Raw genomic sequence first — 72089 nt, 5'->3', positions numbered from 1 at the left:
CACAGGGCCAAAGGACTTCACCCTCTACTGAATTGCTGGAAAGTGTTAGTTCCAGTGCACAAGGGAAATCTGCAGTCTCGACGTCGCCGCCGAATCCAGTTTGACATCGTGAGTAACGGCTCCGGTGTTCCGAGTCTTCGACGCCGGCCGCCGGGCCCGATCGACGCCAGTAGCGATGCCAGGAGTAGTGAGTATCGGCTCCAGATCCAAGCGACCCCGTCTTGACGCCGGTATCGACGACGCTGAGTAGTGAGCATCGACTCGACGCCCTTCTCGACGCCATGAGCGCTGCTCCGGCCCGACACCTCTCGACGCCGCTGCAGATCGACCCGAATCCGAGGCACGACCGACGCCGACCTCGACGCCGACATCTCGACGCCGTGGATCATCGTTTTCTTAATTTCCAAAGGTACTGTGTTTGGGGGTTCTGTTGCGACTCCAGGCTCGCAACAGAATATCGTAAACTCGACGTCGTGTGACTCCTGTGGGGGTCACATTGTTGCCAAGAACTGTGTTTCAGAAGAATACTTACTTTTGTTGCTAAAGAACTATTTCCTAAGAAGAAACTTCACCTGAACTATTATTTTTCCTTCCAAAGAGTAGTTATTTAGATTGTGGTATATTTTTGTCGTTATTTGGTCTTGTGCTAAGCCTTATATAAAAATACTATTTTTATAATAACTCCTGTGTTGTGTCCATTTGCAGTGTATTCACTTTATTACTGTATGAGGTCATAAATGCTTAACACACTGCCTCTGAGATAAGCCTGTCTGCTCTGCCAAGCTACCAAGGGGGTGAGCAGGGGTTATTTTAGGAGTGTAGCCCCTTACCCTGACTAGACGCAAGGATCCCTATTTGTCACAGGTACCTACCTATGCCAACTAGAGACCCCCAAATCTAACATCCTTGATTAAGATAAATGCACACTATAGCGCCTTTCTTTGCTACCGAATCACCCTGAGCTGCCATTTGTTAATCAGTGTAACACGTATGGACGAGTTCCCTCATTTTTTATCACAGCCAGAGTTCGCTTGATAATTATCACGACGTGCACAGACACAACTTTGAGTCATGCAGTACAGACAGTACAGCATTCAATAACCGCACAAATCACTTGGGTGCCGATTCCGATCCTGTAAAACCCGGGTACGAATGGTCGTACGGAGCGTATTCTCAGTCCGACTCGTACCCGGGAAAACCACCTTACAAACCTGCAAGTACGATTCGTACAGAAATACCATTATCTGAGTGTGTAATCCCCTTGCCCTGACTAGAGTTGGTGGGTCCCTATTTGTCAGAAGTGTATACCTCTGCCAACTAGAGACTGCCGGTTCTAACATTGGTGACAGCGGTGGGATTGAACTTTGCATTTATGACTCATGTGCAGTGACTAGTGTACGCTACGTAGTGAAAGCAGACCATAACGCAGCCACAATCTGTTTTGGTAGGATCTTCTATTTTTGTTCTCCGCTTTCCTGGAGCTTATTTTTTAAACACTGCCAGTTTTGACCATGGAGGATGCCGGAGCTGCTACCCCTTCTCTTATTGTTGTGGAGGAATTTGATAAGAAATTGATAAATACCTACAAGTTAAAGGATCTAAAACAATTTTGCAAGCAGTTTAAAGTTCCTACCACAGATCTCAAATTGAGAGGCAACTTCCTCAAAGCGATGAAGGCCTGGTTAGAGGCCAGAGATCCCTCTGATCTGGCAGCGGAACTGGAAGAGGAGGAGGAGGAGGAAGAGGAAGTGGAAGAGCACACAGAGGGGCCAGTGTCATCTCCCGGCAGTAGTGTTTCCTCTAAGGGCCTTTCTCCTGAAGAGTTGGAAGACAGGGAGAAGGAGAGGGAATACAAGTTAGAGATGGCAAAACATAAATTAGGAGGGCAGTTGGAATTAGAGAATGCAAGAAGCAAAAGGGAAGCTGAAATGGAGAGCAAAAGATTAGATTTTGAAAGAGAGAAATTAGCGTTTGAACGTGAGAAGATGGTGAGGGAGATGGAGCTTAAAACTAAGAGTTTAGAGTTGAATCCCTCTGGTGGCAGCACTCCATCTGGGCCTGCAGAAAGTAGGTTTTATTTTCCCAAAGATGTGATAAAAGATTACAGTAGAAATGAGGATATTGGTCAATGGTTTAAAGCATATGAGTTAGCATTGTTGGCCCACCGGGTCGCTGAGAAAGATTGGGGAGCGGGGTTGTGGGGTCGCTTTGTCAATGAAGGGAGAGATAACTTGTTGGACATGCCTGCTGAGGATAGGATGTCTTATACTCATATGAAAGATGCTTTAATGTTGAGGTATGGCTTAACTCCAGAAAAGTACCGACAAACCTTTAGAGAATGTAAGAAGTTGCCTGGTACTACGTGGGTTGAATATGTGTCCTTCTTTTGCAGAGCCATGGATGGTTGGGTAAAGGGTAGCAAGGTGGATAGTTATGATGCTCTTTATGATTTGTTTGCATGGGAGCACTTGTCTAATAACTGTTTTCCAGAGCTACGCCAGCACCTTATTGATAGCAAGATATCTAACCCTAGAAAACTTGCTGAGGAGGCGGACCGCTGGGTCAGTACCAGGGTCCACAAGGGTCCAGTGGGAGACTCAGCCAAGGGTGGGCAGGGTCCCCAGCAGAGGAGTGGGGGGGACAGGGGTAAACAGAGGGAGTTTCAGAAAGGGCCCCAAAGTAATCCCCTAGGGAACCAAGGGAAGGGTTCCCAGCCTCCCCCTGTAAAGAAGCCAGAGGTCCCGACAGGTAAACCTGTTCCCAGGGGCCCAATGACCTGCTACGTTTGTAAGCAGGTGGGACACCGTTATTATGATCCCCAGTGTCCCATGAAGGATTCGAATGCACCGCCGCGTGCACCCCCCGGCAGGTAGTGAATGTAGCCCTGAGAGGGAGTGAGACGGGTGCCCCCGGTGGGTGGGGTCCTGCAGAAATGTCCCTGGTCTCTTTAGGAGACGTGGAAATGGTCCCTCCAACCCCTCTGCCTAGTAACACTAAGAAATATAGGCAGTGGGTGACCATTAATGGCCATAGGGTGGAAGCTCTCAGAGACACCGGAGCGAGTGTGACAGCTGTCAAGTGTCACTTGGTGTCCAGAGAGCAGGTGGTCCCTCATGCATTCTACCCCGTTGTAGCTGCTGCCAACTCACAGAGTAAGTGTGAGGTAGCTCAAGTTCCTTTTGAGTGGGGGGGGGTCTCAGGTACTCTTCAGGTTGCTGTGAGGCCCGCCATGCCTGTTGATTGTCTCCTGGGCAATGATTTGGAGGACTCCCCTTGGGCTAAGGTGGAGCGAAAAGCGCGTCTGGAAATGTTGGGTCTGCCGGAGTGGGTGTGTGCGACCACCCGGTCCATGTCAGCTAGTAAGGGTGTTGATGGGGGCCCGGAGCCTGAAAGTATGGCCCAGGACCCAACCGTGAAGAGAAGAGGCAGGGGGCGCGGGAAACCGTCCCCCATCGTTCCCACGGTCCAGGAGGGAGCAGACCCTGAGGGGGATGCCCTGGAACCTACAGGGGAACAAGTGGCTGAACTGGGAGACCTGCCCGAGCTGACCCATTGGCAGCAGGATGGTGGTCCCTCCAGGGAGGAATTTTGTGCTGAACAGAAAGTGTGCCCTTCTCTTGTGGGTATGAGGCAGCAGGCCTCAGCCCAAATGACAGGTGATCAGTCAGGATCACATTGGATTTACTGGGAGAACGACCTCCTGTATAGCGAGCCTAAGGCTGCTGAGCCTGGGTCAGCCCGTGTGCTGGTGGTACCCCAGCGCTTCAGAGCCTTCCTACTGGGGTTGGCTCATGACGTTCCGTTAGCTGGACATCTGGGGCAGGACAAGACCTATGACAGGCTTGTCACCCATTTTTATTGGCCCCAGATGAGAAGGGATTCAGACATCCATTGTAGGACCTGCCAAACTTGCCAGGCAAGTGGGAAAAGTGGGCGGAAGCAGAAGGCTCCCCTCCAACCTTTTCCCGTAGTCAGTACCCCCTTTGAGCGAGTGGGGATTGACATTGTGGGGCCACTGGACCACAAGACAGCCATGGGCAACAGGTTCATCCTGGTCTTGGAGGACCATGCCACCCGGTACCCGGAAGCCATCCCTCTCCGCACAGTGACGTCCCCCGTGGTGGGGCGGGCACTGATGGGTGTTTTCTCCCGCATGGGGTTCCCCAGAGAGGTGGTGTCAGACCGGGCCACCAACTTCATTTCTAATTATATGAAGTCTCTGTGGAAGGAGTGTGGGGTAACTTACAAGTTTACCACTCCTTACCACCCTCAAGGTAATGGGCTGGTTGAGAGATTCAACCGGACCCTAAAAGGCATGATTATGGGTCTTGAAGAACCAATGAGGCGTAAATGGTACGTCCTCTTACCATGCCTGCTGTTTGCTTACCGTGAGGTGCCACAAAAGTCTCTGGGGTTCAGTCCCTTTGAGCTTTTGTATGGACACCCGGTAAGAGGACCTTTGAGTCTGGTCAAAGAAGGCTGGGAGCAATCTCCCAGGAAACCTCCCCAGGATGTATACAGTTACATGCAGGCCTTTAGGAACCAGACTCGGCGCTTCAGAGATCTTGCTCAGGCAAATCTGGAGGCCAGCCAGGAAGAGATGAAGCGGTGGTACGACCAGAATGCCACTCTGGTTGAGCTTCAACCTGGTCAGAAAGTTTGGGTCATGGCCCCTGTAGAACCTTGTGCGCTCAAGGACAGGTGGACTGGACCATTTGAGGTTGTGGAGAAAAAGAGCGATGTCACCTACTTGGTGGACTTGAAGTCTCCCAGGAACCCCTTGCGGGTCCTGCATGTCAACCGGTTAAAGCCCCACTTAGAAAGGTCCGAAGTGGGCATGCTCCTAGCCACAGATGCTGGAATGGAGGAGGAGAGTGAGCCTCTTCCTGACCTCCTGTGTGCAAAAGAGCAAGATGGGTCAGTGGATGGTGTTGTCCTCTCTGACACACTGACCCTTGAGCAGCAGCAAGATTGTCGCCATCTGCTGGGACAATTCCCTGATCTGTTCTCCTTAATCCCTGGCGTCACTCAGTGGTGTGTCCACGATGTGGACACCGGGGACAGCACTCCTGTGAGTCACAAGGCCTACAGGGTGACTGACAAGGTCAGAGCATATATCAAGGAGGAGGTCTCCAAGATGTTTGCCTTAGGGGTGGTTGAGTCCTCTAGCAGTCCTTGGGCCAGCCCAGTGGTCTTGGTCCCAAAGGCTGCAGCGCCTGGTGCTTCACCAGAACTTCGGTTCTGTGTGGATTACCGAGGACTCAATTCCGTCACCAAGACTGACGCGCACCCCATCCCCAGAGCTGATGAGCTCATAGATCGGTTGGGGGCTGCCCGGTACCTTAGTACGTTTGATCTAACGTCTGGGTACAGGCAGATCGCCTTAACTGATGGGGCAAAAGAGAGGTCTGCATTCTCCAAACCAGATGGGCACTACCAGTTCCGGGTTATGCCCTTTGGGGTGAAGAATGCCCCAGCCACATTCCAGAGGTTGGTCAACCAGGTATTGGCTGGGCTGGAGGATTTCAGCGCCGCCTACCTGGACGATATAGCAGTGCTCAGCGCCAGCTTGGAGGAACACTTGCGCCACCTCCAGGAAGTGTTGTTGGCCCTGCGCAGAGCAGGCCTCACAATCAAGGCCAGTAAGTGCCAGATTGGGCAGGGTTCAGTGGTGTACTTGGGGCACCAAGTAGGGAGCGGCAAGGTGGCCCCCCTGCAACCCAAGATAGATACCATCCTCGCTTGGGAACCGCCCAAAACCCATACTCAGGTGAGAGCCTTCTTGGGTCTCACGGGTTACTACAGGAGGTTTGTCAAGGGGTATGGCAACATTGTGCACCCCTTGACCTCGCTGACTTCCAGGAAGCAGCCGAGACTTGTGATCTGGACTGACGCCTGTCAGAAAGCCTTTGACACCCTGAAAACTGCAATGTGTACAGCACCGGTCCTCCAGGCGCCCGACTTTTCAAAAGAGTTCATTGTCCAGACAGACGCTTCAGAGCATGGTGTGGGGGCTGTTCTAGCACAGATGAATGAAGAGGGCCGAGACTTACCTGTAGCCTTCATCAGCCGGAGGTTACTTCCCAGGGAACAGAGGTGGAGTGCGATAGAGCGTGAGGCATTTGCTGTGGTCTGGGCGCTGAAGAAGCTAAGACCCTACCTGTTTGGGACTCACTTCCAGGTTCAGACAGACCACAGGCCCCTCAGATGGTTAATGCAGATGAGGGGTGGAAACCCAAAACTGTTGAGGTGGTCCATTTCCCTACAGGGGATGGACTTTACGGTGGAACACCGCCCTGGTACAGATCACGCCAATGCTGATGGTCTGTCCAGAATTTTCCGCCTTAGTGATGAGGACTCCCTGGGTGAAGGGTAGTTCTCCCCACATTTCAGCTGGAGGGGACACGTGTTAGACCTGGCATCATTGGCATGAGTCTCTCCTCCATTTTTTCCGTTTGCCTCCTCTGTTTACGATGTTTTTGCTGGAATATTGCTTTGGGCACTGTGCCACTGCTGATCAGTGCCACAGTGCAAGTGCTCCCTATGTTAAATTGTTACATTGATTGATGTTACCATGATTGGCTTGGTTGACTTACTGTTCAGACCCTAGTCTAGTGCACTGCGTGTGCCAAGGGTGTGTAAGTTAACTGCTGCTGGTGGGCTTACAGCACTGGTTGTGCCACCCACAGAAGCAGCGTGTAAAATGTGTCTCAGGCATGCCATCGCAGAGCCTGTGTGCAGTCCCTGACTGCCATGTCGACTTGGCAAGGAAACCTACTTGCCAGTCTCTAAAACCTTCACTTTGCCACATTTCAGACACCTCTATGGTAGGCCCTAGGGCTGGGTGCATTGTGGGTAAAAGGTAGGTCATGCCCTGATGTGTGTGGCATGACCTAATAGTGAATTACAGCCATTTTCGTTTTTCACTATTGAAGGGCTACCTGCCTCCAATAGGCCAGACTGGGCAGACTGATTATTAACTCCATTATAATCTATCTGACTCAGGGAGCATGGTAGCAGGTCGAGTTTAGTATCCCTGAACTCAGAATTTAATAACACACCCTTTAGGATGGATGGTTTTTAAATTCTATGTTTGAAAATAGCCCTTTTAGAAAGTGGTTATTTTCTTGTCCAACTATCCACCGGTTTCTGCTGGTTTGGTGTGTGTGTCAGGGGCTCGGTGGCACCAGAGGTCTGAATGAGTCAGTGTGGGGTGAATGAGGCATCTACACTTAGAGTGGGGGAAGAGTAGTCCCTGATAGCCTGCCCTGCCTGACACAATGCTGGCTCCACCTCCTGCCGGGCGACTGATAGCCCTGCTCCTGCCAGTGACAATACTGGCTCCGCCTCCTGCTGGGCGGCTGAGGACCCTGCCCTGCTCAGTGAATAGGCCAGGTGCCTCTGCCTGGCAACACCCACAACAAACCCAGGATGGGGGGAATTTCCCTGCCTGGACAAAGGGAACAAAGCAGAAAAGGGGTATAAGAGAAGGACCCCTGAACCAAGAACTCAGATCACTTCTGACAAGGAAACCTCTACCAAGGACAAGAAGCCTGCTGATCTAAGGACTTGCCTCCCCCTTCTGCCAGAGTGCTGTTTGCTGGGGGGAACCTGAAGCTGCTTCTTTATTTTTGCCAAGGAACAAGGAGAGAGGAACTTGGTGTGTACTCTCAAAAGCTTGCTAGAAAATCTCCAAGGGCTGGAAGAGTGCCAGCCTCCTGTTGAAGTCACAGGGCCACAGGACTTCACCCTCTACTGAATTGCTGGTTGCTGGAAAGTGTTAGTTCCAGTGCACAGGGGAAATCTGCAGTCTCGACGTCGCCGACGCCGCCGAATCCAGCTCGACATCATGAGTAACGGCTCCAGTGTTCCGAGTCTTCGACGCCAGCAGCCGGGCCCGATCGACGCCAGTAGCGATGCCAGGAGTAGTGAGTATCGGCTCCAGCTCCAAGCGACCCCGTCTTGACGCCGGTATCGACGCCGCTGAGTAGTGAGTATCGGCTCCAGCTCTAAGCGACCCCGTCTAGACGCCGCTGCTGATCTCATCGACTCGACGCCCTTCTCGACGCCGTGAGCGCTGCTCCGGCCCGACACCTCTCGACTCCGCTGCAGATCGACCCGAATCCGAGGCACGACCGACACCGACCTCGACGCCGACATCTCGACGCAGTGGATCATCGTTTTCTTCATTTCCAAAGGTACTGTGTTTGGGGGTTCTGTTGCGACTCCAGGCTCGACGTAGCGCTCCTCGCGGTCGACGCCGAACCTTGGGAATATCGTAAACTTGACGTCGTGTGACTCCTGCGGGGGTCACATTGTTGCCAAGAACTGTGCTTCAGAAGAATACTTACTTTTGTTGCTAAAGAACTATTTCCTAAGAAGAAACTTCACCTGAACTATTATTTTTCCTTCCAAAGAGTATTTATTTAGATTGTGCCATATTTTTGTCGTTATTTGGTCTTGTGCTAAGCCTTATATAAAAATACTATTTTTATAATAACTCCTGTGTTGTGTCCATTTGTAGTGTATTCACTTTATTACTGTATGTGGTCATAAATGCTTAACACACTGCCTCTGAGATAAGCCTGTCTGCTCTGCCAAGCTACCAAGGGGGTAGCAGGGGTTATCTGAGTGTGTAATCCCCTTGCCCTGACTAGAGTTGGTGGGTCCCTATTTGTCAGAAGTGTATACCTCTGCCAACTAGAGACTGCTGGTTCTAACAGGAGGACTGTCAATGTCATATTAAATGATTCCTTGGACGGAAGGGGGGCGGCACGGAAACTACATCCCAGCGCAAGTGAAGCTCTTAACTCTCTCATTCAAACAAATTACCTGGTAGATATTTGGAGAAACCGTAATCCAGATAGTGCAGTGGGAACCTGTATCACCTCACACCATAATGCATGGTCCAGACTGGACTACTGGGTGGTTTCCCATGACTTTGCCATGTGGACGTCGGAGGAGTGTGTTTTGCCGCGCACCCTCTTGTGGAAATCAAAAATAATTGCTGTTAGCATGAGCTCAAGCCATCTTGGTTGTGGTGTTCATTTTGTTAGCCATGTGATCCTTCCGTCTTCACTGTTGCTTGCCTTTCTATTCTGCTTAAGTCATCAGCTTTAGTTAACTCCTTCTATTCTAAGCTCAAGCAATCTATGAGCTCAGAAAGGCCTGTAGCTGCTAGAATGCACCTGTTTGAAAATGTAACTGTCCATCCTGATGTAAGCAGTCTGCTCCCCCTCCCACTTTGCTGACTAAGTGATTTCCCATTTGACCATGTTTGTCAGTAGTTATTTTTGTGTAGGCCTGTACCTTTTATTTGTAACTGGCATGCTTACCAGTACAGAAAACTCAGTATATAAGGCCCATGGTCTGTGTATTCAAGCCACTACCTCCTGGAACATTTGAGGGTGTTGAATGGATGTGGTCTCACTCATGAGTGAAAAAACCTGTTATTTTGAATTCCAGCTTCAGTGTCCATCTCTTCTTTGTTCAAGTTCAAGTTCAAATAGCTTTATTTCGATAGACAAATATCATAAAAGCAGAATTATCATAAAAACAGTAAAAAGAAAAGACAATTATATACAATAAATCCGAGAGCAGTTTACAAAAATGTGGTTATCTTGTTAGTAAACTAACAATTTTATACTAATACCCGGAGAAATGCCATTATATACTTAATACTTTTTAACAGACTATAATAAATAAATTTGATTAAAAAGAGAATAAGAAAAAAACATACTTCATATACAGCTATTTGATGTCATTTAAAAGAATAAAAATGTTGGTTTAAGGGCCCGTGGACAGAGAAGGGTGAACCCTGCCCTGTTGGGCACCTAAAAAGGCTCATTTCCACAGTTTAGCGCGTGGGGCTCATCGGAGACGCGGCCACCCGAAGGAGTGGTCTTGACGGAGGAATGGAATATTGCTGAGGAGGTACCCTGCATGGAGACCCTTGTCTTTGCAGACCGAAGTGACTTTTCCGGTTTTCCTGATCTGACCCTCCAGGTGGTGGCCGGTCCCGACTGAGATTTCCTTTGGCGCACGTTTTTGCAGTGACCATTAGGTCAACCAAGAGATTGGCAATTGGAGGCTGGAGACTTTTGTTTGGTAAGGTCGCAGAGGCGGCACTCTTGATTTTGGATTTGCTTGGCCAAGATTCTGGTTTTGTCTGTTTGTTTATTTATTGCAAGAAATAAAGGCAGGTAATGTGGGGATTTTTCTCCTTATGATATTTGTTTGAATGGGTATACTTGGAAGAACATGCCTGCATTTAGTAAAATTCATAGGTGGTGATACGGGGCGCTCTTGAGTGTTCCGCCAGGCCAATTGGTAATTCAGTCTCTTCTTGCAAAGGCTTGGGGGTTCACCCTATCTTGTTTTGGGTGGGTCTGCGGACCCCTGTAATAGGCATGCCTTCTGGAATAAGTATGATTTGGTAAAGACACAGAGTGTTTGCGAACACTCTGCCAGACCAACTGGTAATTCGGCGTATTTTGGAAAAGGTCTGGGGCTAGAGCCTGTCTTCTTGAACATGGAACAGTCTTTGGGCTGTTTACTTGTCTTGGTGCAGTCTCTGTTTGTAAATATGATTTACAATTGGTTTGGTTTGAGTGCAGTCTATGGGCTGCCTTTTGTTTTTGTCCTGGTGTTGATTTGTGGTTTGATTGTGTGTTTGAGTGTCTATGAGGTTTGTGGACTGACACCGGTGGTGATGCTTGTGAAGTACTTGTTTGAGTGAGTAGCGACTGTGTAAGGATGGCTTGCCTCAGCAAGCTGTGTTGTGTGTTATGAGTGTATGGCCCCTTCTTGAAAATGTCTGGAATTAGCTCAATTTGGTTTGTTGTCGTCATTGTGTTCTGCAGATGCCATTGGAAGAATTACACTTTAAATTTTGAAGAATTAATAAATAATAATACATAAATAAAAATATGGTTTGATCAGAAATACTAGTAACAATGTACATTCGTTTTTACATAGGAAAAGTGCAACTTTTGAAAAATGTAAAGAAGAATGCGCGTTTAAATTAAACAGTGCTGTTTATTTCTGTGCTTAGACAAACACGTATTTTAAAAGTGCATGTAGGAATGTGCTCTCTTTCTCTATGAAAAAGAAGGGGGGGTAGGAGACTAGCTCCTGGGCAAATTAAGGGTAAGCAAAATTAAGTAACACACTGTGTTATTTTGGTTTTTGTGCTTGGTATATGTATTATTGTGTCCTTTTTTCTTGGTTTATGTGCGTATTATGTGTATGTCACGGGGTGCCCTAAGACCCTCTCGACCCGGATGCAGCACTGGTGTAACGAAAATTGAGGGGGCCTTCCTGCAAGGAACGTGAAGGGGCCCCCTCCGGGCTCAATCAAGAGCTCTTCAGCAAGAGATTTGTGCTGAGGGGGCCCCCTGGAGCTTGGGGCCCCCCGCACCATGGGGGCTGCGGGGGCCTGTGTTACGCCCCTGGGAGGCAGAATGGTGGTCAGTTCCCCCTATCACTGTGCCTTTTATTCCTCAGCAGAAGGAGTGGACTGCCGACTCGTTTTCCACACAGACAGCGGACGATTGTGAATGGGAATGCGGGCCCTTTAACTCAACCTCAGGCTGTGGACAGACCGCCTCCCTCGGCACCAACTGGCCAATAAGAAGGGAGGATGACGTGATCAGGGAAAAGCACACTTCCAGAAGGAACGAGGAAGAGGAGAGGACCGACGTGAGAGGGAGAGACCGGAGACAGGCGCTGGAGGTAGCGGGACCGGACCCACGAACCACGGCGATTAAGGAGGAACCGACGCAGCCAAGAGGCCATCGTCCCCACGCTTTGCTGGGCCACGCTTCAGGAGAAGCGTGGCTTTCCAAGGTACGGAGTCGGGTTGCGGGGTGGGATGGGGCACGGGAGAGGTCCGACTCGTAGAGGGTGTTTTTCCTCACCCTTTCTCCTACGAACGTCCAGGCAAGGACATTGATTGCTTTCTCCTCCTTTTGCATGTACCCGAGTGACGTCGGATCAAGATACAGACCAGACCCGGTGCCATATCGCAAGCAGCCAGGGAGAAGAAGACCCGGACAAGGAGTATTGTCATGTGCCTTAATACTGGCTTCCCACAGGAGGAGACGATTTTGTTTAATAAAACCCACTTTACCAAGACACGGCCTTCGGAGCATTTTGCCCCCATCCCCACAACAAGTGGAGAATGTGGGCATAACTGCCATTAGTACCCCAATAATGGAAGACCTAATCCGGCAACTCATCCTCGGCAGAAGCAGACCGCACTGTCTTTTCGGACTCGATGTCCTCCCAGATGCACAATCTACAAAGGATGATGGCCGACCGTGGCGCCAATCCCCAGGCCCTGGGACAGCAGCATGGGCCTTCGGGGGTTTCATTGCAAAAGTTTCAGCCAGGGGAGGACCCGGACGCTTTTCTCTTGAACTTCGTGAGAGCGGTCCGGGCTTGTTGCTGGCCAGTAGACAAGTGGCCCTTCTTCCTGGCGCCCCTACTGACAGGTGAGGCTCAAGCCGCCTATCAGGTGGCCAACGCTGATGGGAATACTCCATACCCGGCTATCAAAGAAATCATCCCAGATCACTTAGGGTTGGATGAGGAGGCCTTCAGGTTACGTTTCAGGAGGGAGAGAGGCGGACCCGGCGAAAATCTCAAGACCCTTTTCTTTCGGCTAAAAGCCGCAGCGGATAAATGGCTAAAGCCGAATGAAAGCTCCAAAGAGGAAATTATGAACAGGATATACTTGGAGCAATATTTAGAAGCCTTACCATATAATACCCAAAAGTGGCTATGACAACACACAAACCTGACAACGGCACAAGCCATTGAAATGGCCACTACCTATGTGCGGGCTCAACCCCAGCCAGCTGGTTGGGGGTGCGACAAACTCCACAAAGCCTCTCTGCAGAAACCCGAAAAGAAAGCCTATCGCCCTCCTCCAGTAGTCTTCCGACCCAAACCAATAAAGCTCGAAGGCCCCCCACCCTAGAGGCCCACAGTGCTTTGAATGCAGAGAGTGGGGCCATATTGCCCGAGTATGCCCCCGGAGAAAGTCAATCGAGGAACCAATGGAAGTGGAGTACCTCCCAAGGACCGTCCTTTACAGTGCCGAGTTGGGAAGCACATTCTACGTAAGTGTGATGGTGAATGGGAGAACCGTAAAAGCCCTCTTAGATTTGGGGTGCAGACAGTCAGTAATTCTGGAGACCTTAGTGAGACCCACACAGTTCCTCCCTGACGCAACAATGCACATTAGGTGCTTACATGGGGACGTCAAACAATACCCTGTAGCTGACATCAGACTCCACCCCGAGGGGGGAGAGTCCTACACTGTGAGAGTTGGGGTTTTAGAGGCCTTACCTGAAGATCTTATAATAGGTACAGATAATCCCGGGTTTTTAGACATGTTTTTCAAGTCCGTACGAGACTCATCAGGGGAGAGGGAAACAGGGAAAACGAGGTCTGCCTTGGTATCGCCTGAGCCTTGGGTTATGGATAGGAGCTTTCGGTTCGCTCAGTTAATGATCCCACTTTGTGAAATGCGTAGCAGAGCACCAAAAATAAGAACCCCACCGTACCTCAGACGTACCCCCACTTCACTGTGATCAAGGACCTATTATACAGGGTAGGTTCCCAGGGCGCTGATCCACAACTCCTGGTCCCTATGGCATTCAGGGATCAGATCCTATTCTTTTCGCACTCTCACCTCACTGCAGGGCACATCGGGGCAGAAAAGACATCACAAAATGTGCTCAGATATTTCTTTTGACCTGGGGTCTATGGGGAGGTGAGAAGATACTGCCAGGAGTGTGATAACTGTAAAAAAAGGAACACCCACCGCCCTCCTCCGGTTCCCTTACAACCTCTCCCGATCATCGGACCTCCCTTTGAAAGGGTTGGCATGGACCTTATTGGTCCCCTACTAAAAGAACAGGGAGAGTTCCCCCTGTCACTGTGCCTTTTATTCCTCAGCAGAAGGAGTGGACTGCCGACTCGTTTTCCACACAGACAGCGGACGATTGTGAATGGGAATGCTGGCCCTTTAACTCAACCCCAGGCTGTGGACAGACCGCCTTCCTCGGCACCAACTGGCCAATAAGAAGGGAGGATGACGTGATCAGGGACAAGCACACTTCCAGAAGGAACGAGGAAGAGGAGAGGACCGACACGAGAGGGAGAGACCGGAGACAGACGCTGGAGGTAGCGGGACCGGACCCACGAACCACGGCGATTAAGAAGGAAGCAAAGCAGCCAGGAGGCCACCGTCCCCTTGCTTCACCGGGCCACACTTCAGGAGAAGCGTGGCTTTCCAAGGTACGGAGCCGGGTTGCGAGGTGGGTTAGGGCACAGGAGAGGTCCGACTCGTAGAGAGCGTTTTTCCTCACTCCGACCTCCTGTTCCGTTTCCCGACTTCCTTGAGCACTTGCACCCATTTTTTTTCATAGCACCGAGCACTCACGGGTGATCCCTCACTCCACTTTCCCCCATGAACGTCCAGGCAACGACATTGATTGCTTTCTCCTCCTTTTTGCATGTACCTGAGTGAGGTCGGATCAAGATACAGACCAGACCCGGTGCCATATCGCAAGCAGCCAGGGAGAAGAAGACCCGGGCAAGGAGTATTGTCACGTGCTTAATACTGGTTACCCACAGGAGGAGACGATTTTGTTTAATAAAACCTGCTTTACCAAGACACGGCCTTCGTAGCATTTTGTCCCCACCCCCAAGGTGTATTATTGTGAGCTATTCTGCATGGAAAGTACACAGGGCAGCTTGTTGTGTACTCTCTCTCTCGCCTGTCTACACTGTCTAGGAACGGCCATGAGACAATCGGTTGGGCTCGCTTTAGTCATTTATTTCACAGGATGCTGTGAATATGTTTTTGAATAAATAGAGACAAAGCACCTCACTAGTACACGTCTAATTGGATATTAAGTAATACTGTTTGAACAAATTGTTATAATTAACAAAATGAATAAATAAATACGCCATGTTACTGCCCCTCCTGTCTGTAAACTGATGAAATTGGAATTGGATAAGGATGAAAGGATGGGTAGCATAGACTGATGTTCCCTTAGTTGACCTTTAAGGGAAACTATATGTTGGTGGTTTTTGTTCCAAATTCCCAGGTGGCAACACCATTATTGTTGATGTTATTGCAGCACTATATAAGTTGCAGAGGCATCACAAGTCCCTTATCAGTTAGTCTATGTAATCGAGCTGACAGCTCTTGCTAGAGCTGGTGAATAGGTCTCTCCCCTGAATATGATAATACATGGCCCGGATCGTGAAAAGTATGATGCATATGGTTCACAATGCTAGGAAAGATGCCCATATGCCCTTAGCACACATTTTTAAGAACAAAATGTTCTATGCTTGTTTTCTTGTCTGACACAAAGTTCTGCTGGAAAATTCATGTACCTACTAGGTTATGTTTAATTTATCAGTTATTCATGTAATATGGATCTCTGTTACATTCATAGTTTTAGAGTTCCCCGCTACACCTATATTATGAGAGCATGGTCATAAGCGCAAAACATGGTTGTTCTTATGCAAGGAAAATAATTTTAGAGGTGTCTGCAGTTTTGCACAATAGTGAAGGTTCACAAAGTAGAAGCTGTATCATGATTTCTATAACTTATAAGTACAAGTTTGTTAAAAGAATAGTTGTTTTGAAATTCCTTTTTTTTAGGTTCTTCAGAAGAATAATATAGGGGCGTTTCTAAAATTGAATATCCTCTTTTTATTGATTATTTGTATGTTGTGTCTAAAGATTTTCGTTCTGTTCACTAACAGATATCTGCTGCCCTACCACCATTGTCAGAGGGGCCAGGATATCAGATCCAACCAGGGGACTAAGTGCAAGTCTAATTTGGAGCCTAGGTGAAGGGACACAGCCCAGGTGTTTCTGGCCACTATAACAGCGGTGAAGGTGGAAAGCTGGAAGAAACATGTACCCCTACCACTGATGGATAATTCTTGGGTGAAAGACGGGGTCACAAATCAGGACGGAGAGCTGATTCCTCGCTTTGTTCCTTTTTTTTGATGCCTAGCTAAGAGAGGCACAGACCGATAACAAGAGCAAGGAGGTTTTCCCTGAGCGGACCCCCTCTCCAGTTTCTGTGCATCAGGCCTCTGAGTCCCAGTCCCCAAGTGAATGCAAGACTGCACCTTTGTTGCTGAGAAAGAGGTGCCTGGGCACACTAGGAACAATCTGCGGCCCAACGAAAGAGCAGTGCGCCAGCAGGGCAACACAGGAGTTAGGGAAGGACTAGAGTTTAGGGAACAGGTGCTGTGTCTTTGGTGCCTGTTAGATTAGAGTGAAAAATGGCCTGATGCCCTGCCCTTAGCATTGCTCTCCATTAGATCGATACCCCATACTCGATCTAGCCTTACACCTTATGAGATTGTTTTTGGCAGACCCATGAATATTTGGGGGGTCCCAAAGCCACTCCCTATACATGATGTTCCCTGGGTGTTGATGAGTGACTACTTGTCACAGTTGACTGACAGCTTGCTTTCTATACATCAACAGGTCAGAGAAGCTCTTCCTGACAGGTCGCAAGGTGATGGTCATGATCTGCGACTCGGTGACTGGGTGATGGTGAAGGTGTTCCAGAGGTCGAGTAGCCTGGAACCTCGGTGGCAGGGACCTGAGCAAGTTCTTCTGGCGACCAGAACTGTAGTCTGAGTGACCAATCAGAAGAACTGGGTCCATTCCACCCACTGTAAGAAGGTGCCATCCGCCTTGGTGGAACCTGCTGCGCTGAAAGATCACCGCGATATCCTGGACACCAAGAGAGGCCGAGCTGCGTCACCTGAAGGATCTGAGGAAGTCTTCCCGGACCACACGATTCCTGGTACATCTCGATATCAGCAGCGACCCCGGAAGAAAGACACTTTGTTGCTGAAAAATACTTTTTGAGCCAGTGTCCTGGGTTAGTGAAAGTCTAAGTAGCAAAAGGGGGGACTCTTTTAGTGATACTCGTCTCAACCTCAGTGAAGAAACCAACGGCTGGCCAGGACCTTAGGGCCCCATCTGCTTTGTTGTTCAACGTCGGGATGAACATGCCTACGGAGAAGAAATCAACTGCTGCAAGAGTCTGTGATCGAAAGACTATGCTCATTATTGGACTCACTTCGATTATTGTTCTGATCGCTATAATAACATGAGTTGTAGAGGGAGTAGCTCCTGCTCGAAATCTAATGACTGCTACTACTCCTGTCCCCATTGAACACCACTACTTCACTCTTCCTTATCATGAGAAAAAGCACCGAATGTCCTATCTCAACAATACGTTCATTCAAATGTTGAGTATCGCCGAGAATATTCCTCCACACACTATGTTTTCCCTAACACTCGAACTGCCAAGGGTAATGGACCTCCTGTTATGGCTGTTACTAGAGCTCGAGCAGACCTTTGTGTGAACAGTATTGGCAGTATTCCTGAGGGGAAAAGTGATTGTGCTCTGGTGTTGAATATTACTGGAGCGAACAATAGCAATTTTTTGTCATCACACAACATCCTTTTTTATTTGTGGAAATAAGGGATATTACCTTCTACCTATTGGTTGGTCGGGTACATGCTTTGTGTTCTTTTTACTATCACCTGTGTTTTTAGCACCTGCAGCCTACCATAAAGACTATAAACTGTTTAATGACATTTTGAAAAAACGATTCAAAAGGACAATAAATCATGATGAGGTGGATCAAACTGATACTGCATTGCAGCAGTATGTTGACTTTAATTTGGGACTGTTCTTCTTTGTTGGTGCGGCCTTAAACAGCAGAAAGATTAGGCGCTTAACACGTGTTGTAGAGGCTGTAACCAATCAGACAGCCATGGCACTTGAAAATATCACAGAAGAACTACAAATTGCAAGAATTGTGGCGCTCCAAAACAGGATGGTTCTCGACGTGGTTCTGGCCAACCGTGGTGGAGCATGCCGCATCATCGGGAGCAGTTGTTGTGTCTACATCCCTGACCACGCTCCTTCAGTTTTTGAAGCGATTTCTAAGCTGCACAAAATAGCCACTGAAATCCATCAGGATTCAGGGACATGGACTTTGACTGGATGGTTGTGGACTTTGTTCACTACCTGGGGCTGGAAAATGTTAACAGTCCTATGTATATTTTTTGCAATCCTTTTTACATGCTGCTTATGTATACAATGTAGCCCGATGCTCTGTTCCCTCTGTATTTCTACCTGTACCTCATGTATACCAGCTAAACAAAATGCTAAGAATGTAAATGCCTGACTAGTAACAGACCAAGAAATTAGTGAGTTAATGATGATTGACGTCCATGATATCTTCCATGCTCCTTCTAAATCGTAGAGATGTCTTCAGCTACTGCTAAAAGGGCGTCTGTGGAAATTGAAAATAATTACTGTTAGCATGAGCTGAAGCCATCTTGGTTGTGGCGTCCATTTTGTAAGCCATGTGATTCTTCTGTCTTCACTGTTGCTTGCCTTTCTATTCTGCTTGAGTCATCAGCTTTAGTTAACTCCTTCTACTCTAAGCTCAAGCAATGTATGAGCTGAGAAAGGCCTGTAGCTGCTAGAATGCACCTGTTTGAAAATGTAAGTGCCCATCATGTTTTACTGATGTAAGTAGTTATGTTCCCAGTCCCACTTTGCTTACTAAGTGATTTCCCATTTGACCATGTTTGTCAGTAGTTATTCTTGTGTAGGCCTGTACCTTCTATTTGTAACTACATGCTTACCAGTGCAAAAAACTCAGTATATAAGGCCCATGGTTTGTGTATTCAAGCCACTACCTCCTGGAACACTTGAGGGTGTTGTATGGATGTGGTGTCACTCATGAGTGAATAAACTTGTTATTTTGAATTCCAGCTTCAGTGCCAATCTCTTCTTTGTTGGTTTAAGGACCCGTGGACAGAGAAGGGTGAAACCCTGCACCGGTGGGCCCCTAAAAAGGCTAATTTCCACACTCTAATCACGCCGCCTGTATGTTGCACCTAGAAATCCCGGGTCCAGCCAGAACCCCTTTCGCATGGAGGCTTCCCCCTCTGGCCCTGCTTGACCCTGCCTTCCGTGAGGAAATCAGGAAGGACATCAGCGACTATTTTACTGAAAACAAGGGCTCGGTTGAATCAGCGGGTACACTGTGGGAGGCCTTTAAGGTGGTCATAAGGGGGTGTTGTATTGCTAAACAAGCGGGCGTATTGAAGTCGATTAGACAGAGACTCCAGACGCCAGACACTTGAGGCACAAATCGAAGATAGAGAAACTAATTTTTACAACACGGGCAAAGGAGACTACTTAGCATCACTTAGAGGTCTCCTTTCTGAATACACTGAGGAGGCGAATTGAGAAGTGAAGTTCTTGGGGAAATATAGTATGGCTAGAAGATATGGGGAGGGAGACTGCCCTGGCAAAACACTAGCAGCCATGCTTAGACCTCCGAGAAACTCTGCCATCATCACTGAATTTAGGGATGAAAACGGTGAACCAATTAGAGGATCGCAAAAGATACTTGATCACCTAACAGACTTCTACTCTACTTTATATTCCCCTACTATCCCAGACACGAAGGAGGAGCTGCATACATATCTAGAATCACTAGAAATACTCTGGCTAGGTAGAGCGCATAGAACATATCTAGATGAACCATACACAGTAGAAGATATAATTCAGGTCATTAGTAGCCTCCCCAATGACAAGGCCCCGTGCCTGGATGGCCTGACCACTTCCTTTTATAAAACTTATAGCGCATTACTAGCCCCACAATTATTGGAAGTATACCAGGAATCGCTCGACACTGATCGTCTCCCACTCACGTTGCGCGAAGCAGTAATATTAACTTTGTTAAAGCCTGACAAAGATCACACTAGTCGTGACTCTTATTGCCCGCTTTATCTCATCAATGTCAACAATAAAATGTACTCTAAATTAATTGCCCAAAGACTACAGCCCCTACTACCACTGATAGCAAGGCGAACCAATCTGGTTTTATTCCAGGTAGATCGACAGCTCACAACGCGAGAACCTTCTTTGCCCTACTTCATTATTTACATTCTGAAACTCCTGCAGCAGCTCTGTTGCTAGACGTAACTAAAGCCTCCGATTCACTCGAATGGCCCTATTTATTCACCATCTTGAGCAGACTAGGCTTCAGCCTGGCATTTATAGCTCAGATCGGGCTTTTATATGCTGGACTCATGGCCAGGCTGCCTGTAAACAGTCTATTATCAAAGATCTTTTCTATCACTAGAGGCACGAGGCAGGGATGTCTTTTATCCCCACTCCTCTTCACCATAGCCATGTAACCCTTGGCTGCTCGGCTCCGTCAACATCATGCTAATAGAGTGGTGGGGTTTTCCCCAAGAGGCCTGCTAATCTCGCTTTACGCGGATGACATCGTCCTCTATATTAACGTTCCAATTGAAAACACCCCCCATACTCTACGAAATAACCAGATTTGGTGGACTATCTGGGATCCAAATTAACTGGTCCAAATCCACAATGTTCCCCCTTGATGGATTGTAATACCCCATTTAAACTGGAATATCCACTCAAATGGGCGGACGTCCAGTTAAATACTTTGGGATCTGGTTAAGTCGAGACATGCAGGAACTCTGGGAGATGAATTTTGGGCGGGCGATTAGCTGGTTAGAGGGGAAAATTAAAACTTGTCACGGCTGCCCCTCTCCTTAGCGGGAAGAATCGCTATAGCCAAGATGATAGTGCTGCCACAATTTTTATCTCTTTTTGTCAACCTCCCAATACCCCTTACACAAGCATTTTATAAAACACTGAGATCCTTGAAGATTCAACTGTTATGGGCTGGGAAACAGGCGCACATCTCTTGGGAGTTTCTCACTCTACCTTTGAGTCAGGGAGGGCTGGGAGCACCGGATATTCCCCTATACGCTTACTGCGCACAAGCCTAGTTCCAAAATCATTGGATATTCCCCACCCCATTTCAGCCGCATATAACTATCGAACTGGACAGAACAGCGCCCGTTCCAGTAAACGTTGCAGTCTTCTCTAAATTTAAAAGACCCAGAAACGAAATAGATACTACCGAAACACTCCCGTGAGCCTCGGACGGTATGAGACTGAGGACAAAACAGGAGCTGTTATATGCCCCCTCTGCCCCTCTCACATTTAATCCCCAGATACTGGCAATGGCAGACCGTGGCGAGATTGTACGAGCAGACAGGCTCGTCTGGAGGACTTTTGCCAATCTGTACCCAGGGTATACTTTCATCTGCCCTTCGGAGGCGATGGGAGGCAGCACAGTGCACTTCTCCGACCTATTCCTCTATTATCAGATCGGGGCCAACTGTCGCAAGTTACATAGCTCCTTCCCTGCCCCTCTACCCACTTTCCCAGCCCTAGAACAGGTACTAAATAACACATCCCAGCGTAAGCTAATCACAAGATTGTACAACTCTATGGAATTCACCTTCCCGATTATTCGTCCTGTCTTTTGAGGGTTGGAACAAAGAGTTACCCATGCCCCTTATTGGGGAACAGTGGACGTTCTGCTGTGGCCAGCTGGAGATGCTGTCCCCGAACTACAAACTCAGCTAATTCACTTTAAATTTTTGCATAGGTATTACAGGACACCCGCACAGCTTTTTCAGATGGGGCTACGCGAAGATGCTGGGTGCTGGAGATGTGGCTCACCCCAGGCCTCCTTCCTTCACATGGCTTGGTATTGCCCTAAGATAGCACAATACTGGGTAGATATGTTTGCATCAATTAACGGGCTATTAGGGTCTAGGAACCATCACCACTCCTGGGTATTTCAGGGTACACGAAAGATACCACTGCTGAGTCTAGGCACCTCCTTGCGATGTTACTGTTGCTGGCGAAGAGACAGGTGGCCATGACCTAGGGGATAGCGAGGGCTCCAAAGACCAAATCTTGGGTTTCTGATGTGACACACTGTCAAGAGCAGCTCAATACTTTCTGGGAGCTGATGCCAATGGCCTCAAGACCCCAGGACATTTTGGGTCCCTTTCAGAATTGGATTCAATATCAAGATTCATTAGATGTTAGCACAATCGAGCCTTAGGATTCCACTAGGAACTATCTCATGTTTGGACCTGATGATCAAACCGTCCTCCCGTAGCCCACTGGTAGTATAGCGCCCCCTGCTGTGTAACAACTCACTTTATTTACAAACCTGTTCCATCTAATGTCAATTTTCTCTGATAAATGTTGTGACATAATGCTCATCTTGCAAGCACATGTAATCTTGCTGCTCTATTGATTTCTCCCTGTTTTTGGGGTTGTTATCTTTACCCCGTTTTTTTCTTTTTTCTCTTTTCTTTTCTCCATTTTTCATTTTTCCCCCTCCCTCCCTTCCCTCACCCTTCCTCTCCCTTACTTTTTTCCCTTTCCTTTGCTTCCCCCTTCCTGTTGAAAGTACGAGATCATACATTTTAAGTTGAGATTACAATATGTATGTACTAATCTGTCTTGTATTGCTTATGTTTGTTTTTAGTTTTATAAAATGTTCAATAAACAAAATAAAAAAATAAAAATAAAAAAAAATCTAAAAGTGGCATTTTCAGAATGGTGACAAAAAAAATCTAGAGGATTTTACTTACAATTGTTATACACTAAACTTGATCTGTGTTCCTGCTCCTAATTGAAAGTTATCACTTATTAAAGGTAATAAAGTAGCCCAACATTGTTATCCTATGGGAGAGGCAGGCCTTGCATTAGCGAAAAACAAATGTAAGAATTTCATAACCAGGGCATGGAAAACTTAAAAGTACATGTCCTACTTTTTAAATACACCGCACCCTGCCCTCTGGGCTGTTTAGGGCAAGTATGAAAAAGGAAGGTTTGAGCCTTGCAAAAGGTATATTTTATCAGGTCGAAATGGCAGTTTAAAACTGCATCTTTAGTGAGGGAGTAAAAGGGTTGTGTGGGTGCATAGTGACTAAAATAGGTACTGGTATCCTAGGACAAAACACTTTTAATGAGGAAGGGTACTAGGGCTAAGTAAAAACAGTGGTGCTCTCACTGGCATAGATCTTGGAAGGCGTATGGCGCCCAGATTCCGTAGACCTTCAGAAAGATTTCTCTCTCACCCTTTGTCAAATATGAGGACTAAAAACAATACAAAAAAGCGGTGCTATTGTGTGGTTTTAAGGTACCGGAATAGCTACTAGTCTCAGATGTTAACTAGTAAGATGTGGTTGGTCAACATGTTTTATGCCATGAAAGCCACAAGGTCGGGCGGCACTTCATCAGGACCTAGAAAAAAGTATTGTACCAGCCCCTGTCTGAGGCTGAGGGTCTCCTCGCTATAAGAAGATGGCCGATTAGTGTGGACCGGATACCCCGGAATGGGTGCCGGTCAGTGATTCCACCTAGAAGAGGGAGACACAAGGTAGAAAAGTACAAACGACAAACTTTAGAGAAAAGAAAACAATGCATCATACATGTACAGTGAATTATGCATGACCAGTGGTGCACATACTAGTGGAAATGTGACTTGAGCCTGCTAGCTTATTCAGTGGGGTATCATCTCATCGCCGTACCAAGATCTGCAGACATTTGATTAAAATTCTAAGTAGCAACACAAAGGAAGAGGACATTTGAAAAATGTTGTGCTAACTAATACTGGACTTGCCATGTTGACGGAGTCTAGTTAGTCATAACTTACCTCGATCGAGGCAATGTTGGGCTCTTTAGCCGAAATGGAGGGTCCCGACCAATATAAGGGACACCTTCATGAGGAAGAAAAAAGCAGTAGTGGGCATATGTATTGAGTATCAAAGTTTGATCATAATGGGTTACATCATTAATGATAGAACTCAGGTGCGTGGCGGTCTGCTTAGTGAGGGCGGACATGCAGGGGTGAAGTACCTCTGCTGTGAATAAGAGGGTGTATTTAGTGTGCTAAACCAGCATGGTCTGTCCGAAATGCTGATTTTACTTGTGCTATAATTCCCATATTGTTAGATACTGGTGTGAGGTATTGAGATAGTAGGGCTCACGCTTGTCTAAGTCATCTGGGCGCTCTAGAAGTATAAATGCAGTCACTAGACAGGTGGAGCATGCACAAGGGAAACTCTCTCATGTTATCCATCTCGTTGTATAAACAAGGAAGGTAGATTAATGGTAATGCTGCAAGCATCTTCCCTATACTTTGAGGATCTATGAACTCTAGCAGTTTCTTGCAACTTAATGGACTCATCCAATCGTGTTCCAAACAGTCATCGTAATGCCGTGAGCCTCGAGAGTATTGCGTAAGTTGATTATGCCCTGTTGGTTGTGGCCCACAATATGTGCCAATAAGCGCGGTGGTAGCCCTAAAACCTGTACACTTACTTTGTGGATGATCCGGACACTGCCGTGACACCTACTCACCTCCATTCATCCTGGAACGCGAGGACCACGTTGCGGTGCCTGTATCTAAGAGACAACGGTCACATAGGTTGAGTCCGGACGGATGGTATATGCGGTGCGTGAGTGGTAAATGTGGCGGCCATCTTGGAGAAGGGAAACCAAGCAGGTCTCTCGCTACTAATTGGTCAAAATTGGGTATGGAGTCAGGTTCCCGGATAAGGAACGGGGGCACTAATGGGGGTTTTGGATACAGCACTTGGATCTATGGGTATCCTCATACCCTGGATGTGTAGTGAGGGGTCTCACATATGGGACCATTGAATATGGAGCAGTTGATCTGCGGCAAGTTAAAACTGCACTCATAGGCTGCAATGGCAGGCCCAAGACATACTTAAAGGGCTACTTAAATGAGTGGCACAATGAGTACTGCAGACCCACTAGTAGTATTTAATTTACAGGCCCTGTGTACATGTGGTACGTACCACTTTACTTGGGACTTACAAGTAAATTAAATATGTTAAATGGGTGTGAGCCAATCCTAACATGGTTTAAGGAGCGAGCACAAGCACTTGAGCACTGGTTAGCAGTGGTAAAATGCACAGAGTCCTAAAAGCCAACCAAAATGGGTTCAGATAACAAGAGGGTGAAAGCTAAAGGTTTGGGGATGACCCTGCAGAAAGGGTAAAGTACAACAGATACTGATATGTGTGATGTGCTTTTCATGCACCATTTATGTCACAGTACAATCCAACAGTTATTAACAGCAGTTTGATGTCAAATCCACATAGCTAATGGTTATCCTCCTGTATGAACTGTGACAACTTCAAGACAATTGTTAGACCTGTCAGCCCTAGGGTGGTCTTCCCTGTATTTTTGCCCTTGCCTCATTTTTCCCCCCCCCCCCTTTTTTCGTTGGCCTTAGGTCTCCGAGCGCCTTTTCACTGCTAATCAGTGTTAAGGTGCAAGTGCTCTCTTCCCCCAAGATGGCTGCCACAGGCCCCTGCTACCGCGGAGTGGCCTTCTTAGTAGCACCCTAGTTGCCAGGAGCTGGCTGGGACCCTACAACAATGTTGCGACACCAGCCCGCCTTTTTGTCCTATAGCTAGAGTGGGGAAGCTCCTGGAACTTGCTGAAACCTTCTAGAAGAAGGGTGGGGTTTACTTTTGCCACGTTAGAGGGTGGTCACCTGACCTAGGGCTACTTAAGGAAAGGAGGGAACATTTTTCAGTCTGTTGGGGCGACGCAGACCTGGGGGAACCTACGCAGGAGTTTTAGGCGGTAAGGCCTAGTCAGGGACCTATGCCACTGAAAGTGACAGGGCTTAGGTACTGCCTTTTAAGTTGAGTGAGGGACCCTGAACTAGCCCACTGATCTGGCCCAGCGGGAGGGGAACCCTGGGACAACCTACCAAGCCTGACTGAGGACTCCCTTCAGTCACCAACTCAACCTACCCACCCCCCCCCCAAGGAACAAAACTGCGAAGGGCGCCAGATCCAACAAGCGCCAGAAGAACAACAGAATCTTACCAAAGAAACTTACAACTGAAACTTACTACAGAAACTTACTGCTGAACTGCTGGGGGATCGACCAGGTACCAGCGCTGTGCTACCCCTGCGCTCCCTGACGTCCCCCGACATCGCCCTGACGTGTGGCCTGTCCTCCCAGCTGCCCTGCTCGGCGCTGGAGTCCCATCGGATTGTCACCTTCAAGCTGCAGGCCGGGCCTTAATTTCCCCCGCCCCACTGTGGGGCCATAAAAAGCACTCACCGCTGCGGCCTGGGGCCGGAAAGATTGTCCCTGCTGTCACCCGGGGCCCGCGGAGAAGCCCGGGGCCCCCGCCGCTGCCGTCGCAGCCTGAACAGCGCGCGCCGGAATTCCACGAAGGCCTCGCTAGGCCTGAAGCCATCCCGCAAGGGCCGCGCTAGGCCTGGAAGCCAGCAACCCACATCACGTGACGGGGGCGGGCTGCCCGACACCATCCCCGCCGACTCCTGAAGCAGTAGAGGCTGCGCCTCCGCAGGCCGCGCTGTCAACGGCGGCCACGGGCGCGCCTCCGACCCCCACAACCTCGCTGGCTCATCGCTGGAGGAGGAGGCCCTCGACCCGGAGATCGCCGGGAGGCCGGAGAACCCTCGCAAGGGCCCACGTTGAGCCACAGAGTAAGGTAACCCCCAGGGGAGGAGGGCAGGAGGCCCGAGAGAGGCCCGGAGCTCGCCCCTCCCCCGGGGGAAGGCCTTCGTCAAGTCTGCTGGGAGCCCACCCCATATTTCGTACCTGGATCCCCGGACCAAGTTGGTGCTGAGACGCGCTTTGGGGAACTGTGCGGTTTAGCGCTCAGGGACAGTATGTTTAGCGCTTCCGTGACTGACCCGATAGTGCTGCCATGACCAGCCACGTGTAAGGAGCCTATGTAAGGCCATGGTTCATGCATCGAAGTATTGCCAGTTCTGAAGCGCTAGTGCTTTGATAGGTGCAGCGCTATGTTCATACGCCTGGTTTAAAAAGGGCCCTATTGGGAGCGCTATGCCAATTGCAGCGCTATGCTTGAGGGCCATAACTGACGCGCTATGTCAAATGCCATGTTTTAAAGCGTTATTGCCTTGCTAGGTGCAGCGCTATGTCAAATGCCATGTTTTAAAGTGCTATTGCCTTGCTATGTGCAGCGCTATGTTAGATGCCATGTTTTAAAAGCGCTATTGAATTGCTATGTGCAGCGCTTTGCGTAAACGCTGTGTTTGACGCTCCCCAGGATCACCAGGTGTCGCGCTTTGATTCAATGCCAGGTTTTGATGTTGGAATGAACTGCTAATCTATTCCTAATGAAATGCTTTTGATCCTAAGGTTGATCTAGATAAAACTGATTGGTTTTATTCCAACTACTGTGTGGTGTCAATTATTGCGTGCGTTTCCTGTCTCAGTGGATGTGTGTGACTCTGCTCCTGGGAAAGCTCTTCTTCCGAATGTGTCTAAAGCATGCAGTCTGCAATATTAAAAGCACTTGACTTTCAGGTATTTTGCAGCTGCGTGCGTGTTATGGCTAAATAGTGGGCCGATCAACCTGAACTCAACAACATGCACCGTCTAGCGACCCAGACTGTTTCTTTACACAATGTTCAGACCAAGGTCGCTACTCACTGTTAGCGATGCGAACAACAGACAGTTCTCATATGAAGCAAAGGCGAGCAAGCATTTCTTAATTAATAACATGTAAATACAGTGTCTTGTGCAAAAGCAGCAAAACTGGCAAGATGGCTTTCTAATATCTAACGCGGTTGTGCTAACTTAGCATTGTACGTGTATAAATAGCAGTCTTCACTACACCCCCCCTTGATCGGACCACTAACCAGTAGGGGCGCAATTTCAAGAACGCAGAGTTCAAGTTTGATATAACGGAACCAAGGGCATAAATTGTGAGTCCATATAAGGTAAGTGAAAAGTTCGAAGGGAAAAAAAGGGAGAAAAAACCCATTTAAAGGGGAAAAAAATATCATCGATGGATGTTCAACGAGGGGAAAAAAAAAAAAAGCATTCCACCGGAATTTTGGATGACCTCCAAGTTAATCCATCAAGGTATAAGCACAATAAGTTGCAACAGCTTCCAAGAGGAAATCATTAGAACGTTCTTCAAAATTATCTGCCATCCAATTCAGCAAGGGGAAGGAACACATGTTCCTCGACAACCGGAGCCTCTAGTACCAACAGAGGACAACTGGCGTGTTCTTCAAGATAACTTCTCGCCAAGAATTCAGCTGCAGCCGTTCCGATGTCCCAATTCCCTAGGACTCCATGTGCTGCTCCACAGGCCATAATCCTGACACCAGAACAGTCCAACTCATGAGCCACTAAGGGGCTCATTAGCCGATCATATTCTGGGGCAGGAGACACCGAGTTCGACAAGCACAAATCCAGAGCCCATTGGAACGGACACTCTAGGCAATGAAAGACAGGCTGCACGCAAGTAAAGTAGGGAAACCGGAATGACAATCCATAGGCTATGCTTAGAGTTGCCAGTGGTAAAGTTCCATAGTATTCAAGCATCCGGTTACGAAGATGAAGCAGCCGGGACATGCTGTCGTGTGACGCAAGTTGTGCATCCATAGCGTAGCACGCAGATCAACAAAAGTACCCCAGCTACGAGGGCTAGAATCAAAGGGAGACCTCCGAAGACGCTGGAAAAAATAGAATGAAAAAATGCCGGGATCACACCAAAAATAGTTTGAAAGGAGGTCACGAGGCCCGAGCCCACAATTTTGAAAAAATGTGCCAGGCCACTTGTTGACGAGGCATTAAAGATAATCTGAATCAGGGCCCCAAAATGAAGTGGGAGATCAGTATTCAAAAGCGCTTGCACCTCTGTGCACGTGTTTGCTACGTGAAGGACAAATGTTTCCCGGGATGAAGTCAACGCGACTTCTTTTTGAGACAATAGAGCCCTTATTCTGCTCATCTTGTTGAACTCTGCTTTAAAGGTTGGAATGGAAGGCCAGATGGATACATCGAGCCGTCCATGAGGGGGTTGGGAAAAGGACGTTATTACAGCAGACTACTCTCTGTGATACAGTCACTATGTAGGGAATTCCCACTAACATCCCACAGCAAGCTTCATTATTTAATAGCAAATAACTACCGTTAGCAAGTAGCGTAAATGACGGTGTTATGACTGGCACTGGAATCCCTTTCAGGACGCAAGCTAAATTAGGAGCGTGCACATTACATGCACCATGCAATTGAATGTGCCGACACACTACAGAGTGATCCGGAGTGGAAGTGCACTCTTCACCTTTTAAATAAACCTCTTTTCCGTCCCTCATGCATCTGTACGTGAATGGGAGTGACCAAACTTCGTGCAGGAAGGCAGTACCCAGTTTTTCATATCTGCCAAGGGCATAATGTTTCATGCACGAACTGAACTTAAACAGGGGGAACGGTAATGTGATCAACCCGTGGATAAGCCACACAGCAGAGTTTAATTCGGCAACAGAGAAAGGTAAAGGTTCTAACTTTTCAATGTGCAGCAATGAGTATGTTGCATCTTTCATGGACATGAACTGTTGTTTCGCAGTTAAATTAAAAGGAAGGAACAAAGATGAAGTATTCATGTAATCCCAAGGGACTTTCCCAGCCTTTAACGTTTGCAATGTCCATGCAAACTGCATAATAGAACGCAATTGATTTTGACCATGATACAAAACAGACAAATCATCCTGCACAATATCAATCACAGATGAAACAATATTATCTAACGTATAAATTCTAGAATACAGGGTGTTAATGCTATTATCTACAACAGCCAATACTTTCTCCATATTGGCTTGATCAATAGCTCGTAATCTGGATGCAGCTTCAATCTGTGATAGCTTCCAAACCTCGTTGTAAACTGCAGATACCCATCTTTTGGACCTGCCAGCCGCAGGACCTTTAACAAAATCATTCAAATCTATTTTGTCGTTCAATTGTGATAAATGAAGTTTAACAGATGCTAAGATGGAATGTTGCAGCCAAGATTGGCATAACTTCCCTACTGAGTAGGTAGTTACAGTGTGAGAAGATTCAAAACGGGGGTCTACACGAACTTGTGTATACCCCGGTGCCAAATCCAGAAACCGATGTTGACAGGAATCTGAGCTCATTTGCCATATTAACCAACCCTCCGGATTCAATTCGGAAATATTGAAGGATGTGTTGGAAATGTATGACTGCAACGTAGCAAGGGACAGATCCGTATGATTATCCCAATTAGGATAAGCACCCAGACCCGGAGTGGAGGGAGAATTACATTTTTTAGAAGTAGCCAATCCAAAACAGGTGGTCTGAAAAATTGACGAATTCAAAAATAACATGTGGTTCGGGATGAGGCAGGCACGATGCAAAGCTTCTGTTCCCTGTACCTGCCACGGTTTAGAACCCCAAACCGATTTAAGATCGATAGTAGCTTTCCACAGATCATAGCCTCCGATTGCCAACTCGTCCATAAAGGACTTGGAATACAACAATTTGGTGTGCATCAGTCTAACTTTAGAAGCAGACTCAGCCGCAACCTTAAAATAAAAGGAGGCCGGATTCGACACACTGAAATCAGAAAAATATGTGAATTTGTCCACTAACGTGGTGGAGCTGCCCAGCCTAGGGGATGGACAGTGTTCCCATTGTGTATAATTTACAACATTTCTAAACGTATTTGCTTTGTGTAGGAAATGCGTGCCATAATGTTGATAGCAGAATTGCTCATCATAATTAGCAGTATCTAAATACAAATCCTCAGCATCAAATGCAGCATAATATTTCAAATCAGAAAACAGTGCCTCTATGGCTTGAACATCCCAATCATCTGAGTGGATGTTTTGCTTAACCACATCACCCATAGAAACACGAAATACATTTGGCACATTGATTACTTCAGTGGGACAATGAATTTGAAATTTAACAGCATCCCACGCGATCCCATCCAGTACAGGCCAGGCAGTAATGTTCAGAAAAGTCTGGTCCCTTTTCATAATATGTGATGAGGAGTGGGGGGCCAAAGTTCCATCAATTAGTCTAATTGTAGATCTTTCTTTCAGATAGTGTCCATTTATAAGTCTAAAAAACACTACCACAAAGCCAATGGACATAAACAAAAAAAATACATATGAGCACCAGCCAAATGTAAGTCCAAGGGGGAATAAAAAAATGTCTTTTGAACCAGGCAACAAAAATTGAAACTTTTGATGGGGCAAAGGAAGTCATTGAATTAGTGTCAAAGGAGTAGCGCGACTGGGTAACTGTGGTGGATTGTAAAACAGGCAACGGGACATCCGCAGGATAAGCATACTCAACATCTTCAGGTAGACCATCAGCTGTTGGTGGCAACAAAGGAGCAGTAACTGTATGCATCTCGACGGCAACATCAGGCAAGGTGGTAGAAGCTGGAGCCAAAACAGAATTTCTCAGCATCGCAGGGCAAGAAACCGCTGGAGTCATACTAAGAAGAATCAGCCACTCGCTGTAGTTTGACATTGTCAATAGAGATGTACCAGTTATCCTTGCGACCAGGAAGTGGAGGTAAAATGACTGTACGTGTACCCTGTACTCCAAGCACTGGAACAGGTGCACGATAAGAGGGTCCAAACTCCTTCTTGTTCTCCACCTTCTCACGGACCAGATCACCAACTCGAGGTAGCCAGCCGACTACCGGAATCTGAAGCGCAGCATCAGATGTGGAGGGCACGTGTTCCTTCGCTAGACTGTCTCTGGCTTCTTGTAGATTCTGCAATACAGCACAGTGATCATCTACGTCAAAGGGTGCGGCTGATGCCGCCATGTCTAGACCATCAAGGTCCGGGACAAACATTCGTATGTCAAAGAGCATCATGTATGGGGTCCGCCCACCCAGAGACCTTCTAGGGAGATTATTAAGTGCACATTGTACGTCATACAAGTGGGCTAGCCAGTTCCGGCCAGTACCTAAAACCATAGCTGTCAAAGATTGCTTTAACTCACGGTTCATTCGCTCTACCACACTATTACCCTCAGGTCGGTATGGAGACGAAAATTTGACTTGGACCCCCAAATTTCTCATGGCTTCTTTGTACGCCTTAGAGGCGAACGCAGGGCCCTGATCAGAATGAAAGGTACCACAGCGCAAAACTTCCAACAAAGACATGCAAATCCTTGATGACAGTACGGGCATCAGCACTCCTTTGTGGCCAAACCCACAGAAAACGTGTGCACGAATCCACTGCAACCAAGATGTATTTGTACGCAGTATCAGAGGTAAATGGACCGCAATGATATAAATAAACACACCCCAGTGGTTTATTAGATATGTACAACTGAGTCTGTGATGGGCGCGCCGCAGTTGAAGGTTTTATCTGCTGGCAAATGTCACAATTAAGAACATAAGCGCAAGCTTGTTTATATAAACCGCACCACCAGTAACGTTGTTGTAACAGAGATACCGTAGCTGCAACACCGGCATGGGCAGACGCCATGCCCTCGTGAGCCGCTATATCAAAGATGGATGAGTTTAGTGTGTCCGGGCAAGAGTCTGGATTTTTTATGGTTGATTATGATAAAATATCCAATTGATGCAAGTATATCAAGCGATACTGGTGAGAAGTTTGTGCTTTTATTTGTTTATCAGAAAAGAGCAAGGATGGCACAGCCAACACGTGTTTCGCCCTCTAACCGGCCATCAGGCCTAGGGCTTCTTCAGGGCTGAGCAGAGATAGAGTAGCCATAAGAGTTCATAGCACCCAGTCAAGTGGATCATATAGTTAGTATATGAGGGTGTGTTAGGTGGGAATAGAGGTGGAGGGGTGAGGAAGTAAACAAGTTGTTAAAGGAGACCAGTGAAAACGGAAGGAAGGAGGGAAGAGAACAGAGTTAGAATATGAGAGAAGGGCAAGGGTTGTTTCCGAAAAAGAAGGTGTAGTTGCAAGGAGAAGTATATGTGTGGGTTAATACAGGATAGATATTATGTGGGGGTCAACGTTAGTGATTGGGGTGGTCGAGCAAGGAGCGGTTAGGTTGTGCGGAAAGAGGGGGAATGTGATAACGGTATTTGGATCATTTAGATGGTGAGGGAGAGAGATAGAATAGAAAGTAAGAAAAGGGGTAGGTTGGCATTAGTGGAGGAACATTACATACATTTAGGACATTTGCATGATTATTTATGTTTAGTCAAATGCAAACAGAATGACAAGTGTGATAATGGAAGGTAAATAAATTACGAGGTTTTGGATAACAACAAGTAACGGTGGCGCGCGTATGCAAAAGGACATTCAGAGCAAATAGCGATTGACAATGTACATGTTTGTAAAGATTTCATAATAACAATAATTATGACAGCGTTTGTGTCCAGGACAGGAGTGGGATAGAGATCCGTTCGTAACATGCATGTTTGTAACACCATCAAGGTCACGAAGGCATTATTTCAATTTACAGATTCAAGCGGACATTCAAGATCACAAATGAGGAGAGAGCATGTCATACAAGAAGTCGGGTATTAATAGTTAATAGTTAAGGTACAATTCGTGATGGTAAAGCAATGACATGGTCGAGAGACGTCAAAAACAGGATATGTGAAATCAGATGTAAGATGGTAGAAACACAGTATATAATTACAGAATTATTTGGAGTTCAGCGTCAAGGCGGTCCGGTCAGGTATGAAGGGAAGAGAGAGAGGTTGACTTTAGTCACATTATTAGGAGGTGGCGTCAATAAAAGTGAGGCGGTGACAAGGGCGGGCCGCGGGTCGAATGTGTCCTTCGTTTAAGAACAAGGTGATTTGAAAGATGCAGTATCATGCAGGTATTAATCATTAATGATCTTGTGATATCTTTAGAAATAATCGAGACAGTAGTCATGGGCATTGTGGCAATATTGTGGAGTGTGGCTAGTTCAAGGTGTCAAGAGGTGCTCATACGCGCTAGACTCAGGTAAAAGTGTAGGAATCGTTCGTGAATGCCAACCGTAGCGTGATACTGGTGTTTCATTTAAAAGTGTGTCGAAATTGTGAAACGTACAGATGCGCTCGGCGTATTGGGTGAGCAAGGCCATGTGAGGACTATCTTTTTGCCCCACGGCCCCATGGAATCTTACCAAAACACAGATAGATCTGTTTAAATTCATTCGCAGATTGAAACTCAAGGTGTTCTTTGCAGATCAATATACGAGGCCTGAGCCCACCATAACAACTATCACGTCTGATCTATCAATTCAAGAACTAGAACATGTGGACCTACTGACCAATCTCAGTGAGGCAGACGACGATCGTGATACATTGACCAGAACGGCACTCGAACTTGGAATTGACACGAACCTCACAATTGACAGTAGACTCACTAAAAAGTCTACCTTCCTACCGCAATTACCCGCAGGTAATAGCATTGATGCTTTTCATCTAGCAGTCACACATGATCTGGAACATGAGTACACCAAATACCGAAAAAAATCTAAATACCTCCCAAAAAACATCACACAAGAGGAGAGGAAGGCCATTACAAACCTTAAAGAAAGAAAAGATCTAATCATCAAGGAGGCAGACAAAGGTGGAAACCCGGTTACACTACATATTGATGACTACATCCATGAAGCGAACCAACAACTTGCCGACAAATCCTGCTATGAACACCTCACCAAAGATCCAACAAAAGATATACTCACATCAATCAGCACTATGCTGGACAAATGGTACACATCAGGACTCATATCACAATCGGAAAAATCTTTCCTATATATTCCGTACCCTACTATGCCCACCCTATACCTCCTCCCTAAGATTCACAAGGGAATTCACCCCCCTCCAGGAAGACCTATCATAGCAGGTATAAATTCACCATGCTCTAGACTAGGTGAATATGTTGATAGGAAACTACAAGGACTGATGAAGGAAATACCATCCTTCATCCAGGATACAAAAGACATCCTGGATAAACTTCAAGACATCGCCTGGGAACCAGACTTCATATTGGTCTGCATAGACATCGTAAGCCTGTACACATCTATCCAACATAAAGACGGACTGAATGCAGTACAATCCTCACTATGGACACAATCGGCAAACCTACTTGAAAGTAACAAAATGACCCTGGAAATGCTGAACTTCTGCCTAAATAACAATGTCTTTAGCTTCAATGGAAAGATATACCGGCAAACACGCGGTACGGCCATGGGAGCCAAATTTGCGCCGCCGTACGCCTGTATCCTAATGAGTCACGTGGAGAAATTCTGGCTATGGGACCCAGAATTTTCAGAATTCACACCCCACATCATAACGTGGCGACGGTACATAGATGACATCCTATGCATCTGGCAAGGAGATGAAACATCGCTCAACAGGTTCCTGAAACTACTAGACAAAAACCCCTGGGGAATTAAAACAACTCATACCTTCTCTAAAAAAGAGATCAACTTTCTTGATGTTACACTCTATGTCAAAAATAATACCCTACAAAGCAAACTATATCGGAAGGAAACAGCGGCCAATTCCATTCTACGCGCTGACAGCTTCCACCCACGACATAACATAAGGAACATTCCTAAAGGTGAACTGCTGAGAACACGCAGAAATTGCAGTGAGGACGACGTCTTTAAAACAAAAGGCGAGGAAGTCATATCTAGACTCACACAACGAGGATATGACCACTCAATGCTGCAGAATACACTGACCTCAGTGGCCAAAGTGGAGAGGAAACAGATGCTCAGGAAAAACACTGAAGAAAAAGCAGAAAAAAAGGAAGATTCAGCACTACGCTTCATTACTGACTATAATATTGGCCATCATCAAATCAGACAAAGCCTCAAAAAACATTGGCATCTATTAAAACAAACACCTAACATTAGTCAAGACCTCAAAACATACCCGGAAATCACATTCAGACGTGCACCAAACCTAAAGGACATGCTCTGTAAATCGGAATTTGAAGACAAACGCAACACAGTCACTACGTTCCTAGACAGACCGCCAGGATTCCACACATGCAAAAATTGCAGCATCTGCAAACTAAGCTGCAGCAAAACCAAAAGAATACCTATAACACAAGGAAGGGAATTCACCATAAAGGAATGGATTGATTGCAATAGCAAATTCTGTATATACGTGATAATCTGCCCCTGCAACCTTCCACACATTGGCAGCACAATCAGACCACTACGGATCAGGATTCAGGAACACTACCGCAACATCCACAAACATTCTACCGGTCACCCACTCACTGAACATTTTGATGGCACTCATCCCCACAAAAAGGACTTTCAATTCTTTGGATTGGAAATTATACACCAAACCAAACGAGGGGGAAATCGTGAACTGAAACTACGAAGACGCGAGAGTGAACTCATCCTGAACTACAAAACCACAACTTTGGGACTCAATAAAGATGCGGAAATGCATGTTTGGTTAGGAGATGACTAACTGCTTCTCCTTCCCTCGCTTATTGGTCCATCTGCACCTCTGAGCCCCAAGACTTCACCTCTGTGCCTTTCCTAATAAAACCCTCCACAAGATGTGCACCGTCTTTACTACCAGAGAATACGCAGCAATTCCCCACTGACAGATATTGCATCGGAAATCTCAGAGCTAATAACTCCAAGCTACCTTGTAAAACCGAATACTCGTTTGCAAGCTTTAAATCCCTTTTTTACCTCTCTTTATAATACAGAACATCCAGGAATACCTACATCTACAAAATAATTGATGTAATACTGCTGTTGTTTCATCAACGCGCTTTCATGCAAATGTTCATTCGTTATGTTTTTTTACCTATTTCCTCTCCCCAATCCAAAATGGCAACCGCCCTTCTCGTCCTACTTGCTAATTGGCCAATTGCTCCTCTCCAAACACCCCGCTCCAATATGGCGCCAATCGTTAGTTCACCGTCACTTCCAGTTCACCCGGAAGTCTTTACACACGATCACCTTATCTGCGCACAATCCTACCGGCTTCACATCGCGCCACGATCTGAGAAACCCTTCGGCACCTGGCATTAGCCAAGACAATAGGTAAGAACTACCAGACCACCCCCGTATTGTCCCAATTGACGTCGGCCTTTTTACCCGCACTTCAATTGTTCTGCTTTGTTTTGATTTCCCTCTAGAATCTTCGGGTTGACAAACCCTTACAATCATTCTGATATCCCATTACCTGACCTCCCGGTAAGGGAACCTCGATCTTTTTGAGCACCTCACATGGCCTTGCTCACCCAATACGCCGAGCGCATCTGTACGTTTCACAATTTCGACACACTTTTAAATGAAACACCAGTATCACGCTACGGTTGGCATTCACGAACGATTCCTACACTTTTACCTGAGTCTAGCGCGTATGAGCACCTCTTGACACCTTGAACTAGCCACACTCCACAATATTGCCACAATGCCCATGACTACTGTCTCGATTATTTCTAAAGATATCACAAGATCATTAATGATTAATACCTGCATGATACTGCATCTTTCAAATCACCTTGTTCTTAAACGAAGGACACATTCGACCCGCGGCCCGCCCTTGTCACCGCCTCACTTTTATTGACGCCACCTCCTAATAATGTGACTAAAGTCAACCTCTCTCTCTTCCCTTCATACCTGACCGGACCGCCTTGACGCTGAACTCCAAATAATTCTGTAATTATATACTGTGTTTCTACCATCTTACATCTGATTTCACATATCCTGTTTTTGACGTCTCTCGACCATGTCATTGCTTTACCATCACGAATTGTACCTTAACTATTAACTATTAATACCCGACTTCTTGTATGACATGCTCTCTCCTCATTTGTGATCTTGAATGTCCGCTTGAATCTGTAAATTGAAATAATGCCTTCGTGACCTTGATGGTGTTACAAACATGCATGTTACGAACGGATCTCTATCCCACTCCTGTCCTGGACACAAACGCTGTCATAATTATTGTTATTATGAAATCTTTACAAACATGTACATTGTCAATCGCTATTTGCTCTGAATGTCCTTTTGCATACGCGCGCCACCGTTACTTGTTGTTATCCAAAACCTCGTAATTTATTTACCTTCCATTATCACACTTGTCATTCTGTTTGCATTTGACTAAACATAAATAATCATGCAAATGTCCTAAATGTATGTAATGTTCCTCCACTAATGCCAACCTACCCCTTTTCTTACTTTCTATTCTATCTCTCTCCCTCACCATCTAAATGATCCAAATACCGTTATCACATTCCCCCTCTTTCCGCACAACCTAACCGCTCCTTGCTCGACCACCCCAATCACTAACGTTGACCCCCACATAATATCTATCCTGTATTAACCCACACATATACTTCTCCTTGCAACTACACCTTCTTTTTCGGAAACAACCCTTGCCCTTCTCTCATATTCTAACTCTGTTCTCTTCCCTCCTTCCTTCCGTTTTCACTGGTCTCCTTTAACAACTTGTTTACTTCCTCACCCCTCCACCTCTATTCCCACCTAACACACCCTCATATACTAACTATATGATCCACTTGACTGGGTGCTATGAACTCTTATGGCTACTCTATCTCTGCTCAGCCCTGAAGAAGCCCTAGGCCTGATGGCCGGTTAGAGGGCGAAACACGTGTTGGCTGTGCCATCCTTGCTCTTTTCTGATAAACAAATAAAAGCACAAACTTCTCACCAGTATCGCTTGATATACTTGCATCAATTGGATATTTTATCATAATCAACCATAAAAAATCCAGACTCTTGCCCGGACACACTAAACTCATCCTACTTCATTTTAGGGGGATAGGGGTTTCTCCCCCTGTCTCTGGGCCAGAAAAATAAGAAGAAAATACACGCTTATTATATGATGAGTAAGGGATGTGGATCTTTTTCCCCTCACCTAAAACGCTATATCAAAGATGGTCTGCAGTCCGCGTTGGGAATCAATCTGTCACCAACGTCGTTAATCCTCACTAACGGGACGTTATCAGGACTCAAGCGATAATGGTAACGAGAAGGGAAACCTCTCGGGTACTTTGTTCCCTTCTCTGTAGCAGCAAAAGCTGCCAAGATGTCATCATCGATCTTACTTCGTGATCTTGTAACTGCTGCTACTAAGTATGTCGCCACTGCTGTTTTTGCTGCCTCGTCAGCTAGGCTGTTGCCGACAGCATGGACACCAACTCGTTGGTGACCAAGAGTGAGAATAACATTCTCGAGAGGCAGATGTTCTTTAAGTTCTGCCACTCGAACCCAAAGCGTTTTATGCTTAATTGTGTCACCTTTGGAATCACGGTAGTCATTTTGAGACCAAAAATGTAGATTGTCGTTGTAAGATTGAACACAATAAAACGAGTCACTCACTATAAGATTACTGACTCGAGGATCAGCAAACTCCAGTGCAAGCACCAGAGCCCGAAGCTCCACCAACTGTGCGGTACAATCACCCAATGATTGCGTATGCACGACATCAGATTGGAATTCACCATTCACGAAAATACCGACCACAATTGCGCAGGCCGCTGAATAGGCATGCTTCGATCCAGTCGCCGGTTGCGCAGAACCGTCAGTGTAAATGACACAATGGTAATCCTCGAGCAGGGGCAAAGACAGAGGAGCTGGATAAACGAATTCATACAGTAAGAACTCCTGAGTCTGCAGAGCTGCGTCAAAGATATATATGGCGTCGGGCGATGTCAAGGAAGTGGCCCATTGTATCCACCGTGGATGCAAAGCCTTAGAATTTGGCACACTTGCTTTCGTCACCGCCTCAAGGGCAGGATATGGTGTGACCACCAACATGCGTTTTCCTTGCGATAGCGCTCGTTCTTTCAGAATCGCCATCTGTACTGCCGTCAAAACTTTCTCGACAGCAGAAAATCGCAGTTCAGCCAAAGTGTACAGGTGTGATTTGTAGGCAATGGGGACTGTGTCGCCCTCATTGAACGTTAAGTACGTGAAACCCACTGCGCCTGGCACAATTCTAATGACCAGGTTAGTGTGGTTATCACGTGTCAGTAAATATTTTGAAGCAAGAAGGTTAGCTTGCAAAGATTGCAATATAGCTGAATGCTCCGGCAGCCAGCATGATTTGGAAAAAGTAGGTTGTACCAAGGCATAAAGCGACTTGATACGCTGGGCATAATCAGGAATGTACGTTCGACCGAAATTCAGAAAGCCCAGTAAAGATTGTAACTTCGTCAGTGTCGTAGGAGCACGTAGGCATGCGCATTTCTCTAGGAAGTGTGGAGCCAATTCATTGTCCCCAAACAACACTGTATATTTCGCAATGTGAGACTTCGCAAAGTTGAATTTGTAACCGAAGTCTGCAAACAAAACAATATTGTGATCAACGCGGCACAGATGCGGCCACAACTCGTCATCTGTGAGATAAATATCATCCACATACAAGTACGCATCAGGGTCTATGCTCTCTAACAGAGAGACTACACGAGCGCCAAAGACACCAGGGCTGTTCTTATAGCCCATCGGTAATCTTTTGAAATGTTTTTGTTTGCCGCCCGAGGTGAACGCTGTCCATTCACTACTAAGAGAGGACAGGTTATGGCTGTAAAAGCCGTTGGAAATGTCAAGTGTGGTTTTAAACCGTTTTCTCACGAGACTATCGACGAGAGCCGAACTGTGGGTATTCTGTACTGCGCATGTCCGGCAATGGGAGTTTAAATGCCGGTAATCCAAAACCAGGCGGTACGACCCATCAGGCTTCGTCACAGTGAATAAAGGATTATTCATTGGTGACACACATGTTTCAATTACACCTTGATATTCCAATTGTTCAAGGATAGCCGCGACGTGAGGTCTTGCTTCGCGACGCATGGGATATTGGGGTTGTGGCTGGGGCGTGGACTGCAACGGAATCTCATGGCTGGGAGAAAATTTATCCCAGCCTACCTGATTACGATACAAAGTAGGCGCTAGCACAAGAGCCCACTCCTCGGCGAACTTCTTAGCTTGGTCCTTTGGCACTGTGTGCGCAAAGGACGGGAGGATCATCTCCTCCCCTCTAGGAGCATCTAAAATGAAAGCCGGGGGCCAGTCTGCCTCTGCCAATAGAATATCATACGAAGAGGTCAGATTATCCCCAAAAATCCCTTGAATCGTGCGTTGTATGTCACCTTCAATTAACAGGACTATATTATACAGTCTGTCAGGGGGAGCCACTCTAGTGTCAGCAGTTTCTACAGTTATGGACGTATCAGTTGCTGTTGCCACCAGATATGGACGCAGTGCTTGTTGCCCTACTGTAATTTCCGCCGCGCTGTCGAGCCGCGTTAGTGCCCATGTCAGGTTCTGAAGCTGCGTCCGTGTGGCATACCTCGCTGTTAGCGCAGCAACTTTCTTCTTCTGAAACGGAGGTCGTTGACATGCAGACTCGTCCTGCTTGCCTTTGCCGTCAGTCTGACGGGGTTGCTCGCGACTTTGGGCACCCCGTCCTTTCCCACGGTCTCCGCCACCGGATTGTGAAGCCGATGTTTCCTGTGAAGAACGAGGAGAACGTTGTTCAGAAACCTGAAACCTATCAGGTGACTTAATACTAGATAGATTGCGCAGATCATATGTGCGTTCACTAGACGACTGTACGTGTGAGGCAGGACGAGACCCCTGTTTCTGTTGCTGCTTCCCCTGTTTCTTTGCCCGCCAATTTTGTTTAGGAAAATTAGGGCGTTCGTCTTTACTAGACGAGCTCACCTTAGTTTGCTGTACTATATCAGGAATTATCACAGTTGGTTTAACACCTAAGGCACTGCGGCCTATGGTCCTATAGGCTTCCGCGATTATTTTAGCGAACTCCTTAGGCCTGTCGAGTTCGTCCACGCGGTCCAGCTTATTAGCTACTTGGAACTGCATGGCATCTCCTTTGACGTTGCCCATTACCATGGAAGCAACCACATCGAATACTCCGACAAGCCTCATTCCCAATTCAACAGCAGCCTCCGCCCCGTGATTCTCTTGAACACGTTTAATGACGGAGGGTAGTACAGACATAGACGGAGTGCCGAAGCACTTCGAGTAGGTCGCGGCAAAGACCTTGCCCTTGTTTGCGCAATCGGCCATATCTGGGACCAAGTCTTTCGGCAAATTAATGGTGAGAATCCTGTGTTTCTCCACAGGAGAGGTATGCGGAAAACCCGCATCCAGTTGGTAAAATTTCTCAGCAAGCCAATAAGGCAAATCATCCTTATTTTGGGGGCGCTTGCCCATCACCAAATTAACCATAACAGGACTAATAACCACCGCGTGGTGGTCCGTTGGTTGTCCCGCAACAGCAGGTGCACCCACCTGCACGTTGCGTGACACGTACTGCACTAAAGCCCTATGAACTGTAATCAGGGCTGTGTGTAGTACCCGCAACTCAGCCACTGCCACCGTGAGATAGCGGGGATGAGGCGTAAATCTGGCTAGCACCGGCCATATGTCCCCTGCAATAGACAACGGGCCCATTCTAGCCGGTGCAACACCATGGGGAAGGGCGCCATTAAACCAAATGGTATGCTGCCAGGCAGAAATAGGAATTTCTTGTGTCCTATATGGCATATAGACTGCAGGTAGCTGCGTGGGAGTAAAGGAATGAAATGTATCATCGTCTGCATCCACCGCTGGAAAAGTCACCCAAGAGTAAAACAACTCATACGAGTAGGACGCATCAGCGCTCACCACAAAAATAACAGCCATTCCATCATCCGGCACCCCATACTTCGTCAAATGACGGCGCAGAGGTGCACGACTATGTGCGGCAATGTCAACCGCCATAAGGACACACCAAAGAGTATCAACGATATCAACAGTAGCACTGGGGTTCAGAAAAAACCTTTTTAATGATCAAGCTTGAAAGAACCTATTAGTCGAGACACAGGTAGGTTAAACCCCTCACTCCCGTTAACCGGAAACAAGAGTGAGGGTGTTGTGGACTAATATAAGCACTACTAAGGCGTTTCAAATCAATCGACCAAACGTTAGGTGCGCCATGTTGCAGGGATTCTGCTTATGCACAGAACTATGCACAGGAAACCAGGACCTCAGTGAATTGTGGTGTACCAAAAACTCACCTCAGAACACAGAACCCCTTATCCGACCAGCATCAGTGTCCCATTCGTTATCCGAGTTTTATCTCGGCGGTCCCAATGTATAGACAACCCAGAACAAGCGACTTAGTGTATTCTCAGGAATGGTGGGAATCAGAAATACCTGTTCGTAATTATTCTCATATCAGTCCACAACAGAATAAACAGAGACACGGTAAAGTTTTAAGAGTTTATTTTATAAACCTTGTGTCCTAAGATGCAGTACTTTGGCTAACATAAGCAGACAATTGATTAATATCAAAACCATCAGCATAGTTACAATACCATAGACACTGAAAGGAGTAATCATAATAAAATGACAGTGAATGACAGCCACCTTCCTTTCGCTAGTAAACTAATATTATTATTATTAGACTAATAAAAGGTCTCTAGGCTTGAATGGGGAACCCCATACCGTAAAGATCAGCTTAGTGGAATCACATCACAGGATCAGCTAGACTCTGCTCCTGGGAAAGCTCTTCTTCCGAATGTGTCTAAAGCATGCAGTCTGCAATATTAAAAGCACTCGACTTTCAGGTATTTTGCAGCTGCGTGCGTGTTATGGCTAAATAGTGGGCCGATCAACCTGAACTCAACAACATGCACCGTCTAGCGACCCAGACTATTTCTTTACACAATGTTCAGACCAAGGTCGCTACTCACTGTTAGGGATGCGAACAACAGACAGTTCTCATGTGAAGCAAAGGCGAGCAAGCATTTCTTAATTAATAACATGTAACTACAGTGTCGTGTGCAAAAGCAGCAAAAGTGGCAAGATGGCTTTCTAACATCTAACGCGGTTGTGCTAACTTAGCATTGTACGTATATAAATAGCAATCTTCACTACACAGGCAAGCATATGCCAAGCACGCGGTGCCTCAAGACCTAAGATTAGTAATCTTTGCGCATGCATGAGAGTTTCCCTCTCAAACGAGTTAGTAACATGGTTATTTTTGCGGTATTGGTTTGCACATGCGCAAAGGGTTTTTCGGTTTCAAGCGGGATTTCAGTTCTGTAGCAAATTATTCTTTGTTATTCAAGCGTGCATAAAGCTCTTTTCCCCATATGTAAATGTCGTGTGCATGTTACTTTTCTCTTATTTATTATTTTCTGGTTATTAGTACCTATTAATGAGAGATTGATCCGAGCAAGTTTCTTTTCCTGGAATCCTTGCTCCGTCAATCCCCCCCTCTGATGGCACTTTAGAGCCATCATAAAATACCCATCATTACTAATTGCCAACTTTATCGTTTAATCTTGGTACCTACGTTATTTTCTACACACACTTTATTTTATCTCTTTTATGTTCATTTCTTTCATCTTACCATACAGATTGTCTCTCATTTCCTCCCATTTTCTCTTTGTTCCCATCCTTCTATTCTTTATTTCAATCATTAACCCAGTTCACATTTTTCCCTTGCAAAATGTATAGGTCATTACTATCATTAATATCACTAATGCTATTGAAATCACAGGGATTCATATTTTTCCTAATAAACTACTTCCAAAAGTGGAAAACCAGGTACCTATTTTAGAAAGACTTTTACTAAATTTTTCCCATACACCGTCAACCTCCAGTTGGGTCAACTCTTTATGAATCTTTGTAATATTCTTGATAGAATTCCTCAAAACATTTACTTTTGTCCGGGATATATGTACAGCAGTGTTGAACTTTCAACATGCCACAAACTTCTCCCTCTTTTGCCAATAGGATATCAAGGGCAAGTCTATTTTGCAAAACCATAGATCTGATCGCAACCATTTCAGTATTGATCATTAAGAATCCTCCGGCGCGGGCGCCTGATCTTTCCCTTCATGACCTCCTCCAGCGGGAACGTTTCACCCTTCCAGGTCTTAGCGACTCTGCAGCGGCGGAGCTGGACCTTCCGCTTACCCCTGAGGAGGTGGCGGCCGCCATTTCCCGTATGGTGTTCGGTAAGACGCCAGGCCCGGATGGACTCCCTCACGAATTCTACTTGTCCTATCGAGATACTTTGGTCCCGCCTCTTCTTGAGATGTATGCTGAGGCGGTGGAGTGTGGCTCCTTCCGCCCGGAGACGGACCTGGCTACCATCGTAGTAATTCCCAAGTCCCAACGTCCCTCGAGCAGCTGCTCGGATTACCGTCCCACCTCGCTCATAAACACCGAACTCAAGATTTTTGCCTCCGTCCTGGCCAACCGTATACGGCCCAGTCTCACCTCCCTCGTTCATCCAGACCAGTGTGGCTTCATGCCTCTCCGAGGCACTAGACACTGCCTATGACACCTCCATCTTGCTCTTGCACACCGGCATTTGTTGACCCCATATCTCTCTCTCCTACTTGTGGACTTCGAGAAGGCCTTCGATTCGGTTGACTGGGGCTACCTGGAGGCTGTTTTGGTACAGATGGGTTTCGGTGCCCCATTCCGCAAGCTGGTGGGGACGCTGTATCATCGTCCACGTGCACAGGTCCTGGTCAATGGAGCTTTATCTCGCCCCTTCCCCGTTTGCCGAGGCACGCGGCAGGGGTGCCCTCTCTCCCCGATCCTCTTCGCGCTGGCCATGGAGCCTCTGGCCTGCCTTATTCGCGGCGACCACTCCCTCATGGGATGGCGGTGGCCCGGCTTTGCAGAAGATAAAATTGCACTCTATGCAGACGACGTCCTGCTGTTTCTGGCGGACCTGGCTCAGTCAGGACCCCGATGCCTCTGAGCCCCTGGTCTCTTTGAACGTACCTCTGGCTTGCGGCTCAACCCGACTAAGTCGGTACTGGTCCCCCTACACATGTCCAGGGAATGCTTCGATTGGCAGTCGACGATTCCTCTGCGTCGGCTGTCCTTCAAGTATCTGGGGATTTGGGTGGCCCTTCTCCCTGAACTCGCGTGGTCGCTGAAAGTTACCCCGCTGGTCCACCGGGTACGTGCAGACCTCTTGAAATGGCGTGCTCTCCCCCTAAATCCCCTGGGTCAGATAGCCCTTTTCAATTTGATGGTCTTACCCCGTTTTCTTTACATGCTCCAGAACACGCACCTCCTGTTCGCCAGATCTTGAATTCGAGAGATTGACGGACTGATCACGAGGTTTCTGTGTGGGGGGAAGAGGCCCAGGCTGGCCCTGGCCCAATGTCGAGTCCCACCGTTTGACAGAGGTCTCGGTCTGACGAGCCTCTACCTGTATTATCTAGCGACCCGGCTCCTTACGTTTCACGACTGGTTTAACGGCGGTTGGTCTGACCCGACATACCGCCTGGAATTACACATTCTGGGTTTCACCTCCCTCCAGGGAATGCTCTACGGTGTGGCTGTCCCCCGAGCTCTTCCTGAGGTCACCCGTGGGGTGTTCCTGGCTTGGCGGGCCTCGTTACGCTACACCCGCTGGTGGGGCAAGCTGACCCAATACACCCCCCCGTGGCACCCGGCTTAAAGAAGTGGTTTCCTTGGCAGGGTTCTGACAGTGGGATCACCTCGGGATCTCCCTGCTGGGCGATGTCTGGAGCTCCTTCCCGGACCTGCAGGCTAGATATTCCCTCCATTCCTCCCAGTTCTTCCGCTACTTGCAGCTGCGCCATGCCCTCCGCCCCTCCTTACCGTTATATAGTCCGCCCGAAGCCAAGATCATGACTGGGGATTTGGGGAAAGGGGGGATCTCCAGGATATATCGATCACTTACCAACAACACCCCCGACTCCCTTTCTCAGCTCCGAGGTCGGTGGGAGGGTTGGCTCGGAGCTCTGGAAGACGCCGACTGGACTGACGCCTTAATGGGCCCTAGAACGATCATGGTCTCAGCACGACTCCGAATGGTTCAAGTCTACTTCCTACACACTGCCTACCTTACACCGTTGCGTCTTCATACCGCTGGGCTCCGACCGGATGCCTGTTGCCCTCGCTGCCCCCACCCCTACGCAGACTTCTACCACATGGTGTGGCTTTGCCCTGCGATACAGCGATACTGGGAGTCTTTGGTTAGGGAGTTGATGGAGGTCCTGGGTTGGGAGATACCTTTGGATCCCACGCGGGTTCTTTAGGACGTCACTGATGGCCTGGACGGCAACAGAGCCGAGAAGGTCTTTCTGAACACGACCTTGGTGGTAGCCAAAAGAGATATTGCTGCCCAGTGGTTGACTGACACCGCGCCAACATTGGCCCGCTGGCGCAGAGGCGTGGACTGGTGTGCCACACAGGAACGGCCTCCTTATGTGGCCAGAGGCTGCCCTTAGAAATTTCGATGAATGTGGGGGAAGTGATGGAGATGTAGGGTGGGCTGGGTGGACCTACGGGTTGCCTATGGATGTTTTGGTCTCTGCTCTGCACTTATGTCATTTAATGTATCGATGTGGATTGTGGCTATTTTGGTCTGACTCTATTCAATGTACTTCTGTATGGTGCTGTTTTGGAAATTTCAATAAAATTGATTATCAAAAAAAAAGAATCCTCCAGCAGTATCTGTTGATAATTGGTCAACTACAGTAGACAATTGACGTATCTTATGTGAATTCAATATGACTCCAACTGACGGTATCAGTGCACCAAATATATCACCTACTATTTCTATAAAACTTACTCTTTTATTTCTTGTTAGTCCTTTATCCTTTGTCATACATTTCATTGCTCTTAGTGATGTGGTATACCTTTGGAAATACAATGGCAATGTAACAACTGCCATATCATCGTGCAGGTAACCTATGATAGGCATTTTTACCCCACACATAATAAATTCCCGGTAATACAAGATCAGTTCCCCCTTTCAGTCCCCATCCCCCCATTATTAGGAAGGTATGTTCCTATTCGCTAGTACCAATGAAAATACTATAATATTCAGTTTTTAATCTATGTAGACGGAGTTTCCCCAATTTTGACCAGTCTAGGGTCATTGCAGCATGAGTCTCGCCTTTCTTATAATCCCCTTCTAAAGCAACCCATTGAGGTATGTGGGACTTTTGCTCAACCGCTTTCTTTTGGAAATCCTGCCTTCTTTCTTATACTAAATTTAGAAAATCTTTTTCTTCATCATGCAAAAGGCAAGTTAGATTATTTCTATGTGCATGTGTTCTATCTATGGGATTCGTTGTTAGAACTAATTCTCCCATGAACTCTGCATTTTTACCACTAAGTACTGGATTCATATTTCTTCTAATAGGGATTTCTGAAAATACTAAATCCATGTTACTATAATAATATTGCAACTTACCAGTAACATAAAAATAAACTAATTACAACACTACAAAACACACCATAAGTTAATGGAAGATGGTGATATGTCACTCCTTCTGAGAAAGAAGTAGGTAGTTTCATGCAAACATAACAGTCACTCACATCCATTGTGTTAACATATTGGTAAAGGAGTTTAGTAAATGCATTTAATGACGAATCACTATTTGATTTATCATGATAATACATGCTTTTATCCATTTGAACTAAATCTGTAGTAGCTGTTTTCTTAGTAACCACGCTCACTCTTTCACTAGTATTTGTGTTATTCTCATTATTAGTTACCATTAGGACAGGTATCACAACTGTTAATAATTACCACATAGAAATTAATATTGTAATACCACATAGACAACATTTAACACATTGTCGTTTTAAGTTAGAATTTGGAGGTTCAATCACTTTTACTTCCGCCATTTTAGTATCTAAAATTATTTCTAAAATTGAATTTTCTAAAAAAAAAATTGAATTGTAAAAAGTAAAAACTTTGTGTGATCCCACTCTTCAAAGGCTTTCAGCTTTTGGTCAGTCCTTCTTCCCTTTCGATCTTTTCTTCTTTTGATAATTTCTCAGTGAATCCACCCTTTGTACAAAAGTATTTTCTTTAGGGTGGTCTCAAATCCCTTTCATCAGATCCTTCAACAATGTTATTTTCTGATTCTCCGTTTAGATCAAAATTTTCTAAATCCTCTAATATAACATAGGTCCACTCTGGAGCCTTATATTTTCTATTTGGTACTCTCGTTCTTTTTGACAATCTTAATGATTTTCTTCTTGTTTGTTCTTTCTCATTCTGACTTGGTACCTCTTTAATTGCTCTAGTTCTTTCCCTGTTTTTCTTCTTAGAAAGTATCTCAGTCTTTTCACTCCACTCGGCCAGTGATCACACTTTTAACTCTTTTTGTCTGTACTGCCTTTTCACCATCTTTATCTATTGCAAGTGTCCTTTTATTTTCTCTTTCTTCTGGCTGGACTGGTTCTGAATTTTCAGCTTCTTTTTCTTCTGCTGTTTGTATTTGCTCTGAACCCTCTGGTCTTTCTTTTTCTTCTGACTGAGCTTGATAAGGATTTTCTAGAGAAGATCCTTCTATTCTTTGTTCACTTTGTTCTGGTCTTTCAAGCTCTAATTCTTTCTCAGTCTCTTCAGCAGTCTCTTTAGTCCCAGTAACTGATGCCCACTCTACTTGACTTGTACTTTGTTGTTCTTCGTCAATACGTTCTTCAGAGTCTGCCTCTCTGATTTCTGCAACTTCACAACTCTCAGCTTCTGGTTCTTGTCTTTTTTCTACCAGTTGCTGCTCTTGTCATTCAGGTGGACTTGGGACTCTTTGGGTATGACTGGCATGGATCCAATTTGGTAAGCCAGCACACTTCACTGCTGTTGTCGTAACCAATATGACTTGATGTGGTCCTTTCCACCTGGGTTTCAAACACGACTTCCTCGTGTGCTTCTTTATCACGACCCAGTCTCCAGGACACAAATTATGAGCTTGGTTTGGCTGTACAGCGTTTGCATCTTCTCCAACCGGGTGAGACACAGAACGTACCAGATCAGCTAGTCCTTTACATTAGTCCAACACTAAATCATCAGTTATATTCATTAATTTGTTTACAGGTACAAATGCCTGTCTCATCGCTCTTCCCATGAGAATTTAATGCAGACTTAATCCTGTTCTTCGGTCAGGAATGCTTCTATGGCTCATCAATACAATGGGCACAGCATCGGGCCATTTCAGTGAAGTGAATGCACACACCTTTCCTGACCTGGATTTTATTGTACCATTAAGCTGCTCAACCACTCCAGAGGCTTCTGGTCGGTAGGCACAATGTAAATTCTGTTCAATTTTGAAAGCTTCACAAATTAGTTTAATTATCTCATTATTAAAATGAGGTCCTCTATCTGACTCCAAAGTGACTGGAAATCCAAATCGCGGAATGAGCTCTCTCAATAGTAGTTTGGCAACTGTGAGACTGTCATTCCTGCTCGTGGGATAGGCTTCCACCCATCGAGAAAACAGACCCACAATAACAAGGACATACTTCATACCGTTGCACGGTGGCAACTCAATGAAGTCTAGATGCAATCTTGTGAATGGTCCTTCTGCCTTTCCAATTTTACCCCAACTGACCACTGTCTTTCTCCCTGGATTTTGCAGTTGGCAGGTCAAACATCTTTGGCAGAGACTTTCTGCAACAACCCTGAACTTGGGATTAAACCACATCTATCTGAAACGTCTAATCATGGTATCCCTCCCAACGTGTGTAGTTCCATGATATACCCTAGCCATTTGTGACAACAAGCTATCTGGCATTATTGGTCTAACATCTGAACACACCCACACGTCATCGTCAGCCCTTCTTGTGCAACCTGTTTTAATCCAGTGTTCCTTTTCTTTCATGTCTGCCTCATCCTGTAATTGTCTAACTTCATCCCACATTTCAAAAGCAGAGAAAAACATTTGTTGGCAATTGGTAACTTCTTTTCCCATCCCTCTGTTCAAAGACATTGTATTCCTTGCACAAACTTGTGCCACTTGGTCTTCCTACCGATTACCCAGTGTCATATATTCATTTCCTGACCTATGTGCGGCACATTTGACCACTGCAATTTCTTTTGGTAATTGCAATGCTTCCAATAGTTCTTTAACATCTTTGCCATTTCTTATGGGAGATCCTGAAGAAGTCAGAAATCCTCCCTGTAGCCACAATTGGCCAAAGTCGTGCACAACCCCGAAACTATATTGACTGTACGTAAATATGGTTACTCTCAATTTCTTTCAAATTTTACAAGCCTTCGTCAATGCGAACAATTCGGCTATTTGTGCAGACTTGACTCCTCTTAGACAGGAAGATTCTGATACCTGATACAGTACATACAGCATAACAGACATCAATTCTCCATTCTCCCTTCTCAAACATGACCCATCAACAAACAGTACAAAATCTGACTCTTCCAGTGGAACGTCAAGGAGGTCAAGTCTGGTCTTTGTACACATTTCTGTCACATCCAAGCAATCATGATCAACTTCTTCTTTCACTTCTTCACAATAGGAATCGGGGAACAAGGTTGCTGGATTCATCATGGTACATCTTGTCACACTTACATTCTCAGCACCCAAGATTACTCTTTCATACTAAGTCAGCCCACTAGGGGTCAAATGTTGAGTACAAGTTCTTGTTAAAAGGATCTCAACTGAATGCAGAACATATACCTTTACAAGATGTCCCATCACAAACAATTCACTCTGTTCCAGACTCACACAAGTAGCAGCTACTGCTTTTAAGCTACGAGGTAATGCTGCAGCCACTAGATCAAGAGTAGCAGAAAAGTATGCTACTGGACGTCAAGACAATCCATGTCTCTGGGTTAACACCGAAAGTGCACACCCTTCCCTTTCCTGGCATAACCAAGGTCTCTAAACATTTTTTCAAAATCTGATTGAATATTGACTGAGTTTCTGTGTACCCTTGAGGAACTCTGCACCATGCCAAAACACAGTTTCCGAACCGGAAAGCAAAAAGATATTGCCTCTCCGGATGCAGTGGAATTGAAAAGAATGCTTGGCATAAATCATTCACAGTATACCAATGAGCATCCCAGGGTATCTGATAAAGAATCTCTGCAGGATTTGGTTCTACAGGACAACAGGGTACTACTATTTTATTAATTTTCCTCAAATCTTGCGCTAGTCTATATTTTTCACTAGACTTTTTAAGTCCCATGATTGGTGAATTACAAGGACTGCTCAATATTTATTTTAAAATTCCCTGTTCAATCATTTGGTCAATTACCGGGGCAACTCCTGCTTTTACTTCAGTGCTCATTCTGTATTGTGGTGTATTTGGGTATATTGCACCTTCCTTCACCACAATTTTGACGGGGTCTACCTTTGCCATTAGACCAATTTCTTTTCCTGTAAAATCCCACACATCTGACTTCACTGTATTTCTTAATTCGTCAGGCAAATTACTTTCAGTAAGAAGTGAAAACATTTCATCCACTTCTGTTCCCTGTTTGGCTAGCATCATTTTGAAAGCTACATCTTCATCCGGTGTTTGGAAAGCCACACTATCAGGCGTACAAAAGATGGTGCAGTTCATTTTGCACAACAAGTCCCTACCTAATAGGTTTACTGGACTTGAGTCGCATACTATAAATCGATGCATGTCTCTGAAATTTCCAATATTCACTTCTATGGGTTTTGTGATTGGGGTCCTAATCTGCTTATTTGAGACTCCTACAACTTGGATAGTTTCTCCCGAGAGGGGTAGGTTTGGGATTTCTGCTGTTTTTACAGTAGAACGGGTAGCGCCAGTATCCACTAGGAAAGTGATGTCGTTTCCTTCAACCTTTCCATCAACAAATGGACTTGACTGATCTACCGCCAAGGATGTGCCAAGCACGCACTCCTCCTCCCCCCTCAGGCACCGTCATCGCGACATCCCCAATTCCCTTGCATCACTTTGCATACAATATTGTTGAACGGTCTGTGTATTCTTACCACTTTCTCAAAGGAATCCGGTGTTTGCACTGTACCTCTGCACCTGAGCTTTCACATTGTTGGAAAGGGGGCTTGTGACACCTGTAACTCAGGAGTAACTATCTGTTACTGTGGATTCACAACCACCTCATTCTGCATCTGCGGATTTAAAATTTGATTTACCCCATTATTCTGTTGAATATTTCTACACTCGTTCTTCTAATGTCCAAGCTTTCCACCCATGACAAGGATATTATCTTCTCGATTCTTCTCTACTCATTCGTCCCTTTCCCTTGCTTTCATTTGAGTCTTGACTATTCTGGTTCTGTCCATTCATCTGATTATCATTTTAAGAACCAGAAATTGCGTCTTGTCGTTCTGCTATCTTAACTTGTGCCCACATCATTTTCTCCTTTAACTTTTCATGCTTTGCATCAATGTCATCACTGCAGTATTTTGCATACTTCAGAATATCATAGATCGGCTTCCTTTGCCAACAAAGCATATGCTGCTGAATCATCTGACTAATTTCTGATCTTAGCCCATAGACAAACCTATATACAAAATGTCCCATATCTTTATCACCAATGGTCTCAAATCCACTATACTGTTTAAACACCTGCAGCAGCCTTAAATAATACGCATGCACTGACTCCTTAGGTTCTTCAGTTGTTCTGTCTATTTTAACCCAATCTGTTTCTTTAGGGGGAATTTTCCCTTTTAGGAAAGTAATTACTTGATTATATTTCTTCATGACTTCCTCTGAAGGCGCACCTGTTTTTGCGTCTCTAGGATACTCTTCAGTTGGCCAATCACCTGTAATTTTACATTCTGTCCACAAATCGGTTGGTACCACTATGTCAAACAGATCATCCAAATCCTTTAACAAAACCTTTGAAAGTTTGACAAACCTCTCTACCTGCTTGTACCATTCAATTGGTTTTTCTCTCAATCTAGGGAAGTCATTTGTAAAGGACAAAATATCCTGTCTGCTCCATGGAACATAAACATAACCACCACCTGGAGCTTCTCTCATTGGACACATCCTTTCAACCTTTTCTACTTCTCTCAAAGGAAAAGAAGGTACCTCTTTTGTAGCTGCTTCATCTCTTTTCTTTGTCCATCTACTTCTCCATCGATCTACATCTCCCCATTTCTTCAAAAGGTGTATCAATTCTCTTATTTGTAACCTCCTTCCTGACGTATTCAAGCTTTCTAAGTCCTTTTCAGTAAATTCAGATCTTCAGGATTTTTGTAGTACTTTTAATCTTTCTATATCTATTCCAAATTCTAATGCTACTTCCGCTATTTTCTCAGGTAAATTCTTTGTCCTCCAAGTTATACTTGTACACAGAAACAACAATTCTTCATCTCCATATGAACCTAGTCTGTCAAGACTGATTGTACCAATGACTATTTCTTCTAAATCCACCCTTAATTTGCTTACATCTATAGTTTTTGGTGGTGTTTTCTGTCTTCCTAATCCTCTTGCCCATTCCTCCAGATCTTCAGGAGAAAATCCAGCAAAACTTCCTTCCACTGGAGTGAAAGTTAACACTCTCCTCCTTGCATCTATGGGTGAAATTATTTTTGGGGTTTCAGTCACAGTCTCAATATTTGGGAGATCCAATAATGAAACATTCGAATTGCTCTCAAAAGTTTGATCTTCTAATATCACTATCTCTTTTCTCACACTATTTTGTGTAACTGTCACATTTTGTGGTTTTGATGTACCACGTTTGTCACCGTTCAATGGAATAACAGGACCAATAGTTACTGGCACTGTCAGTGCTTCCGCATTAAAGCCTAACTAATTTATCTTCTGAATTATCTCTTCTTTGGTTTTGTTCAATGCATCCCTGTCTTTTTCTTGTGATGCTCGAATGACTGTTGGATCATATAGAACTTGTGGAACCAATAGAGTTCCTATCATGGGGGCACTTGGAGTTGTATCTCTAGCACTTTCCTGATAAGGCGGAGGTCTTTTTACTAAAATATCCTCCAACAACTCATCATCAGATTCATCACACCCTATTCCTGCCACACCTAGGTGTTTCGTTTTTTCTTTACATTTGCTCCCTTCTTGATTTTCAGCCACCAATACCGGATCCAAACCCTCTGTTACTACAGCCCTTCTCCATCTTTTCATTTGATCTCCTCGAGTGTCAAATGGGTATCTGGGTAAAAATCCTCTATTAATTCTCATACCTCCTCTATATTTCTCACGCTCAAATGCCTCAACTTCCCATTCTTCCAATTCCTCATACTGTGTTAACCTAGCATTTGGTTCTAATGAATTCATCCTATTTCTAAAATTCTAAAGAATTCTTACATTAAATGTACCATGTTCAGGGAAAGCTAAAACACCATCATCTTTCGTATACTCCACCCAATTTTCCAACCATACACATGTATGATATCCACTTTCCATCATCATATAGGAAGCAGGCGTATTAGGAGGTGGCATAAGAATTCCTTCCCTAGTTACTATGTGCTTGTCCTTCATAAAGAAAATCTTGGTCTTATTAATAAACATCATTTTCTCGCTCTTTTATCTAATTCACTCGACAAAATCAAAAAAGCTCTTCTGTGTTCTCACTAAACCTATTAGTCAACATTTGTCCAATGCCTGCGCGACTCACACCAACACTCCAATCAGGGCTCACTACGTATTTCCTTCTTCACCCAATACCAGCACGCTACCTGTCTACTGACCAATCAGAGCTTACAACGCACCCACTTGTCTGACCAATGCCAGCGCGGCTCTTGTGATGTCAGTATTACTCCTTCTACTGACCCTCCCTTTACAATCTGCAGTTTTCTCACACCCACTGCTTCAACCAATACCAGCGAGGCTCTCTGTGACGTCCGTATGTCTCCTGCTATTGACCCTCCCTTCACAAGGTAATACAAAAATGTCTTTTCTAGTTTTTCTTTATAAAAAATTCTTGTTAGTGACAACATAAAAACAGCGATACTCTGTCTGAACCAAGACATGTGGTTCTTCTATGGATCTCTCAGATGTGTCGTCACTGGTCTACGCACGTTTCGGAGACTGAATACAGATTTCGTGTCTCCTTCCTCAGGACCAAAAAGTTTTTAGGAATTTCTTTATCGTCTGTGCGGCAATGAACAGGGGTTCTCTGTAATAATGTGATAATAAAAGATATGAGACTGGGGAATGTCAATGGAATGGTTTTAGTTATAACTTTTATATTTTGGTGCTCATAGTTAATTAGAGCTCCTGCAGCCAAAACAAATTCTCATATATTTAAATAGCTTCATTTTCTCCAATAAGAATATTTCAAAAGTCTGAAAATGAAAAAAAGTAGATGCCAAGGTTTGAGTAGTCCGATTGTGTTCTAAAGGAAAAAGTGCCATGTACAAAGCCAATCTTTCAATAAGGTGCTCAGTGAGAATCAGAAACAGATTTAGGAATTACCCATAGTTTCTCAGAAGAGAACATGCACAGAATCAAAAGAAGAAAAAGAATATTTAGGTAAAAATTGCCTACATGCATGATGTAACGTAGGATAATATCTGGTTCAAGAAAAACTGATCCGTATTTCGACTTGCGTCAAGCAGACAAATACTTTTTAGCTACAGTTCTGTTATCAAAAATAGAAATGAGATTTAATTTTCTATATATAGTCTTTTATTTTTACCAAACTGACTTCAGAAAAAGATAATAATATCTTACAATTGGACGTCTGATTATTCTTTTTTCTTTTCCTTTAAGAGAAAATGGCCACGCTTTCTAAGAGACTGTCATGATTCCATCTGAAACAAACAGTTTCAGAAATGTTTTTATCAAAAGTCAGAAAATGCGAAGATTATTGGACATTATTTGTTCTAAGTTCCCGCTAGGATCTTACCTAGATGGTTTGTGTACATAATTCCACAAGGAAAATGAATAAAGGCTTCTTATTTTCTCATATAAAAGATCCCAATTAAGAGGATTTCAATACATAAGAATTCATTCTGTAATAGAGAGATCAAAAACCTAATCATTTAGGCTTAATAGATTATGAATAGCAACCATATACGTGTATCCTGCAGATATTATAGGTCAATATCAATGAGTTTGATTATCAAAAGATTCTCACTATTAAAATGCACATTTTACTGATACAAGCAATGTATTAATTTCTTGTTTCTTATCATAGGTGGCGCAATACTGGTGTAAAGTTATCTGAGACATTTAAATGTTTCCAGTATACATCTGTAGATGCAAGATAAATTTCATTTCATTGGACAAAACGCCCTGATATTGAGTATAGTGATAACTCTTCAGTCTCCCTAAATACATCTTAATTCTCATAAACACGCCATTACCTTACGATAGTTGTACATAAACAAATGCTCCTATATTATTCGAAATAATAGGGGAAAGGCTATACTCTGTAAAGAAGAGCGAGATTGGAGGTCTGCCTATGCAGCTGAAGAAGTTACTAAAACTACTGGTTTCCTTACCTCGTGGTTTTCAAAACGCTAACGCTGTTTCGTTCTTGCCAGTTCGAAGCCATCTTGCTGACGTTTTTTATTTTGTGGGGTAGAATCACGTGCCTCTACGTCAGGCTTACGATACGGTGATAATGCGCGGCACAAGCGCCGTGAACGAAGGTTGTTACAATAGTCGCCATCTTTGAATGGTGCATAGGGTGATCTATGTGCCTATTTAGTACATCCAAAGATTCTATATATATATGGTTCACAAATAATTTTTGCCTAATATTCCCCAATATGGTGAGAGATAGCCAATGTAGATCGATAGAGTCTTTGAATGCACATGCGTTATAGCGTATATTGTTTTTGAGAGCATGTGTCTACATTTTATAGCCGATATACTGATTGCACTAAAAACGCAAATAGCACGCTATAAAGCACTGTACAGTTGGAAAGAAATATTTTTAAATTTAGTATGTGGGTGCTACCACGTATATATTTGTTTATATGTGCTGCATACTTACGCTTTCGGTGTATGCATAAGTGCGCAGATGGCATGCAGTAATATACTGCTATAACCGCCATCTTGAGATGGTAACACACCCAGGCCATCCTAAAATTATAACAGATGTCATAATAGTGAAGTACTACTGTCCAGATACAATAAGACCAAATCCTGCAGCAATAAAGATGTGGAAAAACCTTGTACTGGTATGCGCCACAAGATAAGCATTAGTTTTGCTTAATTATAGAGAGTATATACCAAAGCACGGTGCGGCACTCTAATAGGAATTAATAGTGCCTCAGATGTTTAATCTTAGTATTGAACTACCCTTAGGTCCAAAACATATATCCTACTGGTACACTACCTGGCTTTATGTAATGTCTGATACCATTAACCATCCTCATCTGGGAATCTTCAGATCTACAAATCTACAGATCTACAAATCTACAGATGTATACTGGAAACATTTAAATGTCTCAGATAACTTTACACCAGTATTGCGCCACCTATGATAAGAAACGAGAAATTAATACATTGCTTGTATCAGTAAAATGTGCATTTTAATAGTGAGAATCTTTTGATAATCAAACTTACTGATATTGACCTATAATATCTGCAGGATACACATATATGGTTGCTATTCATAATCTATTAAGCCTAAATGATTAGGTTTTTGATTTCTCTATTACAGAATGAATTCTTATGTATTGAAATCCTCTTAATTGGGATCCCTTATATGAGAAAATAAGAAGCCTTTATTCATTTTCCTTGTGGAATTATGTACACAAACCATCTAGGTAAGATCCTAGCGGGAACTTAGAACAAATAATGTCCAATAATCTTCGCATTTTCTGACTTTTGATAAAAACATTGCTGAAACTGTTTGTTTCAGATGGAATCATGACAGTCTCTTAGAAAGCGTGGCCATTTTCTCTTAAAGGAAAAGAAAAAAGAATAATCAGACGTCCAATTGGCCAGGACATATTGTTCCCTCTATGGGCCAACTAAAGAGAGGGTAAGATATTATTATCTTTTTCTGAAGTCAGTTTGGTAAAAATAAAAGACTATATATAGAAAATTAAATCTCATTTCTATTTTCGATAACAGAACTATAGCCAAAAAGTATTTGTCTGCTTGACGCAAGTCGAAATACGGATCAGTTTTTCTTGAACCAGATAGTATCCTACATTACATCACGAATGTAGGCAATTTTTACCTAAATATTCTTTTTCTTCTTTTGATTCTGTGCACGTTCTCTTCTGAGGAACTATGGGTAATTCCTAAATCTGTTTCTGATTCTCACTGAGCCCCTTATTAAAAGATTGGCTTTGTACATGGCACTTTTTCCTTTAGAACACAATCGGACTACTCAAACCTTGGCAACTACTTTTTTTCATTTTCAGACTTTTGAAATATTATAATTGGAGAAAATGATGCTATGTAAATATATGAGAATTCGTTTTGGCTGCAGGAGCTCTGATTAACTATGAGCACCAAAATATAAAAGTTATAACTAAAACTATTCCATTGACATTCCCCAGTCTCATATCTTTTATTATCACATTATTACAGGGAACCCCTGTTCATTGCCGCACAGACGATAAAGAAATTCCTAAAAACTGTTTGGTCCTGAAGAAGGAGACACGAAATCTGTATTCAGTCTCCGCAATGTGCATAGACCAGTGACGACACATCTGAGAGATCCATAGAAGAACCAAATGTCAATGTATTGATTGAGACGTTTTATGACCTTTCAAGACTCCTAAAAATGTATGGACTAGAATTCAAGCAGGATCTCATATCAGATGTGTTTCTCAGCTAAAAAACTCTTTTGTGGTATGATTGATGGTATGCAAGAGTAGAGTGATAGGTGAGAATGACAGTGTGATGGTTTTTTCTGTGGGGGTTTTTTCTAATGTTTCTTTAAATTGTTTTCTCAAACTTAGGAGTTGAGCAATTTTCTCTGTCTCTCAATTTTATAGATTGTTGCAATCCAATTCAATGTGTTAATATTTTTATGGAAATATATAAATGATATATAAATCATATGCAAAAAAGATTATTTGAATGTTTTGCTATAAAAAATAAAACAATAAAAAGATGAAAGAGCAAGCTGTTTTTGCAATGTAATGTTGTTCTGGGGAATGTTTACATATAAGTGACTACTATTGAAAAATTAGAAAGGTCAGATAAGAGGCTCTTCTTTTGTATGTACTCTCTCCCCTCCTCTTGGGCCTAAAAGTAATTAGGGGCATCCTTTTTTACACACACAGACTCTTGGCGGTTTTTACCGCAGGTTCATTTGTGTCTCTTAAGTTGTATTGATGTTTTGATGCAGCCCAGCATCATTCTCCATCTCTGATATTGGCTAGCGGATTTTGGTCCGTTTAGAATACTCTTCTCTATCCTCCTTTTCCCCTTTTTCTCACTACTCTCACATTATGGAGGGCTTTAAAACTTTTGGCTTTTCTGACGATGGCGTGGCAACTATGATTGGACAAATAGCAGGTAGCAATAATACAAATATAGGTACCTTTGATGGTAATAACAGTGAATGGACCAAACTACTAAACCTAAGAAAAAAAGCCAAAAGGACGGAGTCCCATGCCTTTTTTATGTCAGAATATCTTAAGGCAGGAACAATACCATCTGGCCTAAGAGTTAGAGTTAAAAATGTACCGGCATCATTTGTGGAAGTGCGTAAATTTCTGGAGCGTTGGTCACATATTGCTAACCGATGCTCCAGAGATTGGATGCTACTTTTTGTTGAAACGGTACGAGAAATGATAATGATCCTTAATCTGGAGATTGCTGATCTAGAAGACAAACTTAAGGCAAGTTCAGCCTTGGATGATGCAAAGGTAAAGTTGCTTAACAAAAATCAAGAGATTCAGGAATTTGAAGAATACCTTATACAGAAAAAAACAGACAAGCTTAGAAAATATATAAGGTGGTTCTCACAAGAAAATATATATCCTTATTTGACTAGCAACTACTATCAGGAAGGACCATCAGAAAAAGATCAATATAATCTGTGATCGGCTAGGCGAGGCAAAGTAGTAACATTCTCTGATACTAACTCATCTGACTCAGATTTAGAAGGACAAGGGACAGGAGATGGGGCTAGTTATAATGAAAGGAATCAGAGAGGACACTTCACTAATCAATACCAAAGAGCTCAGTCGCATTCCTCTTTTTTACCCAGAGGCAGAGGGAGAGCCAGAGTAAGATATTAGAGGCCAGACAGAAACTTTTTCCAACCGATAGAGCCTCCACATCCACAGCCTTATATGCGCACGAGAAACCAGCAGTATTGGAAGGCATAAGTACATCATCTAACACTGATGATCAGATACCTATTTTTAATTTATCAAAGCAAAATTATCTTCAGATGAGATCAAACTCCTCTTTAGAGGACTCTCCTTGGTCCCGAGTACCCAGCTCAACCGGTTTCGACTCAACCATGACATGTTCTCCTTTTTCCGTAAAATTAGATTGGCTAAATACTTTTCTTCAACAGTAATGAATGAACAAGATATTAATCACTCAGGCTGTAAACTCCCATCTACCTTTACGCCAACTTTAGATATGGTGGGTCCTGAAGTGAATATCTTTGAAAAGAACATCATTAAAGAACTTCAGAAAATAACTAAGTTCATTCCCAAACCAAATTCTAACTTGACTATCACTGAAAGGGATGTATTAAAAACTTTACAGAATAATCCACTGTTAGACCTGTCAGCCCTTTGGCAGTTCCCTCCTCATTTTATTATTTTTGTTCCTTTCCCCCTTCTCAATTTTTTTCTGTCTACCAAACTTTTTGGGTGCTGGTGTAGAGGTTCTGGGCGCCTCATCCTCACCACCTGAGGGAGAGGCGCAAGGTGTTCCACTGAGGAAGGTAGATGGGGGAGGTGAGATTCACAAAATGGTGGCTCCAACTGTCACCTCAGCACCTGGACCATGACTGCTATGGGAGGTTCCAGAACCTTCTGGATCTCTCTGGCAAGTCAGGTCCAAGGTGATAAATAGAGGTGACAGGAGGGTGGCCATTTTAGGTGAGAGGAGGCTGCAGGCTAGTCAGGAGTAAGGCACGTGAGTGGGGAGGTGGCTGCGCTGGACAAGGAGTGGACAGATCTCAGGATTTGCCAGGGTATCTTCGTCAGTGACACCACCCTCAACCACCTGACCGGTCCCTGAACGCAGCCGTGACTTTGGAGATCCCCGTACCAGAGAAGGTCTCAAGGTAGTTGAACCCCTGATTCACTGGACCTGGGAGTGAGTCAACGCCTGGGGCCGCCTACTCCCCGAATCCATTGTTACCTGGGATTGCAGGACTGGCCGGGTGTTGCCACCCCCCTTTGACAGATAGAAGAGGTGATCGTGCCCAAGCCCCAAGAGTCTATCTGGCCTCTGTCACTGTTCCAGTGTGGGATCCGGCACCCGTTAACCTCCCCCCCCCTTTACAGGACCCGTCTTGAAACCCTGGCCGCCACCTTTCCCCCCCCCGAGGTTGTGAAGTTTACCTAGTGCCCTACGGCAGGAGCCGCTGTCGCTGTGGAGCCTGAGGGAGGGATTGGCCCCAGAGGTGTGTCAGGCGAGGGAGCGACGCGTCCGTCCCCGTGAGGAGATCAACTCTCCGGAAGTGCGGGAAGTGAGGCGGGGAGGCTGCCGTCCTCATCACGTGCGAAGGGCCTAGCGCCGCCCCACTGTTGCCGGACGTGATCGGAGGCCACACCCTGCGAGTCGCACTGAACCTGGGACTGGTGGACGGGCCTTCCAGCAGTAGCGACGGAGAGGGGCTCGCCATCCGCGAGTGGAGAGTGCACTATAGCAATCCCTGGTGGGAAGTGTCCGGAGGGTGTGCGCTGACCCGCCCCCCCCCCCCCCTGTAGGAAGGATTCCTGCGTCCTGATCAGGCAGCAAGCTCCGTTTCCCGAAAGGAGGGAACGTACGTACTGGCAGCGGTGCATCATCCACAAGGAGGACTACAAGTGTATACAGTAAGCTGGGCCCATAACCCAAGGGAAAGGGGAGAAGACTTGGGACTGGGGAGTATGTTTGAAGGCTAAAGGGGGACCCAGTTGAACCGAGTGTTGTTCCGTGGGGAAGCCGAGGGCCGGCTGTAATTACCGGCACCTCAGCCCAACCGAGGGTGCGACTGAGGTGATTGGATAACAGGACGAGATCTTGTGCCAGCAAGAGCCTAGAGGTACTGCCAACTAGGGAGGGAATAGCACAACGTTAAAGTAACCTACAAGCAGATTACCTGAAGGAAACGAACTGGTTGCCTGCAGTTAATGAGCCTCGCTGTCAGGAGAGACCCGTTTAGATCAGGGGATAAGCTGAATTGTGTAATGGGAGAGTGCTCTTCAGAGCACCGTCTGTGAGGAGGTTAACAATTCCTTCAGAGCCAAGGCGCCGGGTGGGGCCACCTAGAGGGGCTACAGATCTGTTGTAATGGAGTTACCTCGAGGGGACTGTTACCGTGAATTATAATGAAATGTTTACCCTGACATATGTGCAAAGGGTTTATCTTGAAACGTACTGTAAATGTTTATTTTGAAAGTTAAAGAAAAGTTTATCTAGTACAGTAAAGTCCAGGTTTAGCCTTAGAATATAGAGAGAGGTTCAAATGCGAATGAAATGAAATGGTTCAGATTGTAATGTCAAACTGAAAGCCGGATTTTAATAAGAAAGAAATGATATAAAGCTTACAGTAAACCTTACACAAAATCGGTGTATTGTTCTTTTTGAGTGGTGTTGCGCAAGATTGCGAGCTGAGTAGGATGCAGGCCTGAAAAGCCAAACGGAGTGGTGAGCCTTTTGACCTGAGCCAAGCTACCCCTAGGACGTAGGTCCAACAATTGGTGCTCAGCGGTGGGATCCTTATTTAGTGCTTGCATCCGCTTAGTGGCAGTTTTGCGCGCATCACCACCTACACCTGATTGTTTTAACTGGAGTTTTCTCCAGATTGTTTTCCTGATTGGGGGTTTTCAAAATTGTCCTGTGTTATACTTCCTTTCTAGGGAAGGTCTTCCAGTGTGAAATTCTTTTTGATTGGGTTGGGGTCCCATCTGGTAGGATGGAATTCGAATTGGGTAGGCAGGAGGAATATACAGTGGCCCAATTGAAGGAATTCTGCCAGGAGCGGGAGGTATTCTTTAAGCAGGGGGCGAAGAAAATAGAGCTCCAAGCAAGCTTAAGAGCCTGGGTTATGGCCCACCCTAGCGGGAAACGGGAGGAGGAACCAGGACTAGACCTCCAGGAAGAAACGGAAGTCCTTTTTCCCCCTGGGAGCGGCAATATGGACGGCGGATCTAGGGCCCCATCAAGAGTGGGTAGTAGTGCGTCAGGGGGGAGCCTGTCCTCTGCTGATCTAGTTGACCGAAGGGAGGAGAGGCAGTTCAGAATGGATCTGGCCCGTTTGGAAAAAGAGAGGGAGGAGAGGAGGTTCCTCCATGAGCTTCATTTAAAGGAGTTAGAGCTCAAAGCCCTTCAACTTGGAACCCCCAGCAGTCCTGTGGGTGGCAGCATACCGAGAGAAATCCCGAGAGAGTCCAGGCCTTACCTGCCCAAAGATGTAGTCGCCAGCTATGGTGTCGGGAATGACATCGTAAAATGGCTGGCTGCCTATGAGGTCTCTCTAAGAGCCCATGGGGTACCCGAAGCTCAGTGGGGGGGTGGCCTATATAGGTATAGGCCTCCGGTGGGGAGGGATGCCTTGTTGGCACTAGAACAGTCAGATCAGACAAGGTACCCCATCATGAAGGTAGCCCTAGTGAGGAAATTTGGGCTGACCCCTGAAAAATTCAGGCAGAGGTTTCGGGGCAGTCAAAAGTTGGCCACCCAGAATTGGGTAGACTTCTTGGACTATGCCAAGAAGGCCTTAGAGGGCTGGGTGCAGGGCAGTGAAGTCAAGGACTATGAAGGACTGTATAATTTAATCTTAAAGGAACACCTCCTCGAGGAAAGTTTTCCGGAGCTGCGTCAGCACCTGGTAGACAGCAAGCTAACTAATCCCAGGAAGCTTGCAGAGGAGGCGGATATCTGGGCGAGTACCCGGGTATCCTCAAAAGGGACTGGAGGGAATTTCCAAGGGGCTGGACAGGGCACCCCCCAGAAGAAAGAGGGGGGAGACAAAAAGAGGGAGTTCTCTAAAGGCCCCCAAAAGAGTTCACAAGGGAAGGGAGTAGGATTCCCTCCTAAGGTTGGCCCCCACAAACCCCCTTATCCTGACCGTGGTCAGCAGCCTAGGGTTGTCCGATGTTATGAGTGTGGTGAGGTTGGGCACTATAAGGGGGATGCCAAGTGTCCCAAGAGACCACACCCTCCCATTGGAGGAAAGACCCCTGGGGTGGTGAGTGTAGTGCTCGGGGAGGAGTTGCCCCTAGATAAGGGAGGTGAGTGGGCCGGGCTAACCTTAGTGTCCTTAGGGGATTGTGAGATGGTTCCTAAGACCCAGGTGCCCTCGAATACTACTAAGTACAGGCAATGGGTCACCATCAATGCCCAGAGGGTGGAGGCTCTGAGGGACACAGGAGCCAGCATGACTATGGTAAGGAGTCAGCTGGTGTCCCCAGAGCAGGTAGTTCCCAATGTAGTCCACCCGGTTGTGATGGCTGACAACCGAGAGGGTCACTATCCGGTGGCCCAGATTCCCTTTGAGTGGGGAGGGGTTGCGGGTCCTCTACGAGTTGCGATCAGCCCTGCCATGCCGGTCGACTGCCTGTTGGGAAATGACCTTGAACACTCGGCGTGGAAGGAGGTTGAGTTCAGGGCCCACATGGGAATGTTGGGAACCCCTGAGTGGACATGTTCCAACACCCAGTCCGTGACTGCCCGAAGAGGGAGTTCACAGAGGTTGGAGCCTGGGACAAAGGCCCAACCAGCTGCCGGAAAGGGAAAACGGGGTAAGGGAAAGCCTGCCCTGGCATCTGACCCTCCAAATGTGGATGGGACACCTGAAGTGGTCCCGGAGTCTACGGAGGGGGATGTAACTTCCCTGGAGGGCTTACCTACCCCTGCAGACTGGCAGGTGGAGGGAGGACCTACTAGGGAAGAGTTTTGTCGGGCCCAGAAGGAGTGCCTTACCCTTGAGGGTTTACGGCGGCAGGCCGAAGCCCAGGCAGCGAGTAACGATTCGGGGAACTTCCACATATACTGGGAAGATGGTCTCCTTTACAGCGAACCCAAGGCTCCGGTGCATGGTTCATCCCGGGCCTTGGTGGTTCCCCAGCGTTACCGAACCTTCCTATTGGGATTGGCTCACGAAATACCCTTGGCAGGACACTTGGGACAAGACAAGACCTTTGCTCGGCTTGTCCCTCATTTCTACTGGCCTCAGATGAGGATTACGTCCGATACTTTTTGTAGGACGTGTGTAACCTGCCAAGCTAGTGGGAAAACAGGGGTGAAGCTGAAGGCTCCCCTGGAACCACTGCCTGTCGTTGGCACCCCCTTTGAAAGGGTGGGCATCGACATTTTTGGGCCATTGGATCCACCAACGTCTGCCGGTCACAGGTTTATCCTGGTTCTGGTGGATCATGCCACTCGGTACCCAGAGGCTATTCCTCTGAGGACCATTACTGCACCTGCAGTGGCACGGGCTCTTATGGGAATTTTTACCCGGATGGGATTCCCTAAGGAAGTTGTGTCAGACAGAGGTACCAACTTCATGTCGGCATATATGCGGGCTATGTGGAAGGAGTGTGGAGTCACTTACCGGTTCTCCACCCCTTATCACCCCCAGACCAATGGTCTGGTGGAAAGGTTTAACAAAACCTTAAAGGGCATGATCAGGAGTCTGCCCGAGAGCCTGCGGAGGAAATGGGACGTCCTCCTACCTTGTTTGCTGTTTTCTTACAGGGAGGTACCACAGAAGGGAGTGGGCTTCAGCCCCTTCGAGCTGTTGTACGGGCACCCTGTGCGTGGACCCCTCAGCCTGGTGAAGGATGGATGGGAAAAGACTCCCAGAAAACTTCCCCCGGATGTGGTGAGCTACATGCTGGCCTTTCGTAGCCAAATGGCTAGGTTGTGGAAGCAAGCTTCTGAAAACCTAGAAGCCAGCCAGACGGTCATGAAGGAATGGTATGACCGAAACGCTCACCCGGTGGAGCTGGAGCCTGGCCAGAAGGTGTGGGTGATGGAACCTGGAGAGCTTAGCGCCCTCCAGGACCGCTGGTCAGGCCCCTTTGAGGTGGTTGAGAAGGAGGGCAAGGTCACCTATGATGTGGATCTTAAGACCCCCAGGCAGCCCCATCGGGTGCTCCATGTCAACCGCCTCAAGCCTCACCAAGAGAGACCCGAGGTCACGTTAATGATGGTGACTGATGGGTCAGAGGAAGAGGAAAGTGAACCTCTTCCCGATCTGTTTGCGTCCCAAGAGAAGGATGGGTCGGTGGAGGGAGTGATCCTTTCACCGTCCCTAACTCCTGAACAACGGAAGGACTGTCGCCAGGTACTGGAGCAGTTTGCGACCTAGTTCTCACTTATCCCGGGAAGGACTCATCTGTGTACCCATGATGTGGACACAGGGGACAGCCCACCTGTGAAGTCCAAGTCCTACCGACTGTCGGATAAAGTGAAGGCTAGCATCCATGGAGAAGTTACCAAGATGCTAGAGCTAGGAGTGATTGAGCCTTCAAGTAGTCCCTGGTCCAGTCCGGAGGTACTGGTACCCAAAGCTGCCCCACCGGGCACTACCCCAGAACTCCGGTTCTGTGTGGATTACAGGGGACTGAATTCGGTGACTAAGACAGATGCTCATCCTATCCCGAGGGCGGATGAGCTCATTGACCGGTTGGGAGCTGCCCAATATCTTAGTACCTTTGACCTTACATCCGGGTACTGGCAGATTTCTCTGACGGATGGAGCCAAGGAAAGGTCAGCCTTCTCCACACCTGAGGGTCACTACCAGTTCTGTGTGATGCCCTTTGGGCTCAAGAACGCCCCTGCCACGTTCCAGCGGTTGGTGAACCAGGTCCTCTCTGGAATGGAAGCCTTCTCGGTTGCGTACCTGGATGACATCGCTGTCTTCATCCGCAGCTGGGAGGACCATGTGTGTCACCTTCAGGCTGTTCTTCAGGCTTTGCAGCAGGCAGGTCTGACGATCAAAGCCAGTAAGTGCCAGATCGGGCAGGGGTCGGTAGTGTACCTCGGTCACTTGGTGGGTCGGGGCAAGGTGCAACCCCTCCAGGCCAAGATCGAAACCATCATGGCCTGGGAACCCCCCAAGACACAGACAGAGGTCCGGGCCTTCTTGGGCCTCACTGGTTACTACCGACGCTTTGTCAAGGGATACGGTACGATCGTAGCCCCCTTGACTGAGCTCACTTCCAAAAAGCACCCTCGACGGGTAATCTGGACCGAGGGATGTCAACAAGCCTTTGACACCTTGAAAAAGGCCATGTGTGCGGCACCTGTTCTCAGGGCCCCTGACTTTGCTAAGGAGTTCATTGTCCAGACAGACGCGTCGGAGCACGGTATCGGGGCAGTGCTGTCGCAACTCAATGACGAGGGTCTAGATCAACCAGTGGTTTTCCTGTCCAGGAGACTACTCCCCCGGGAACAGAGGTGGAGTGCAATTGAGAGGGAGGCTTTTGCGGTGGTGTGGGCTCTGAAGAAGCTGCGGCCATACCTCGCACTTCCTGGTTCAGACCGACCACCGGCCCCTCAGGTGGCTGATGCAAATGAGGGGTGAGAATCCCAAGCTATTGAGGTGGTCCATTTCCCTACAGGGAATGGACTTTAGGGTGGAACATCGCCCAGGAGTGGACCACGCCAATGCTGACGGTCTATCCAGGTATTTCCGCCTTAGTGAAGAGGACTCCCAAGGGGTTGGGTAGCTCTCCCCACTTTCAGCTGAGGGGGACGCGTGTTAGACCTGTCAGCCCTTTGGCAGTTCCCTCCTCATTTTATTATTTTTGTTCCTTTCCCCCTTCTCAATTTTTTTCTGTCTACCAAACTTTTTGGGTGCTGGTGTAGAGGTTCTGGGCGCCTCATCCTCACCACCTGAGGGAGAGGCGCAAGGTGTTCCACTGAGGAAGGTAGATGGGGGAGGTGAGATTCACAAAATGGTGGCTCCAACTGTCACCTCAGCACCTGGACCATGACTGCTATGGGAGGTTCCAGAACCTTCTGGATCTCTCTGGCAAGTCAGGTCCAAGGTGATAAATAGAGGTGACAGGAGGGCGGCCATTTTAGGTGAGAGGAGGCTGCAGGCTAGTCAGGAGTAAGGCACGTGAGTGGGGAGGTGGCTGCGCTGGACAAGGAGTGGACAGATCTCAGGATTTGCCAGGGTATCTTCGTCAGTGACACCACCCTCAACCACCTGACCGGTCCCTGAACGCAGTCGTGACTTTGGAGATCCCCGTACCAGAGAAGGTCTCAAGGTAGTTGAACCCCTGATTCACTGGACCTGGGAGTGAGTCAACGCCTGGGGCCGCCTACTCCCCGAATCCATTGTTACCTGGGATTGCAGGACTGGCCGGGTGTTGCCACCCCCCTTTGACAGATAGAAGAGGTGATCGTGCCCAAGCCCCAAGAGTCTATCTGGCCTCTGTCACTGTTCCAGTGTGGGATCCGGCACCCGTTAACCCCCCCCATTTACAGGACCCGTCTTGAAACCCTGGCCGCCACCTTTCCCCCCCGAGGTTGTGAAGATTACCTAGTGCCCTACGGCAGGAGCCGCTGTCGCTGTGGAGCCTGAGGGAGGGATTGGCCCCAGAGGTGTGTCAGGCGAGGGAGCGACGTGTCCGTCCCCGTGAGGAGATCAACTCTCCGGAAGTGCGGGAAGTGAGGCGGGGAGGCTGCCGTCCTCATCACGTGCGAAGGGCCTAGCACCGCCCCACTGTTGCCGGACGTGATCGGAGGCCACACCCTGCGAGTCGCACTGAACATGGGACTGGTGGACGGGCCTTCCAGCAGTAGCGACGGAGAGGGGCTCGCCATCCGCGAGTGGAGAGTGCACTATAGCAATCCCTGGTGGGAGGTGTCCGGAGGTTGTGCGCTGACCCCCCTCCCTGTAGAAAGGATTCCTGCGTCCTGATCAGGCAGCAAGCTCCGTTCCCCGAAAGGAGGGAACGTACGTACTGGCAGCGGTGCATCATCCACAAGGAGGACTACAAGTGTATACAGTAAGCTGGGCCCATAACCCAAGGGAAAGGGGATAAGACTTGGGACTGGGGAGTATGTTTGAAGGCTAAAGGGGGACCCAGTTGAACCGAGTGTTGTTCCGTGGGGAAGCCGAGGGCCGGCTGTAATTACCGGCACCTCAGCCCAACCGAGGGTGCGACTGAGGTGATTGGATAACAGGACGAGATCTTGTGCCAGCAAGAGCCTAGAGGTACTGCCAACTAGGGAGGGAATAGCACAACGTTAAAGTAACCTACAAGCAGATTACCTGAAGGAAACGAACTGGTTGCCAGCAGTTAATGAGCCTCGCTGTCAGGAGAGACCCGTTTAGATCAGGGAATAAGCTGAATTGTGTAATGGGAGAGTGCTCTTCAGAGCGCCGTCTGTGAGGAGGTTAACAATTCCTTCAGAGCCAAGGCGCCGGGTGGGGCCACTTAGAGGGGCTACAGATCTGTTGTAATGGAGTTACCTCGAGGGGACTGTTACCGTGAATTATAATGAAATGTTTACCCTGACATATGTGCAAAGGGTTTATCTTGAAACGTACTGTAAATGTTTATTTTGAAAGTTAAAGAAAAGTTTATCTAGTACAGTAAAGTCCAGGTTTAGCCTTAGAATATAGAGAGAGGTTCCAATGCGAATGAAATGAAATGGTTCAGATTGTAATGTCAAACTGAAAGCCGGATTTTAATAAGAAAGAAATTATATAAAGCTTACAGTAAACCTTACACAAAATCGGTGTATTGTTCTTTTTGAGTGGTGTTGCGCAAGATTGCGAGCTGAGTAGGATGCAGGCCTGAAAAACCAAACGGAGTGGTGAGCCTTTTGACCTGAGCCAAGCTACCCCTAGGACGTAGGTCCAACATCCACATATTACAATTAACCCATGTGACAAAGCAGGTGGAATTGTAGTGATGGATACAGTTAAATATATCGATAAAATCAATTCCATGTTACAAGTACCAGAACATTACCAACAGTCCAACACGAGGGCCCTAGAACAGCTCAAAACATTAATAGACACTACAACGACTAAAGCCTTTGTTGATGGTTGTATCTGTCAGAAAGAATTAGATTTTCTTAATTGAAGTAATACAGTCACACCAGCGCTATATGGAGTTCCCAAAACTCACAAAGATACTTTGGATCCTCCACTCAGACCAATAATATCTTCTATAAACTCATGTACAGAACCGTTGTCCAAGTATGTTGACGCTTTTCTATGTCCCCTAACCACCCAATACACATCCTTTATCAAAGACACAGGCCATATGATAGCTACACTAGAACATAAACCTTTTAATCATAACACACAATTACTTGTCACCCTCGACATAGAGTCCTTATATACCAACATTCCCCAGGACCTGGCCATTGAGGCGGTGGCAGCCCTCTTGGCTAGGACCCCTGGGGATAGACCTGATAGGTTCATCTTAGATTGCCTCAAGATCATTTTGCAACATAACTATTTTGAATTTAAGCAGGATTTGTACCATCAGATCAAGGGCACAAGTATGGGGGCGTCTTGTGCCCCAAGTGTAGCCAACATCTTTATGGGTCAGTTTGAGCGCAAACACATATTCAATGAGTTCGCCCCCTTCTATGAAAACGTAGCCCAATGGCATCGTTTCATAGATTACATATTTTTTATCTGGACGGGCTCTGAGTCCGACCTTTTGGATTTTATATCATGGCTCAACTTGAATGACAAAAATCTGAAGTTCACTGGCAAGTATTCTGCGGATAAAGTGGAATTTTTGGATATATGGATTATGGGCACACAAGGGCAATTGGAAGTCAGTTTGTTCAGAAAGCCCACAGCCAAAAATACCATCTTGGAACATAGTAGCTATCACCCACTATGCCAAAAAGACTCCATCCCTTTCGGAGAATTTTTAAGAATTAGGGGAAACTGCACCAATATCGCAGATTTCATGATACATGCCAAAGAACTCCAGGAACGTCTCTTACTTAGAGGCTATCCAAGGAGACTAATACGCCAGTCACTTAAACGGGCCAAATATTACAACAGAGATGCCCTTATCAGTAACAGTTCTAAGGAAACCTTAGACAAACTTGTGTGTGTGGTGGACCATTCCAGTATTAATTATAAAATCAAACAGATACTGGACAAAAACTGGAAAATCTTGAACATTAATGAAGATACAAACCCAATACATAAACCAATAGTAGCATTCAGAAGAAACCCTAACTTAAAAGACAAATTAGTGCATAGTAGGTTTTTACCTCAGAATAAGATCAGGCAAACCACCTTGGACGGCACACCACTACCCCTAGGCAATCACAGATGTGGCAATTGCCATGCCTGTGACTCTGCTATAGTTTCCCAAACTAGGACATATGGAGAAAAATCAGGAAAACTACAACAGATGGCAAATTGTAGGAGCTCTAATGTCATCTATTTGATCCTATGTCCTTGTGGCTTGGGTTACATAGGGGAAACTTCGAGAGAATTTCGGACGAGATTCCCAG

This window comes from Triturus cristatus, chromosome 1_1 (genome assembly GCF_964204655.1).
Source record: "Triturus cristatus chromosome 1_1, aTriCri1.1, whole genome shotgun sequence".
Classification (NCBI taxonomy): domain Eukaryota; kingdom Metazoa; phylum Chordata; class Amphibia; order Caudata; family Salamandridae; genus Triturus; species Triturus cristatus.
This window is presented reverse-complemented; position numbering follows the sequence as displayed.